The sequence below is a fragment of the Equus przewalskii genome, chromosome 16, assembly GCF_037783145.1.
Source record: "Equus przewalskii isolate Varuska chromosome 16, EquPr2, whole genome shotgun sequence".
In the NCBI taxonomy this organism is placed as follows: Eukaryota; Metazoa; Chordata; class Mammalia; order Perissodactyla; family Equidae; genus Equus; species Equus przewalskii.
In genome coordinates this window covers 68639941-68712029 of record NC_091846.1, presented here as the reverse complement: position 1 = coordinate 68712029, position 72089 = coordinate 68639941, and the positions used below count along the sequence as shown (strand labels likewise).

Genomic DNA, 72089 nt, shown 5'->3' with positions numbered 1-72089 from the left:
ACCTTCCTTGGGCAATGTTACCACACATGAGGCTTTAACTACCACCTACTGACACGGTCAGGACTTTTAGATCTATATCTTCCTCCTAGACCTGTCTTCCAGCCCAGAGAGCGGTCTGATGTTGCCTGAGTGCCTATCACACCCAGAACGCCCTTGCAAACCCTACAACATCACGGAGTTTCTTGCCTGTACCTCCACAGGTCCTGCTCACAGCTGACCGAGCAGGGACTGGTGCTCCAGCAAGAGGTGCCACGCCACCTCTAGACTGGCCATGGCAAGGCTCCACCCAAAGGGGGAGCTCTATACTGACACAGTGACACCAGAGACCCAACCAGACCTCTCTGTGGGCTCTTTCAACATGAGACAGAGAGGAGCTGGGTATTGGCAGCCAGAACTGAAAGACAACAAGGAAAGCCAATACACAAATCCCGCGTGGCAATCACACCTAGGGGTAAGCAGTGGCTTTGAGGAGAAGCAGAATGCTTGCAGGAGCATCAGAGATGTGGCAGAGCTCTGTCATACGTGAGCAGGAGTTCCTCCTCTTGTAAAGGACACTGGATGTTGGACCGCTGGAGTGGCTGGGAGTTACTGCTTGTCGTGAAGAATGTTCTAAGACTTCATGGAGCCTGGATGTTGAAATAAACTCCTGTCTTTCTTACTTCTCATTGTTTCTTTTCTCTCATTCTCTCTTCATCATAGAAATAGCTTTATATAGTTTTTTCCTGATTACAGTAAGAGATGCTCATTCTCATTGTTTTTTTACAATAAATGCTGTCACCTGAAGAAATATGAAGAGGTCTTTGCTCCTACAACCTGAAGGAGCTTAACCAACATCTGGTCAGATCTTCAGACTCATCTAGATCCATCTACCAAACTGACTATAGGAGACCCTCCCCTGGATGTGTGCTGAATGCATGCGTGCGTGCATATGCACTCACATACAAGCAGGCGGCTAAAGGAGCCAGGATGAGCCACAGTGAGGAGGCAGCTGGAAAGGCAGGTAGGTGCCTTAAGAGGGTGCATTGGCACAGATGGCAAGAGATTCAAGCTTTGGTTCTCAAACATAGTGAGCATCAGAATCACCTCAATGGCTTGTTAAAACTCAGATGGCTGGGTCCCAACCACAGAGTTTCTGATCCAGTAGGTCTGTGGTGAGGCCTAGGCATCTGCGTTTCCGACAAGTTCTGGGGTGATGCTGACCCCGCTGGTCTAGGAACCACCAGAGTTTCAAAAAGAGGTGAGTGGCTGAGAAAATCAAATACCTCAGAGGTTTGGCGTGAAGTAACGGACAGATTGAGACATTTTCTATGTTGTCCGTCAAGATAGCAATTCCCAGAGAAGAGCAGACTTTGCTGCTGTCTATCCCATGAAAAAAAAAGCAAAAATGTTATTCCTGTTCCCTGGGAATATCCCATTGTCAAAACTTGCAGAGCGTGTGGGTGGGTCTTCTTCCTTACAGCTGTGATTGCACCGGCCCAGCACCCAGCTCTGATGAGGACGGCCGGAGCTGGTTAGTGGGTCAGTCAGGACTGGTCTCCCTCGGAATCCTGCACTTTCAGCCAAAACCCGCCTCGGGTCAAAGGCATTCAGTGCAAATAAAGGCATTCGTGGTCTGAGTCCACGTTTCAAAAGAACAGAAACTACAAATCCTCAAAATCACTTTGAAAGGTGGTTAAGAGGGTCACCTGCTGAAAACAGCTCTTCCCTGTTCATCATCCAGGCTAGAGTCAAACGAGGACCGAGGGAGGGAAGGCTCTAGCGCTCCCTCAGACGGCTATTTTTATTTCAGTCTGGTCCCGCCTTGGAGCACCTTTCGTTACTCACTGAATGTGGGCCGTCATTGGTTGCCTGCCGCCTCAGTTTCCAGGGGCTGCCCTAGCAAACTAGCACAAACTGGACAGCTTAAAACAGCGGAGCTCTCGCAGCTCTGGAGGCTGGAAGTCCGAGAGGAGGGTGTCAGCAGGCCCGTGCTCCCTCCAAAACCTGAGTGGGGGGTCCTTCCTGGTCTCCCCCCAGCTTCTCGTGTTTTGCTGGCCCTCCTTGGCTTGCAGCTGCAACACTCCAGGCTCTGCCTTAGTCGTCACATGGCCTTCTCCCTGTGTCTCTGTCTTCCTATGGCGCTCTCCTCTTCATATGAGGACACCAATCCTACTGGATTAGGGCCCGCCGCCCGCAGTATGACCTCGCCTTAACTCAGTACATCGGCAAGGATGCTATTTCAAAATCAGGTCACATTCTGACGTATTGGGGGTTAGGACCTCAATACACCTTTTTTGAGAGAACACAACCCATAGCATCTACCCCGGACCCTTTACCCCCTTCTCTTTCCTAATCAAACCCAGATTTTTCCAAAGTCATCTTAACTGATACACTTATGAGTTAAAATATCCAAGCTGAGACTGAGAAGACCCTGCCTGGGTGGCAATGGCTTATCCCCACAAGTCATTCCTTGTGCACAACAATAGGTACTTGGGGTCAATCACAGAACATGCTCTCGAGGAGCTCCCGGTGGTGGGGCCTCCAGCAAAGCCACAGCCTTTAAAAGATGGGGCCGTCAGGACCCGTGTAGTCCTGCTACTGCTCAGGTCATTAGTTTGCTAATTGTCTGCTCTCCTGGCTATTATCCCCGTTAGATTACGAAGGCTGGCCTTTTTTTTTGGTAAAAATCTATCTTAGCTCTTACCGTAAAGCCTAATATACAATAAGGACTCAGATTGAATAGACATGCTTCAAATACTGTTTAAAATGTTTATTTTGCTAAATCCTTTTTCTGCCCCATTGTCAGCTGTCATCTTCCTAGGCCGTAGAATGCTCGAGGAAGGATTATACTAAAGGAGCAGACATCGGTTTTCCCAACTCAGAATTGCAGGCGTGGATGAAGAGCTTGAGGGAACCGGTGGGTGACCAAGCTTCGGACCACGTTCAGGGTTTTGGCCACAAGTAGATTAAATAAGACAAAGTGGCAAATGCTGGGGCAGAAAATGCTGGAGCGTTGGCAGAAAGTCTGCGTTCCCCCAGGCGCAAAATAATAGCGGGTTCCCAGGGATGTTGATGCGGATCAAGTGGGGCTCAAGTGGCCTTGGAAGGGGGTCAACTAAGAGGATGACTTCAGCTCAGCCCAGGAAAGACAGGTTGGACCAGACCCACAGGGGTCTGAGTTCAGGTACAGTCAGGGATTTAGCGATAGCTCCCTTCCCATCCAAGCCTGACCCACAAAGTGGGATGGGAACTCAAGGAGAGCTCCGTGGACCCACTCACACGTTGCAAAATAAATATGCCAGGATAATTGTCAAAGATTTGGATCAGGCAAAAGAGATTATTCCTATCCTTCCAGTGAAATGCTGGGGTGTTGTCTCCCAGACCACCCGGGAGTACTGGATCCTGTAAGGGTGTGTGCGCCTCTGACTGTCTTTGACGTGACTAGTTTACAGCTCAGTAGAGATAGAAGTAAACTTGTAGAAAGCTGATAGTTACGTGAACTCCTGTCTCTAGCAATGCTGATAAGTCCTGTTCATAGTAGTGCAAAGAATTTTATCCAGCAGAGAATATAAATCTCTGTAAGCCTGAATCTCCTTTGACCTGGTTTTAATGTATCACTGGTTCTCTCATTAATTAATGAGTTAAGTAAAATCTTTCACATGTCAGCACTTGACATTTGTATGAGTTTACCTTTTGGAATTCTACACTGTAACAGGTAAGGAGGTAAAGAGGAGTGAAGTGAGAGGGGCACGGGTGCCAGGAGGCTCAAAGGTTCGTCGCAGACATGGGTAACCTGGGAGAAAATTAAGCCAGTGTTGGGGAGGGATGCGAGAGTAACCTATTGGGAAAAAAATTGAAAAGAGGTGACGTCTCCCATGGGACCTTTTCAATTCTCTCTTCCCTGGCGTCCTAACACTCTGACCTTTCCCACCTTGCTGACTCAAGGCCATATAATCTCCCCTCTCAGAGACCCCACCAGGGTCTGAAGTCACCCCCAGGATCCAAAACCCCTTCTTCCTTTCCCAGCAAGACCCTCTGCCCAGCTAAGAGGCTGAAACTGTCTGAGTACAACTCCTCAAGGGCATGTTTTTCTCTTCTTTGGACAAAAGTTTTAGATTAATGCCAAATTTGTAAAATTGTGGTAGAATATATAACATAATATTTGTCGTTTTTAAGAGTGCAGTTTAGTGGCATTAAACACATTAATAATATTGTGTAACTATTACCACTATCTGTACTCAAAACTTTTTCATCATTCCAAACACGAATTATGTACCCATTAAATGATAATTCCCACCCCTCGTGAGCCCTATTCTTCTTTCCGTCTCTAGGAGTTTGACGACTCTAGGGATCTTGTATTAGTGGAATCATACAGTATTTGTCCTTTTGTGTCTGGCTTATTTCACATAGCATAATGTCCTCAAGGTTCATCCATGTTGTTGCATGTGTCAGAATTTCCTTCCTTTTTTAAGGCTGAATAATATTCCACTGTATGGATATATCACATTTTGTTTATCCATTCATTTGTTGATGGTCATTTGGGTTGTTTCTACCTTTTGGCTATTGTGAATAATGCTGCTGTGAATTTTTTCTCTTATTTTTGAATTACCTTGGTTAGAAGAAGCTTAAAAAGAGCTCTCACAGGGGCAGTGTGTGCAATTTGGAGAATAGAAATTCTACTTTTCCCTGCCGTCATCTTCTCAGAAACCAGGACGTGCGACCTGGCACCCTGCTGCTGAAAGATTGCCACCCTTCTGCACTCTTTACCGCAGAATATGTCCCGGCATTTTTGCTGCGTCCCCTCTGTCCCCGTCCTAATAGCTGGGACATTAGCTTGGTAGAGCTGCTGTAACAAAGTACTGCAGACCGGCTGGTTTAAAACAGAAGTTTATCCCCACAGTTCTGAGGCTGTGAGTCTGAGATCAAGGTGCCGGCAGGCTTGGTTTCTCCTGCGGCCTCCCTCTGTGGCTTGTACACAGCTGTCTTCTCTGTGTCTTCACATAGTCTTCTCTGTGTGTGACTGCATCCTCTTCTTATAAGGACATGTGTCGTATTAGATTAGGGAGCACTCTAATGACTTCATTTTAACTTAATTACCTCTTTAAAGCCCTGAGCTCCAAATACAGTCACATTCTGAGGTCCTGGGGGTTAGGACTTTAATATATGAATTGTGCTGGTGGGGAGGGGGCGGTGCGGCACAATTTAGCCGCTAATGGCTGGTGACCAAATTGACAGCATATCACTCTCACACACTCTGAAAGTTTTTAGTCTGCTGGTTTGGTACCGTTGGGTTTGTGGAGTAGGTGCTGACTTTTATTGATATAGCCTGGAATCTGCTTAGTGGACACAAAACCATTTAAAACAAGACTGAAACCGCAGAAATCCCTGGGAGGAAATGGCACTAACTCGTTGACTTCAGTGCATCCTAGGGCAGGATTTTTTGGCTGCTTCCTGAGAAGAGTGTCATCTTCCCTAAGCAGGCGGTGGGGCCTGTGGGCTGCTGCCGGGGAAGGTGGTAATGGGGGCGGGAAGGAAGCTAGCTGTGGATGTGGTGGGTGGCATCAGCTAAATTGTTTAACTTACCTGGGCTTCAGTTTCTTCCTCTGTGAGTGGGAGGGGATCATTGATTCCAGGGGTCTTTAGGCCCCTGCTACTCAAACGCAGGCCAGGAACAGGAGCAATGCCTCGCCTGGAGTTGGTGAGATGTGCAGAATCTCTGGACCCATCCCAGGCCCAACGAATCAGAATCTGCCTCGTAAGATCTCCAGGTGATGCGTGTGCTCATGGATGTTTGAGAAGCACTGATTTAAGACTCTCTGGGTCTGCTGGTCACAGAAGGAGACCGCAGTGCCAGTCACTGTGAAACTTAATCTCTCTTCCCTTGTCTCCTCCCCTCAGATAGCAGGTTGGAGGAAAGATGCTCGTCCCTGTCTCTTAGCCACTGTAAATACACATAGGAAAGGCTCCCATCCTGCAGGCCACCCACAGAAAACAAGGATTCAAATGCACGTGCTACCCCCGCCCTTACTTGCTACTCCTTGGCTAAGAGATCTAGGGGCTCGGCAAAGACCAACAGCATTGAGGGGCTAAGTTCAGAAATCCCCCTGGGCTCCACACTGCGATCTGCCATAGATCTATGTGATGAAAACGGATAGCTGAAGAGTAAAAACAAACAATCCAGCTAGAAAGTGGGCAACAGACATTTCACTAAAGAGGGTATACAGACGGCAAATAAGCACATGAAAAGATGTCCAACATCAGTAGCCATAAGGGAAATACCAACAAAAACCACAATAAGATGTCATTACACACCTATCAGAACATCAAAAATAGGGACAACACCAAAGGCTGGTGAGAATGTGGAGAAACCAGATCGCTCCCGTGTTCCCGGTGGGAATGTAAAATGGCGCAACTGCTCTGGAAAACAGCTTGGCGGCTTCTTATAAACCTAAACATGTAACTACCATACGACTCTGTATTTTCACTCTTGGGCATTTATTCCCAGAGAAATGAAAACATGTTCACACAAACATATGTATAAAAATGTTATAGAGGCTTTATTCATAAGAGCCCCGAACTGGAAACAACCCAGCGCCCTTCAAACATGGGAAGGACAAACTCTGGTAGATCCACACTGTGGAATACTACTCAGCAACCAGAGGGAACTCCTGATGCACACAGCATCCTGGAGCAATCTCCAGAGAATCATGCTGAGGGAAGAAAGCCAATCCCAAAGGTCACATAGGGCTTCATTCCATTGATGTAACCTTGAAATGACAAAACTAAGAAATGAGGAACAAATTTGGTGGTGGTGGGGGACAGGGGAGGTGGGGGTAACTATAAGAGGGCAACCTGAGGGATCCTTGTGGTGATGGAAACGTTCTGTGTCTTGACTGTATCCATGTCAACGTCCTGATTTTGATATTGTGCTGTGGTTTTGCAAGATGTTGCCATTGGGGGAAACTGGGCAAAGAGTACATAGGGTCTATCTCTGTTGTTTCTTACAATTGCACATAAAAGAAAGAGAGAGAGAGAGAGAAGAAAATGAAATGATTCTTGTCAGGAAAAAAAGGGAGAGGGCGTCCTGGTCTCCATTAGAGAAATGTACTTTGATTCTTTAATAGTTGAGCTCTGGGGCTCAGAACCTCTGCTGGGTGTGGAGTGGGAAGGGAAAAAGGAGGAAGTTTTATTTATTCCCTAGAAAGCCCCCCATTTCCATGTGAACTAGACACAATTGTTTAGACATCCTTCCTCAGGAAATAACTGTTCACCCGAGCCCAGCCATCACATACCTCAGAACCTGCCAGAAAGCCTAAGAAATTACAAAGTATATTCCTGTCCCCTGGTGGGTGCCACATGTCAGAAGCCCGTTTGTCAGCAGGATGCCCTTTACATCAGCCACACGGGCCACTGATCCGCAGCTTCCAGATGTGGGACAAGTCTGTCTGGGTGTCGCTTCAGCCACACTCCACCAGGAGGCTCGGCCTGGCTCAGGCCTTCCTTGCACCCAGGCCCCAAGCAGCTTCTGAAAGCTGCCTCTGACTGAGGAACTCATCAAATTCTGCTTGGAGGCAGGAGGGAGTTCGTGTGACGGCTCATCTCCCCGAGCACTGCTGCTGGCCCACATACTGCGAGTCCCGGAACCTCCCTCCCACCACATCCCTCGGCAGCCCACCAGCTTGGATCTTGCCCCTTCAGTGCTTACAGGGTGCTCACAGGTTATCGCAGCTTTGGCTTCCTGTCTTACCCGGTGCAGACAGGGAAATGAAAGGCATGAACCAAGAGTGACACCCCGAGCTCCACTTCAGTCAAGAGGCCACTTGCCTTTATCCGAGAGCAAGTATGTAGTGGCGGGGAGCCAAGCTCCATAAACGGAGACCAACCCAGTGTCCTCGCTTTACGGCTCCACGTTCTGTCTCAATGACAGTTATCATTTGACTGCCACAGCCTCTCCTGTACTTGATTTGTCTTCTGTTCATCACAAAACCAGCAGATCTGGGTTCCTCAACCAGCGGGTCTCATCGATGAACATTGCTTGGTCAACCTCCAACTGGTTTCCACCACCATCCCTGGTCTTGACTGGAGGGGACTCGAGCTTGCCTGCACCCTCCAACTGGCAACTCGAACACTCAAAATGAACCACAGGTCAGTTCCCTGCCCAGGGGCGGTGTGGCCCTCTCCGAGCTCCCAACCATGTTCACAACCTCTAACAATTCCTCTCCTTCCCACGTAGTCACACGATGATTTTAAGAAAACAAAGAGTAATATGTCACTCTTTATAATGTACATACAGAACATCTAAACATTATAGAAAATCTAGTAAAATTAGGATAAGTATTGCAAATACCAAACTGTTGTGTTTGTGTAACTAGAACATTGGGAGAATCAGAAGTAATTGTGGCTTAACAGAAAATGACATCTTTACCCAACTCCCTTTTAGCCTTTTGTCACTTGTCGACAGAACTTCACATATATTTACTCACACATAACTATAGTAAACTAGACATTAAATATCTCAATGTAAACATAAATCACAAAGGATAAAAGCAGATTTGACACAGCTTTGAAAATAGGCTACATCTTCCAGTGGAAGAGAGCAACTCATAGGCACCTTGTGAGCTCTGTCATTCTTGCTTCCTCAGGGGAGCCCTTCACCAACACCGCCGCGGGGTTAGGTGGGTGGGGGTGCCTCACCCACCTGGGACTACCCTGGGCGGTAGCATGGGGAATTACTGGAGCCTGGAGGCTGAGTAGGGAGCGTGCTCTGAGGCATCCATGTACCAGGGCTTCCAGGCACAGCCCAGAGGACAGATGAGGGAGAACAAAGGGGGTGTTCCCTTCAAACCAGCCCAGTGGGGTGCTCCAGAGGCATGATGTTAGCCACAGCCAGGCTCACCCAGAAACATGGGTCAGCGGAGAAAGCAGCCACCTCAGTGGAGCAATGTCAAGGGTGCTGAGAAGGATGTGTGTGTGTGTCGTCCCTCCCCCCAACCCCCGCTCCCGTTCACACTGATCTTTGGATTTCTTTTTGCCAGGAAATAAAGCTCATTTCACGGTTATTCATATGGCTAAAAATGCAACCACTGTACCAGAGACTGAAAAAAAAAAAATTCACACCTGAGGTAGAAATAAACCATATCCTGACTTCTCAAGTTGAGCTTTGATAAGAGGGTGGCGGGGGGTGGGGGGGGGGGAGAGAAAGCCCAGGGAGCGTGCTGGGGTCCTAAGGCAAATAGGGAGATGCAAGCACCAAAGCCACCTTCAATGGCACATTTCAGCCAGACATCAGGTTGTTTTAAGTAGTAAGGAGCCACGTTTCTGTGAGGCAATGTGTGGAATTAGATGACACACCCATTAGTTGGGGTCTGGCAATGCTTTATTTTTGCTAAAGAAGATTAGCCTGGAGCTAACATCTGTGCCTATCTTCCTCCACTTTATATGTGGGATGCCACCACAGCATGGCTGCCGAGAGGTGTATGTCCGTGCCTGGGATTTGAACTCGCGAACCTGGGTCGCCAAAGTGAAGCGCAGGAATTTAACCACTATGCCATGGGGCTGGCCCCTGGCAATGCTTTTATTAGAGTTTTTGTCATCATGTGCCGACTGTGGTTAGTTGAGCTATGGAGTAATAGAATTTTCTCTTCAAATTTCTTGCCCCAAACAGGTCCTAACACGTGGCTTACACCACATTCCACATTTATTAAATACCAATGAGGTGCTTTGTACCAATATGCCTAACACTCTGCACGACAAAAACACAATCTCCACAGTTGCTTTTAAAACCCTCATGCCGATTTTGAAGCCAAATACCATTACTGTTGTCACATAGGTATCCAGATAAGAGGTTTCAAGTAGGTAAACTAAAAATGAAGATTTGATTTCTGGAAAGATACACAGGAAACTGTTAACAGTGGTTGTCTCCAGGGGGAGACCGCAGTGACTGGAGAAGGCCGGGAGACTGACTTTCCTCTATGATCTTTAGCACATTTTGACTTGTGTACCATGTGCGAGGACTACCTATTCCAAAGGAAAATGGAATTAAAATAAATATTTAGAATCTAAGTTGAAACAGTGAATACTGAATATCCTGCTAAAGTGCTTTTTCTTAAACCTTCAAAATAAAGGGAAACAAGCTCTGCTATTTAAAAAAGCCCTCCCCCTCCACCCCCTGCATTTCAAAAGCTGTGTATAACTCCTGTGTGGGAGTTAAAAACGCATTTACTCATTTCCCTCCCCAAGCTCCACAGCAGCGTGGCAAGGAGGGCCATCTGTTTTGTTTGAGTGAGAAGTGACCCAGCATTCTGATTTCAATTAGCCTCTTTTTAGCTTTATGTCTGAGCAGGTTCCATGGGTAACAGTTCAAACTAAGTGTAGAGAGGAGCTGGCCAAGCTCTGCCGGTGCTGATTTGTTTTAACAACTGTCAATGAACAGAGAACAAGTGTACAAGATAATGTTGCTGGATGCACATTAAAATGCATAATTTTACGGAATCAAAATAGCACGTTCTGGAATCTGAGAGCTAAACAAAATATTGAAATAGTGTCTTTAAGTCATTATATCAAACAATTTCAATATTTAAAGTCAGTATCACTTATCATCTAAATTCCTAGTTTTAATCAACAAATATACACCTACTATGTGCAAAGTACTGATATGGCCTGGGCATGAACTAAAGATGATATGAGTGGTGCTTATTGCCCTTGATAAGTTTGTGGTCCATTTGGGAGAACAGCCTGCAAAGTTAAACAATAACTTGAGTAATCTTAAGACGATAGGAGAGCTGTCAAACATCAGATGTAATGAATTATTATGAGCTCCGAGGATGGAAAGGGATTACTTTGGTCAAAGGCTTTATATTGAGAGGGGTCTGATCATTAGTGGCAGAGCAGGACTGAAACACACCCCAGTGGCCTCTAAAGCCTGTGTCCCTTCTACATCACCTCTATTCGAATTTTACACACACACCCTGGGCAGGAAGTTACAAAGGTGGGTGTACAGCCTGTAGGACGGTTCATGGTAACCCAGGGATGCGCCACCGCATCGGTGAAAGTCCAAAGCCATCTCCACAGCTCTCGCGAAGCCAGCCTGAACCTTCGCTTTAGCTGTCACTGCCTCCCAGAGTGCGTTTGTCAAAGACACCAGATTCTTGGGCCCCCATCCTGCACAGCTTGATTGCCCAATTCTTTGATAGATTCATTTAATGGATCTCAAGGAAGTCATATGAATGGGGAGGGGGAGTCATTGTTGATGGCAGCAAGTTTGTGCAATTCCAGTAACGACTGAGTCTCATTTTCCCTGCATGTAAAGCGAACTCACTGCACTCAGGTGCTCCCAGTCCTTAACATCTGGTTTCCTGATGTTCTAAAAGAAGATTCTACAACCTGGTTCTGCAGCTTCATCTGTTTCTCATTATGTCCCTTCTCCTCAAAGGGTCGGCAAAGTTCTTCAAAGTCCCATCTCCCAGGGCAGAAGAGTGAGAAGGTTGGAAGATGTCCTCTGAGTCCTGGTGGTGGTGGCCACTCACAAGGAAGCCCGTGATAGGGCCGCGGCTCAGCAGCAGGATCAGGGGATGGGTTCTGAGTCCCCAGCTCCTTCCACTCTAGCACTGCTGAAGCAGGAAATGGGCAGTCACTTCCTGCGTGCTAACTCTAGCCCTCCCACCTTAGTTTACTGCTGTACGTGGGGCAGTGCCTGTAAACACGCTGCAACAAGACTTGTCCAGCTGGTAGCATCAGCCAGAAGAGCCTTGTTCACTGACTCACCTGCCTATGCCTTTGATAATAATGCTAACCAAAAACATTTAGCTTACATTTAGGAAGAAAAGCAGATTTGAATTCCATGTATACAACATCCATTGAAAGATAGCAACAAAAACTAGCTTTTAAAAACGAACATTAATCCTTCAATATATCATTTTTGACATATCTATCATACTTGTAACTCTTTTCAGAGAAATTAATGACCTATGACCTACCATAGTGCTATTTATTTATCATGGTCAAGACCATTCATGTAACCTAGACTGCTTTTTGCTAAAAATATCCAAAGGAAATAATAGATAGCACTTTTAGGAGCCTGTGTTTCTTCTTTACCAAATGATTCATTGTTAATGAGAATGTCAAATATAGCTATTGTCGGGTCAAGGAAAGAAAGGGAAAAAAAGAATCAAATGTGAGAAGGAAGATATGAAGGTCTAATGAGCAGGCTGAAGAAATCCAGTAGTATTTCAAAAGCTAGGGAAATGTGTAGAAACAACGACTTTTAGTGTTTAGACTTCAAATTACACAGTTAAGGAGAAAACAAACCAGTAGAAGGAAACAGGTTTGATTCTGTCAAAGTAACAGTATCTGAGAAAGCAAAGCATTATTTTCTACATACAGGTCGCATTGTAGGCACAGATGTTACGGCCACCGCCTATTCAGGCTGCAGGAGAAAAATACAAACATGGAAAAATATTTTCTCAGTGATATAAATATACACAGTAATGAAATACCAGAATACCCTGTTATCCACAGGCAGAAGGTAAGGAATTCATTCTGTTAGCAGAGGTTACTTATTCTGTTCATTAAAAACCAAAAAGCAGACCTTTATGAAGCCTTCTAAAGTTAATCATTAAAAAAAATCTTTAAGATCTGTAGCGCTTTCTAATTTTTAGTGTTTTGTGACTCCTGGCATAACATAATCTTAGCTAGTATATGTACCAGTATGAGGTACTGATAGCACAGATTTAAGGTAGTGGTAATTTTCAAGTCACAAATCAAACAGAACAAAGGAAGCAGATGCCCATTCATGACCATATAGCAACTTCGGGGCTGCATTATGCACAAGCTTTGTATCTTATATGGTGTGACCGACACAGAAGGGTTTATGTTTACCCACTTCCCCCAAATTGGCCCATGACCTAAATGGCATTCTTAGAGTCACCGCTTTCAATTAAAGCACTGATTATACGCCACAAAACTTAAAATACAAATGTTAAATAGCATTATCAAGACTACTCTATATATTGGCATTGAATAGACTATCAAATTAGCCAAAAGTTGCGACACTCAGAAAATGGCCTGACTAGGTAAATTCTGAAGTGACAAGAGTAAAAAACATTTAGATGGTACGTCTGCCTCCTGTGTTCATGGCACCATGGCAACCAAGATGAGTAAGACAGAGCCCCTGTCACCAAACACCTTACTCATAATCTCAGTGGGGGAGAGACAGACACATAAATGACCGCATTGTCAAGTATGAAGGAAGAGATCTTTATTAAAGAATTTTTAAAATCCTTCCCAGACAGGCGCCGGCCCGGTGGCGCAGCGGTTAAGTGTGCACGTTCCGCTTCCCGGCGGCCCTGGGGTTCGCTGGTTCGGATACCGGGTGTGGACATGGCGCCGCTTGGCAGCCATGCTATGGTAGGCGTCCCACGTATAAAGTAGAGGAAGATGGGCACGGACGTTAGCTCAGAGCCAGGCTTCCTCAGCAAAAAGAGGAGGACTGGCAGTAGTTAGCTGAGGGTTAATCTTCCTCAAAAAAAAAAAAAAATCCTTCCCAGACAGCCGATGCTCCCTGCTTTTCCGAGCAGTTTTGGTCATACCTGAAGCAAACTTCTACAAACTGGGCCCAGAAAAAGCCCTTTCTCCTGTGGGGTGTCATAATTCTCCACGATCGCTCAGAGAAGCCCAGTTGTGGCACTCAGACCACAATGCGACCCGACTGTCGTTCTCCTGGCGGGGTTGGGAGGGGACGTTGCTCAAACGAAGGAAGAGGCTCCTCAGCCTAACCAAGCACCTCCACACCATCAAGGCCCCTGAGAACAGGCCGTTCCCTCCGCCGCCCTTCGCACCGTCTTGCCTTCCTTTTCATTGTCTCGTTCATCTTCCCTCCCTCCTACGTCCTTTCCATTAATACTTTTACTTTATTTTTCCAACCGCCTCTCCAATGTTTAAATGTGGAATATGGTTACTTCAAAGTATAAAGAAGAAGAAAATAAAAGTTGTATCAAAACAGAAACTTGACCGTTTTAATCACTAAGCTAATTGTTCACTGAAGGAAAAATAAAATCGAAGAAACTTAACGGTGACCGACAAAACTAGTCTAGCGTCTGAATTTGGAGTTTTTTTAAAAGCTTTTCCTTGTTTAGTCAACCAGCCTAGAACAACAGTAACTTAACAGTATTATATATATAAAAAAACTAAATATACTGCAAGACATAATATCAATTTGAAGGGAACTTTTCTATCTTAAATCTTCTATGTGAGAGGTTAAAAAACTAGAGCTCCTCCAGCAACATCAATATGAGCAATAGCTAGTAATTTCAGTTGTAAGTTTAATGACAGCATCGATCTGCTTTCATAAGTGGCAGGCACTGAGCCCCTAAAATACAAGACGAATATTCTTCCAGATATAAGCAGACTAATGTTTCTGAAATCATCCCAAACAACGAATTTCAAGTATCAGATGAGTGTGAAAGAGAAATAGTTATTTCTTAACTCCGAGAAACAAAACTGGCGTCCAGGCCTGTGGCCAAGCGGTTAAAGTTCCACATGCTCCACTTTGGTGGCCCAGGGTTCGCTGGTTTGGACACCGGGTGTGGACCTATTCCACTCACCAACCATGCTGTGGAGGTGTCCCGTGTACAAAAAAATAGAGGAAGATCGGCACAGATGTTACCTCAGGACTAACCCTTCTCAAGCAAACAACAAAAAAGAGGAAGATTGGCAATGGATATTAGCTTAGGGCAAATCTTCCCCGGGGGAGGAAAAAAAAAAAGAAATAAAATTGTCTGTGAAATCCAAATAAAGACAATGCAATCACAGAGAAAAACTTGCTAGTCATTGCTAATATAGAGATCATAAAAATCGACTTTAAAAACATAAAAAATACCATATTTTTAAAAACAAGTAAAAAATATACAACCCTTAATGATAATGTAGTAAGGCCCATATTAACTACTAGACTAACAGCGTTTATCTGGATAGACACGGATGACTAAAATTTCTGTTATTACCTAACAGTGAAAGTTTTAGATTTGTCACAAAGCCCAGGAGACTGGAATTTTATTTGGATCAAAACTCAAAGTGTTACATTAACAAAAATCAATAAAATCTGATAAAAGTTTAAATCATTTAAAAAGACCACTGGTAAATAGATTTGTATTTATACACCCTCCTTGAATATACAACAGATAATGATGCAATGAAGATGACGTTTTTATCATATTTATTAAGATAACAAATTTATAAATTCAAAGACTCAGAGGCACATAGTTGAAAAGGCCAATACCATGGGAATAATGAAGTCAACACAGAAAAGAAGGTATGAATAGATACAACCAATACAAGATTTTTTTAAAAGCCACATCCCCCCAATAAACACATCATACGAATCATCCTTCAAAATTACCATGATAAAAAGTTATCTCCTTCAAAGAAAAATAATTCTTTCCACCTACCGAGCCTAGAAAATCCTATTTACAATAAACTGTCCTGCATTTCACCAGTATTGTTTAATATGGCCTCCTCTACTCTGCCATTAAAGTATTGAAAATTTTATAGCTACTGTATTTACAAAATGCACATAATATTTAAATTTGCTCTTCATTGAGAACAACTGAATATGTACTTAACCAAGTCACAATACAAATGTTTTAGTGTTGAAAACACATTTTGTGGGGACAGGTGTGCGGGAAGAGGTGTATTTAGAATTATGCTGTTTCTGAAGGGTTACGAGGCCAGTAAGTCTGATAAAACTCAAGGCAGTCACAAAAACAGGTCTTTGTTGATGAAGAATTTAATTTATTTCTGTTTTAACTTGACACACTGGGCTTCTTCAGTCAACTTTCACCACACTGTATATTTTGGTAACAAACCAAAAGCATGCAAAGAAGCCAATTGTTCCTATAAAAGAAAAAAAACAAAAATAAACCCTTTTTCAAAGGAAGTTTCATAATTTACACAAAAATACAGACTCAAAATGATTGGCTCCTTAAAAAAAGCCACAAAACTATAAACTATTACCTATCTGGAATGTACCATAGATCCATGAGTTTTTTTTCAAAGATACACAATCACCTCAAACCAACTTTCTTACAGAAGCTGATAGAAAGAACTTTTTATACTATAAGATCACCTAAGCTTTCTACAATACACATTCTTTTTCTTACTACATGCAAAAGATTGAAATTAAAAGATGAAAATGATGCCAATTTTCCCTTCCCATTTAAGAATATTTTCTTATCACAAAATGGAAAACTGCTATTAAAGTCAATTCAAGGTATATTACCAGGTTCATAGAATAATTAAATGGGAATATTTTCTAAGTACAGTTTTAGGAATTATCAATTTTCAAAGGATTATAATAAAGTAAAATAACTGAAAAGTTTTTACCAAGTGTTAAAAGTGATAAAATTGGGCTAACAAAGATGCACTCCTGCTGAAAATGAGAGGCGAGGTGGTGCCAGAGGACGGCACAGGTCTGCCACGACAGTGCGCAGCACCCTCGGACCAGTCACTGAAATGCCCAAGCCCACTTCTTTATCTTATCAGACATGATTGTATCCGCCCCAGCTACCTATAGATTATGCAGAGTAAATGAGATGATTCATGAAGAAACACACGCCTTGATTTTCAGGTATCTTCATCAGTCTAGATTCCAAAAATTTGAATGCTAGACAGGTGACAAAAATGAGGCTCAAAGGGGCTTAAGTAACTGTCTAATGCCAAGTGGCTGGTAATAGGACCAGAACTCAAACTCACTGCTACTGACTTCAAGTGTAGTACTCTTTTAGAGTATACCATGCTTAGATTTACTAAGCATAAATTCGGAGACTCTGTTTTGCAAAAGGATATATACCAAATTATGAAACTGCCTAACATATTTTAAGAAACTGAGGCATACCATTTTTTCCAGGATTACCCCCTGAAAATAGTCAACAGGTGGAGGTGCAGAAGAATACAGAAGGGGATATACATACCCCTTGTGAAAGTTTTATATTTAAAGTTCCAATGGTTTTCACCATTGGTTTAAATGTAACATAAAGAGAAGTACTGCAGGAGATTTTCTAAGTCAGGAGACATTCCTACGGGAAGTTGTAAATGTTATCATACTCATTCTGATATCATATGTGTACCGAGTACTTACTATGCACAAGTCACTGTGTACGTTTTGGAGGACATACAAACACTCCTTTTGGATATTCAAAGGGTCATTATTAAGGCTTGGGAAGAAGTCGTGGTTAATTTCAGAAAGGTAATGGTGAAAATATAAACTTTACGCCTAGCAAGAACTTAAGATAACAAGAGAAGATACTTTAAAATGAGAGAAAACATTTTACTACCATACTGACAACTCTAAGAAAATTAAGTTTACTTACTTTTGTTCTTACCAAAATACTTTAGCATTTTACTTTATTCTTTTTATTTTATTTTTTTCCTTTTTCTCCCCAAAGCCCCCCCGGGTACATAGTGGTATATTCTTCGTTGTGGGTCCTTCTAGTTGTGGTATGTGGGACGCTGCCTCAGCGTGGTTTGATGAGCAGTGCCATGTCTGCACCCAGGATTCGAACCAACGAAACACTGGGCCGCCTGCAGCGGAGTGTGTGAACTTAACCACTTGGCCACGGGGCCAGCCCCAGCATTTTACTTTATTCTTAATATGGGACAGATATAATGTACATACTAAAAGTGCATCTTTCCTTATGTGACAGATTAATTATTTTGTTTTGTAAAACAGATTGACAAATAAACTAGTGTCAGTTTGGGGTCCTGAATAAATGCAGACATACCCTACTTTAGAAAAATGCAAGACCTTGAAAGGGCTCACCACTCCCGTGTAGAGAACCTTTTCCACAAAGTGGAATACACTAAAAGTTATTGGCTTAACTGGTTGATTCAATTTGGTGTGGCTCCAAAATTTAGATTACAAAGTTTGTTTTACTCTGAATAAGTGAAAACACGACACTAAAAATCAAGAACAATAAAGTTTAGGTGATGGTTAAACTATCATTATATCACATGCCTGGAAAAACAAGACATTCACGAAGATCATTATTTTTTGTGTGTAGGTAAGGAATAAATTATTCTATATATGCATGAACACACAGATATAGAGGCATGAAAACAGTAATTCCTTGTTTCATAGCCTACTTCTGTTTTACAGATCATTAAGTAAAATTTATGACTGTGAACCTAAATCTATCACATAACCAAGATATGCACCACTCCCACACACCTACGCCACTATGTCTGACCAATGACCTGGAATACAGAATCGATGGAAGTGCCCAAAACTTATTATACACTGACACAGCAACAGGGGCACTTCAAAATACTATCTAATTCTCCTAAATGTTAACAGATAACTAAAAAGGAGGATAGTTCTAATTTTTTTTCTTTTTTGGCTCCTACACTCCCTCACATAGCATGCAACACAATCTTAGATAAAAATTTTAGATGTACATTTTTTAAAGAAAAGAAAGGTCTCACAATTTTCTTTTTTTAGTTGTTATTCCACAAATGTTTACCAAGCACCCACAGGGCTCTGAGATACAGAAAACTTTTATCTAGGTGGACAGAGAAGATAAACATATATAAAATAAATATCAATAAAATATATACTATATTCCACTAGGTACTTGGATTTTAAAGTGGAGATATAAACTTGTAGTTTAAAACTTCTAGAATAAGAGATGTCCTATGATTATCTTTTCTTGATGTCATTTATTCTCAGTCTCATCTTGACTTCACCTCCTCGATTTCTACTTACTCCTAAACTTAGGTAGTTAAGAGTGTTTTACCCTCTTTCTGAAATGGGCAAAAGAAAGACTGTACCAGGAAGAGGTTAACAGGGGAAGACCCTGACACGCACTGTCCCGGGGCCCCTGTACTGTTAGCACAACCATGGACCCTGTTCAGCCTTCTGCCCTCAGGTTCTGTGTCCTCACCTTCGGTTCACTGATACTCACCTCACAATGGGGCAGACCAAACAAATTATGCTTAGTTGCAATGAGGACTAACTACAGGAGTGCCAAGTAGTAGCAGCCTTCATAGGTTTTATAAAAGGAAAATATTCATAAATAATTTACCTAAAAACTTTTAACTAAAAATAATCATTTTAATTCTTACCGGTAAAAAGAAAGAAGATCAAAACCATTATCATGGTATACCCAAAGTACAGAATTGTACTTGCTGTTCCTGTGATTTGCAATTTTGAAAAGAAGTAATGTATTGCATATATTAAGAAATAAACTGCAGTAAAGCCGCTGGTAAGAAATGAACGCCATTGCCAATGATAATCCTAGGCAGAAAAGAAGAAATTAAAGAATTACTTTCCAATTAATAGATAACACGTAGCAGCATAAAGTTACAAAGCAAACAACTAAGTGAAATAGCCCCCAAAACCTAATTTTTGCTCTCAGTTTCATTCTCCTGGTGAACTTTGCCCATTTCCCTCCTCACTAAAGATGCTAAGAAGCACTCCTTATCTTTGGTGGAGCTACTCAAAGACTGGCTAAAAATGTGTAGGAAACTGTTAAACAGTTTATGAATAATGAAGCATCAGACTTTATCTTAAAATGTAAGCTTCCCAAAGAAAAGCAATGTATAAAGAGCTTACTTACATAGTTCAAAATCAATATTACTAGTCTAGTCAACTCTGAGGAAGAAGGTTATTCTATTAAGGACTGGTTGAAATCCATTTTGTTATTACTAACATAATTTAAACAAAGTAGGTTTTTAAAACAGCTCTTTCTCACTTTTACATAAAATGGCTTATAGTTTAGCAGGAGATCTTTTAAAAGAAAATACTTCACTATCTCTCCTACCCTTTGGAATACGTGAAGCTTAGAAAATCCTAAAGAACACAAACACAGAAACTACTATAGCTAATAAACAAATTCAGGAAAGTTGCAGGGTTCAAGATCAACATGAAAATCAGTTGTGTTTTTATACACAAGATGAACAATCTAAAAAGGAAATTAAAAAAATAATTCAATTTACAACAGCAAAATATCTAGGAATAAATTTAACCAAGGAAGTGAAAGATTTGTACACTGAAAACTACAAAACATTGCTAAATGAAACTAAAGATGACTTAAATGGAAAGACATCCCATGTTCACAGATTGGAAGACTTCATATTGTTAGGACGGCAATCCTCTCCAAAGTGATCTACAGAGTCAATGCGCTCCCTATAAAAATCCCAACCACCTGTTGTGCAGAAATAGAAAAGCCAATCCTCAAATTCACAAAAAATTGTAAGACTATTCACAAAAGAATCTTCAAAAAGAACAAAGTTGGAGGATCCTAATTCCAAAACTTACTACAAAACTATGGTAATCAAAACAGTGTGGTACTGGCATAAGGAGAGCATATATACCTCTGGAATACATTGGCAATTCAGAAATAAACCCCTACATCTATGACCAATGGATTTTCAACAAGGTTGCCAAGAGCATTCAATGAGGAAAGAAGTGTCTTTTCAACAAATGGTGCTAGGAAAACTGGATATCCACATGCAAAAGAATGTAGTTGGGGGGCGGGCTCTGTGGCCAAGTGGTTAAGTTCTCGCACTCCACTTTGGCAGCCCAGGGTTTTGCCGGTTTGGATCCTGGGCGCGGACATGGCACCACTCATCAAGCCATGCTGAGGTGGCATCCCACATGCCACAACTAGAAGGACCCACAACTAAAAATACACAACTATGTACCGGGGGGCTTTGGGGAGAAAAAGGAAAAATAAAAAAATCTTAAAAAAAAAATGTAGTTGGATCCCTGATACCACATACAAAAATTAATTTAAAATGGATCAACGACCTAAAACTATACATTTAGAAGAAAATATACGCGTAAATCTTTATGACCTTGGATTTAGCAATAAATTCTTAGATATGGCAACAAAAGAAAAAAAATAGATAAATCAGACGATCAAAATTAAAAATATGTGCAAAGGACATTATCAAGAAAGTGAAAAAACAAGCTAAAGAATGGGAGAAAACATCTGTAAATCATATATCTGATACAGGTCTAGTATCCAGAATATATAAGGAACTCTTACAACTCAATAAAAAATAAACAACCCACCTAAAAATGGGCAAAGGACCTGAGAATAGACATTTCTCCAAAGATACAGGGATGGTCAAAAAACACAAGAAAAGATGCTTAGCATCATTAGCCACTGGGGAAATGAAAATCAAAACCACAATGAGATACTACTTCATATCTACTAGGATGGCTATAATTTTTTAAAAAACAGAGAATTACAAGTGTTGACAAGGATGTAGAAAAACCGGGACTCTTGTGCATTCCTGGTAGGAATGTAAAATGGTGCAGCCATTACAGAAAACAGTTGGTTCCTCAAAAAGTTAAACAAAGAATTACCATACGACTCAGAAATTCTACTTCTACATATATACCCCAAAGAACTGAAAACAGAAACTCAAACAAATATTTGTACATGAAAGTTCACAGCAGCACTATTCACAATAGCCAAAAAATGGAAACAAACCTAACATCCATCAATGGATGAAGGGATAAAGAAATAGGGGTATATCTATACAATGGAATATTATTCAGCTATAAAAAGGAATGAAGTACTAATATATGCCATAATGTGATAAACCTTGAAAACATCCTGCTAAGTGAAAGAAGCCAGATACAAAAGGCCACATATTGTATGATTCCGGTTATATGAAATATACAGAATAGGTAAAATGTAGACAGAAAGCAGATTGGTGATTGCCAGGGTCTCGGGGAGAGGGGAATGGGAAGTAACTGCTTAACAGGTATGGGGTTTCATTTAGGGGTGATGAAAATGTTTTGGAACTAGACAGAGGTGGTAGTTGCACAACACTGTAAAGGTAGTTAAATGCCACTGAATTGTTCACTTTAAAATGATTAATTTGATGCTACATGACTTTAACCTAATTTTTTTTAAAAAGCATCTCAAGTTTAACAAAGTTAGATTTTATCTCTTGTATAGCAGATAACCATAAAAGAATGATTTAACACAACCTAAATCTTTAAAAATAAATTCCATCTATTACATAAGGATGCCCTCATTTTTGTCATGTTGCCATGACTATAACTAATTACAATGTAATCACCGAAATGTTTTAATGAATTTTTCCACTTAAAATGTTTATTTGTACTAAATTCTCAGACTAGAAATATCTATATATTACAAACAGAATATTAATGTTTGTTAGACACTTGAAACCACAAAAATAAAAATTCAGCATAATGAGCTATTCTCAGGAAATTAACATTTTAAAGTTAAGCTCTAAATAAACATACTGAACTGGAATACTATCTTAATTCAATCTTAAAGAGGGGTACATTTGATTTAGGAACACAGGTCAATTTCTATCTTAATAAATACATATCTACAGAAATTATTTCAATTAATAGTATTCAAAGTTGATTTATGCCAGAATTATAAACACGGTCTACAAATTAACATAATATTGCTAATACATACCTCTGCACATAGGTGGAAATAGCAAAGAAGTATAGTTGCTTCAGAACATGTAATGACCAAAATGATAAACACCAGAAATAGGAAGCCAAACATGTAATACATCTGGTGTGACCTATAATCAAACATGTCAAGATGAAACTATAAGTATTTTCTCTTAGACACAGTAAATGACACAATCTTTTTATTTTTCTTGAACTGAAAATGTGTGCTTTTTCTCTCAACTAATCAAAGATAAATTCTCACAGGTTTAGATGGTGATGGGGTGGGGGTGGGGCGGGGGAGGAAGGATATGGTAATGTTGCTGGACTTTGCCTTACTGCTCAACTAGAACCTGAAACAATTATTTATTCAAATATGCTTAGTCTACTTCTCTACTGGTGAGACAGATAAATTTGATAAAGAATTAATGGAAAGGCAGAACTAAACTAAGACAAGGTTACATTTGGTACATATTGTTTCTTATTATATGTGATAAAATCAGTTGAATTTAGAAAATATGGTAACAACCGGGAAGGAAAGACAGGTTCTAATCACTGAAAAGCTCAAATTTATTTCTGACCTTAAGCTACCTCAAACCTTGGTACTCCCTGTAATATATGTTAATGTGATAAAATAATGATCATAAAATACTGCAATGTGATATTACACCCTAACAGAGTGGCTCAAAATCACCACTGTGAGTTTTTCCATGCAAACAAGAAATTAGAAAACGAAAAGAATCCTGGGATTAGAAAGGACATTGAAGGTCATCTAGCTCAACCCTTCCTCCAATGCTTGCTCAAATCCTCTCTTTCAAGAGCTCACAGTATCTTCTCTGAAGCAGTACAGATTACTTATTTGAGAACATAGGTCTGGAGAGACTTGGGCTAATTTTCTGTCACACGGTGGCTGTGTGACATAGGCAAATTACTTCAAAGCCTCATTTTCATGTCTGTAAAATGGGGGTAATATCTATCTCATAGAGATATTATGAAATTATGTAAGGGTTACGAATTAATAAGCCCTCAATTAATAATAGCTGTTATCACTATGGAAAAGTGATATTCTATGGAAAAGATAAAATAACCTTTTGGCTCTTAAGATGTCTGATTATTGGAGAATGGCTTGCATTTATAAGATATAAACAGTAATCCATATCAACAAAAAAAGAAAGCTAGTAGTACATATATGGGAATGGGAGTAACAGGACTTAGTACTTAGCTTACCAAATGCTGTTCAGAATGAAGAAAAGCTGTATAAAGATGCACCCAAAGGGCAAAATCCCTCCCATGATAATACCAGGCAACGGCTTTGTGTAGAAGGACTGTTCAGGAATCTGACGTGGAATCTGATTGGTTCGAACTGGGTGTTCAATGGCCTTAAGTAAAGAAAGAAATAAAGGATTCACAGTCATGTATCTATTTTAAAAATTCTTCTTTGTACTAAATTATTTGCCTGCTTTTTCTCAGCTTCAATCCTGACACTAATGACAACACAAGTCTACTTAGGTCAACAAACTGAAATTTGTATTTAGAAGCAATGAACCAGACACTATCAGGGACAATATTCAGTCTGTCTACTGAAATAAGCCACCACTGTTTCCAGCAGTTATCCACTAACAAATGGCTTTAGACAAAGTAAGAAATAAATGGAGATAATACAGTAGTTTGAAAGTAACAGTTAATAAACAGGTAGAGTTAGGTTTTTCCTTTTAGTTATATACTTACTGTAAGAAATCCACTGGTTTTGAAATTGCTGTCAATGCGTTTTTATTTGGAGATGGGCAATATCATCTTTATTAAAATTGTTCAATTTTACTAAGACTTAAGAAGGTGAAGAAGACAATGAATGGCTATCATTTACGACCAGAAGGTATTGGTGATGTTCTCAATTATTCTCCCTTTCATAACACACTACATGACAGTACAAATACAACTGGAACCTAAACATAGTTACATGAGGGGAAAAAAGGGTACATACGTAGAAATTTATTTTCTTGCAAAAAAGTTCAAAAACATACTTCTATGTTTTTATGACGTTATGTCAAAACTTAAAACTTGGTATTTTCATTGAAATTATACTTCTGTGAACTAGAATATTTTACAAATAGATATATATACACAGGCAGAGAAACATTATATTGTTCTTCCATTTTTATATTTTTAGAATTTTAAGTACTTAATCTATGCAATTAAAAAAAAAAGTCAAACGATGTCAGTTTACTATTTATGCTATATATACAGACTTTAAATAATAAATTAAACAAAATGCCAAAGAACTGAAAAATCTTTTAGTAGCCTAGCATGGTAGGTGCAGTGGAGACTATGAAGCAATGATAGTTTCTTCCAGGGCATTCCAGGTTCCCTCATAAAGTGTACTATAATACATTATTTCTTTTAACTTTGTGGAGTGGATCTTTTCAAAGAGCAAGGATAGTGAAGTGGAGTTAGAGAATAAATTCTTTAATAAATAAACTTTAAATAAATAAATAAACTTTAAATAAATAAATAAACTTTATTTACATAAATAAATAAACTTTAGAATAATTTCTCACTTCCCCCTTAGCCAGAGGGTAGAAGTGAGCAGCAGAGGTGGAGACAGACAGACTGGAGGAAGGAGGGAGGAGGAACTCAGCCTTGACTACAATCTTCCTTAAAATCAAATATTAGCACGTAAGCATATAATAATTTATTCCAAAGCCACACATGAAAAAAATTGCTATGCTTACTTTATAGTTAACTTTTCTTACAGCTTCATTTCCTAACCCATACTCTTGGTTTACTTAGTTAAGTAGACTAGAAACACTTATTGCTAAGGAAAAAATGCACGAACTTTTTAGGTTAAAAAAAAGTAATAAAACAATTTATTTTTAATGTCAAAATTTCAAAGCTTTCATTAGTTTAAATTAGCATTTCATTTCCTATTAATCTCTATTAGTTACCATTTAGCTACAAAACTCTGAAATCTAAGTTAACATCTGTAACCTCTTTACCAGTCCTAAGTACTAATATTTTAAAAATGATTGCAATCAAATTAAGAAGTTTATCAATTTACTATGAAATCCAGATCCCACAGGACAAGTTTATATCCTTTAGACATATATTTTTTAAGGTGGTATATGCTAATTTCCATAGTTAAAATTCATTTGAATAAGTTAGCACCTATAAACTTACATTCTTCTTAAAACCAAAGTATGCACCAATGAACGTTAGCGGCACAGATATGCAGAACCAAAGGGCCAATATGGCAACCAATGTTCCAAAAGGAATAGCTGCTGAAGAGCCTTCTCCCCAGAGAATCAGATTCATTATAAAGAAGTCAGCAAACACAATCCTGAAAAACACAATAGGCTTTTGGGTAAAACCTGAGTTAGAAGCAAAATGATACAGTAGTAATCATATGTAATTAATATTACAATTTCTGTTATATACAAAGAAAGTGCAAGTGCCGAGTCATGGGGTATGCGAATTTAAAACTTTAGCAGAAATTGCCAAACTGCTCTTCAGACTGGTTTTGTCTGACTTTAACTCCTACCTGCAGCTTATGAGAGTTACCTTATGAGAGTTACATATTTTCACCACACTTGCGATGGTCAAATTTCCTGTTTTAATTTGCAGTTCCTACTGACAAGTGCAGCTAAGCATCCTGTGTTAGTTGGCTTTTTAGGTTTCACCTTCTGCGACTTGCTGATTACATCCACTGCTCATTTTCCACTTGGGTTGCATGACTTTTGCAAAGTCACATATGTGAGTTATTTATATACTCCAACAACTAACTCCATTAAATATCTTGTTCTCCCTGCTTACAGCTCTTTATGATAACAAATCTCTGAATGTGTGTACTTAATTTCTTTTCGGTCTTTCTTCTGTGAATACATTTTTAAAAATATGGCTATAATCACTTCTAAATACCCCACACAGTTTTTAATGTTATCAAAGTCATCAGTTTTTTCATCTTTTGTGTAACTTACTTAACAGAAAAAAGCCTTTCCTAATCTGGTATCATGAAGATACTCTTCTATAATTTCCTCCAATTGTTACATCTGTTACAGTCAGGTTTTAATCCACCTGGAACTGATTTCACGTGTGTGAGAGAAGAATAGAATTTTCTCCCTTCATATACACAATCAATTGTCCTAGCATCATTTAACAGTTCCTCTGGTTTGTGATGCCACATCGAGCATGCTTCCATGTATAAATGGTCTATTTGTGTTTTCTGTCCCAACAGCCATGGACATCTGCAAACACCTTCACAATACTTGGTCTTCTCATCAAGTAACATGGTGACTTTACATCTGTTACTAGTTAATAAGCTTTGTAGACCTGTCCTATGGGTCATGCCTATTTTCATAAGCTATTTCAGGTACTGTGAAGGTTTTCTGTTGCTAATACTCCTGTGAATAGAATCCTCTTCCCACACAAGTACCACCACCATTAGAACATATAATTTGCTATAGGTGGTATTCATGATCATGGATTATTAGCTGATAACCAGCCATTTTGCCAGATGCTTTTATTAATTCAAGTTTTATAGCTAAAATTTGTTGATGTTCTTTGTATACAAATTATGTGACCAATAAGTAACAATATGACCACCGCCTTTTGGAAATGTATTACTTTTGTTTTATGTCTGTGATTAGAACTTAAATAACTGAAGCCATAAAAGGGATTTAATGAAAATGTCTCTAGTGTTTTATCACTAAATGATGTTGGTTTTGAATTAAACATGAGATTTTGATGAATATAAGGAAGGATTTCTCTCTTCATTAAATTCTTTTTTTTCCCCCCTAAGGAAAACTAGCCCTGAGCTAACATCTGTTGCCAATCTTCCTCTTTTTTAGCTTGAGGAAGATGAGCCCTGAGCTAACATCTGTGCCAATATTCCTCCACTTTATATGTGGGTCACCACTGCCAGAGCACAGCTGACGAGTGGTGTACGTCCATGCCCGGGATCCGAACTCAAGAATCCGGGGTGCCAAAGTGGAGCACACTGAACTTCACCACCACACCACAAGGCTGGCCCTTCCATTAAATTCTTTTAAAATCTGGAAACGACGTTTAATATTATCAAATGCCATTTTGTTGTGTTCACTGCAATAATTATATGCAGGTGTTTTTTATACAAATTGTATGAATTGATTCCATAGAATTAAATGATCCTTCTTTTCCTAGGTGAGTACCAATCCCACTGACCTGAGAACTTGGGTTCTTGGTGCTCTATTTACCTCATCATCCCACTGGTGAACACCTGCTTTTAAGGTGGGATGAAGAAGACAAATCAGAGAAGGGCTCATCAAAGACATTAGGAACCAGCATAGGATAATTTCTATGAAGCCAAAAAAGGAAGGAGTTTCAAGGAGAAGGTATCCCAATGTTAGACAATGTAGAGAGGTAAGGTAAAGAGAGAAAAATGGTTTCTAGATTTGAAATGAGAACACTACTGGTAACCTTAGAGAGAAGTTTACTAAAGTGATAGAGGAAAAAAAGCTGGATTACATGGGTTTACATTGTTAATGTATGTTGAGAAAATGAGAGGAAGGCAGTGCAGACTATTGTTTCAAGGCATTTTGTTGGGAATGGAAAAGAAATAAGACAGTAGATGGGAAGATGCTTATGAGAAGCTCTTTTTAGGATTTGGGAGACCTTAGTATATTTGTAGGAATGAGAGATAAAACACATGAACAAAATATAGAGAAAGGGAGAAATGGGAGATGTCAGAAATTAGGGGACATGTTTGAAGGGCAAGATTCTGCAGGAAATCACGGCTGACAGTCTCGGTAAGTAGGGACACTTCTTGAGTTGACAGCAGAGGGAAAGAAAACAAAGGATACGCCTTGAGAAAAGCATAAAAATGTGAAGAGAACATGAATGGCTAAGAGGCATGTGAATCTTCAATGGAGGTGAAAATCTGAGAATATCCCCAACGTGTATAAAAAATGTGGCTATCTTCACTCTTTCATTTCTGGCCTGCAAATGGAACAGTCCTGGCTTCTAGATTCAATCTTTGTCTCGCTTTATTGCTGCTATTGTTCAGAGGCCAGTTCTCGCCCACCAGAAATCTGCGAGTTGGGGGAGAAAGTGAGCTCTATTTCTAAGACCAGAAGCCCAGCAGATACTTAATATCAGAAGCTATTCTCCAAAGAATCATGTTTGTTTTGTTTTTTTTAAGTGGTTTTGTTTGTTTGTTTGGTATATGTTCCTCTACTTAATGAAATAAACTCTAAAAAGTAGCAATATTTTCGATAAAAATCTGAAAATGCACACTTGCCTGAACTATCTTCAGGTGAGGATTCCTTTCTGTGATTAGGTCAAGAGCTTTAAATGCAGCCTATCATGACAACATGCCAGACTAACTTCTACAGACTAAGAAATAGATTTTTAAGAAAAGGAATGTAAAAATTTCTCATGTCTAAAGGTACTTTTTCCAGATAAGGCATGTAGTGGTTCTTCTGCAAGTATTTATTAAATATTCACCCATTACCCCTTTAAAAATTAAATTCATTTTCTGGGGTACATGGTTTAGAGACAGAGAAGATTAAAGACTTAAGGGAGTGAAAGTTTGGGAACTAAAATCTGACTATGTTAAGAAAGTTATTAATGAAGAAGTTAATAATAAAGTTATTAATGAAAAATTCACTTACCCAGGACAGAGAAATGACGTCAATAAAACATTTGTTTTCCACTTTTCACCTCCAAAAGCTGTAGAAGAAAACAAAAGTGGCATAAAATACAGATTTTTCTTGAAAGTAAACCAAATATCCATACTCCAAGTCAGCTGTTGGGCAAACTGTCAGATAGCACCAGGTGCCTATTCCTAGAAACTGACACTGGCAAATGCTAAGATCTTCCCTAATCAAGTGATCCAAATCAGAGATGCACATCACAGGACTGCCCTGGCTAAGTCCTGCGCTAAAGATATCTGCTTAGGTATAAAAAAAAACACCTAGTATCAAAGGAAAGTCATCCAGATCAGTTTTTCTTTTCTAATCTTTTTTTTACTTCAAAACAAAATAAACTCTTAAAATCTAAGCTAGTTTCAATCAATAAGACTGGGTAGAGAAAAGGCATATTTGAGACTCTCGTTTATCTTGAGGTCAGTTTCAGAATTTTTATAAAACTTGGAACCCTCAAGCCTGACACGCGACACATTTAAATTTCCACAGTATAGGTCTGAATCCTCCAGGATTCCTCCAGCAGTGTAGTTTCTGGTAGGGGATGGGTGAAGGGGGGCAGATCAGGGTCAGATCAGGCGACTAAGAGGGTTATGGCCACTTTTTATAACAAATTTGCTTATGAAGTTTTTACTCTCCTTTGCCCCCTCCAATTATTTTTCTCACTTAAAAAAAAATTAAAAATCTAGATAAATAGCTATCTAGATAAAAATCTGGATAAACAGAGTGAAAAATGAAAGTACTCCTCTGCTCTGTGTTTAAAAGTTGGAGATGAAATTGGCTGAGATGTGAGAACAGCTTTGATTTTTAAAAAGTTTTAACATAGTTTGTAAGCAAGTTTAAGTACTACCTGCCCTAGAAGATAAAAAGATGACAAATTATATATATGATTTGAATTCACAGCATTACTGATAAAGAGACTAGAGGGAAATTGTTCATTTTGGGTTTAATACAATTCCAATCAAAATTTCAATATTATTTTTAGAAACATGAGAAATGATTCTATAAAATGAAGTATTTTGTGACTGGGGCCATGTGATAGCATCTCTCAGAATGTTCTGCCTGATTAATATGCTACTTAATCTGCAGCTGGGAGATGGATGGAGAAGGATGGAGAGGAATTAAATGCGGGGAGCGCGTCTGCTGGGGAGGGAGGATACACTGGAACTTCACGCACAGGGAAGAGCAAGTGTGAAGGTACCCAGCCTAACTGAGGAAGTGAAAGAAAGCCAGTGTAGCCGAAACAGTGAGAAAGCAGAAGTGTGGTGTGGTAGGCAGGGGTCCAACCATATCTCACATGTGTTAAAATACATATGACCACCCTAATCCTACGTCCTTAAAAAAGAACTTGACAAAACTCACAGAAATTAAACACACACAATCACATAGGACTTCACATACTCAGGAGAAAATTAGATCTAGCAAAGTCTAACTAGTATTTCTACTTTGGGTTTGTCTAACCAACCACACCTTAAGGCTCTACTATGTTTCACCTCAAATCGTATTCCTACCAGAAGACCCTGGGGAACCCTAGCTCTGTCTCATCTCTCTGGCACTTTAAATCATAGATTACCTATGAGATCATCTCAATAGGACTTTAGGATTCCTAAGCCGGGCAAACTGGCATTCACTGACCCTGGCAAAGCTGCCTTCTAAGTCATCTACTCATATCCCATCCTTACTCTGTGGCCCTGATCCCTTTGTTCACTGAATTTTATTTTACTTTCGGAAAGAAAGAATACAAGAGATTGCAACTAATTATATTACAAAAGGTAACTTACTTTAGGGCTATTTAAAATTTTGAGATCTTAGTTTAAGTACAATTTATTTTTATAAATATTAAACTGGTACAGTTATAAGTATGACTTCTCTTATGTAAGAAAAGGTATCTACATACATTACTTGTTTTAGTGAATATATTGTTGATACTCATTTGTATATTTTTTTAAACCTTTATTAGTCTACATATAGTTCTATGAATGTAGCAAATCTAAGTTGTTCAGCTGAACCTGTTAAGTCAAAACTGAAAAGGAGAGAGGGGATGGTGGATAAGCAGCACCTAAATTTATCTCAATGTCTAAGCATTTTTGAACAAATAAATCAGGGATAGTCATCTACTTCACAAGCTTTTTGTAAATAAGGATACACACCTATAATACATATTGTTTAAAGAGCACCAACTGCTGGATGCAAAGGTTCAGAGGCCCTGATGTAGCAGATCAGATTCCTGATCTGACATCCAGGCAGGGTGGCTTTTACTTACACTTATAGAATCTGGCGGCAACATAGCCTGCAGGAGTGCCCAGCAGCACCCATAAGACCACAGCACAAGTCATCAATGCTCCTCTGTTGGCAGGTGACAAAAATCCCAGGCAAGCAAAAACTAAAAAATTAAGTAATTTAAGTTACAAATGGTATTACTGTTTCCTTTGTTGCAAAGTGACAGAAGATCTCTCTCGTTTTTTAAACGATAAGCTAAATACAATTTCATGAAAATACGCTATCTTTATCATGCAGTCATACTGACTCAGTAACATGCAAGGTACTGCAACAGTCGGATCATATATAAGGCATGCTCCACTTTGGAAGCTTCCTGTCAGGGTCCGTAAGACTCCACCTTGCTTGTTTTCAGGGGAGGCTGATCAGATGCTCACAAGTGCTTTCAGCTCTTCTGAAATTCAAGTACAGCTTTTAAAATTAACATCAATAAAAATATTCCCACTATGAAATAGTCTCATTTTTTTGTTCCTTTTAAAAAACAATATTAGGTCCTCTGGGGTGAAAAAACCCTTATAACGTTCAAACATAAGAGACAAGACAGGGCTGGCCCAGTGGCGCAGCAGTTAAGTGTGCACGTTCCGCTTCTTGGTGGCCTGGGGTTTGCCGGTTCGGATCCCAGGTGCGGACATGGCACTGCTTGGCACGCCATGCTGTGGTAAGCGTCCCATATATAAAGTAGCAGAAGACGAGCATGGATGTTAGCTCAGGGTCAGTCTTCCTCAGAAAAAAGAGGAGGATTGGCAGCAGTTAGCTCAGAGCTAATTTTCCTCAAAAAAAAAAAAAAAAAAAAGAGACAAGACGGAATCTAATAAAAGAATAAAATACAGGAAAAAAGATTTCATAGTACCATTAGCTCTTTGAACACAAGTAACTGAAGGACCTGGTCAATGACTTGGGGAAATTCTGGCTCCTACTCTTATTCAGTTGGTTAGCTTTATTTGTTCTTCTCTATATAACCCTCTCTAGAAATAAGAATAAAAACGTTATCATATACTTATAGATATTCCCAGCTTTAAGGCTCAGAAGTTATGACTCGCTCTAAAAGAAATCCAAGAACAGTTGCAAGTGGCTTTCTAATTCCAGGAGCACAAAAGTTCCCAGTGTTTGCCCCAAGATGTACATCACCAAGCACATCCCATGCACACCTTCTGATCAGCCCCGACTGAAAGGCAAGAGGAGAAACTCATGATCAGCAGGAAACCGATCAGGGCAACTTGAGGAGATCTATCAGAATTTCAGCTAAGATGCAACTCCTCCTCACTCCCCACAGGCCTGAGAAATGACTCTTCTGAAGCAAAAAGATTATATTCAAGCATTTAAGGAAAACAATCCCTATCATTCCCTATCCTAGGCTCTCTGAAACTTTCCTTCCTCACAAGTTCACTTTCTAGCTGACCCCAATAAAAACGACACAGTGGCAGAGGGCAGCTCCTGATACAACTTTAAAGCAGTATTCTATCCTCAAGCAGTCATTTGGCTCTAGCTCAGCCTTGGTGCTCTGGAAATCCAGTGCCTTCATGCTATCCTCTGGCTGTGTCCAAACTTCCGCCAGGACACCTTCTCCCGACCTGCCCTCTTCAGTATAAATACAAATTCTAGCCTACCCATCACAGCTGCATCTCTTTATCTAAGTTGTTAGTGGATGAAGAAAAATGTTCAAGTCTTCAAACTGAGCCTGAAGGTATAAATCAGTGGTTTCCAAACTTACTCGGGTGCCAGACATTTGGAAGTGATAATCCTCTTTCCAAAGCATTTATGTGGTTAATTCCATCATAAAAATTTGGAAACAATTTTACTAACAGAAAATGATTACAGTATGCAGTCAAACATAAGAGTAAATGCTAAAAAATTATTGAAAGGTCATTTTTGAATTCTTCTAATATTCATCTGTTCATTAACAATATTACTGTTCATTAGTAGCAGGCATCAATAAAGGAAACACGGGAAATAAATGCAAAATTTAGAGAATTCTATTCACAAACATTTTTTTCTCTTATAATTAGGAAAACTGGAAGACCATGGAATTAACGTATCTCCAGAGAGTAGTCTCAGAACCACTCCTGCGGCCGATCAATACCTCTAAGCCTTAGGAGGTCTATTAAAAAAAAGAGATCGCCCTAATTGACAAAAATTTAAGTAATAAAATCTGTGAAGAGGGGCCGACCCCGTGGCCACTCACGAGTGCTTAAGTTTGCGCGCTCTGCTTCGGCGGCCCAGGATTTCGTCAGTTCGAATCCTGGGCGCGGACATGGCACCACTCATCAGGCCATGCTGTGCTGGCAGCCCACATGCCACAACTAGAAGGACCCACAACTAAAAATACACAACTATGTACCAGGGGGCTTTGAGAGAAAAGGGAAAAATAAAATCTTAAAAAAAAAAAAATCTGTGAAGATTTTCATGTGGCACAAGATATTTTTTGTGTGAGATCTTTCCTGAACATTGCTAGAGAAAGAGGTCTTGCCTCCTAAATCCTCCCAAGAAGGAACAGTCTACAAAAAAGCTTCCTGCCCTACCTTACCTCTTCTCCTTTTGTCTTTCTCAGTAGAAGCCAAGAATATCTTGGAAGCCTAATCATATTGGTGGGGTGGGACAGTCAACCTGTATGACCCTGCTTCCAGGCTACCCAGATTCAGACCCAGGTGGTCTTTAACGACCTAGTCATCTCTAGCTCCAATGCTACCAAGACAAAGGCTTGGCTTCTACGCCGCTGTAAGGGAGATACGAAGAGTCAGCTTTTGGGCACAGTTAACTCTACCCCAAGCCACAGCCAAAGCACACAGATTTTGAGAGCCAAGAGAACTCTCAGAAACAATCCAGCCGAGCTATCTCACTTAGGAAAACTGGATTTCAACTAATTATTTAGGAAAAGTATTTTCTACTTTTCAATTTTCACTTTACACTTACATAGAGTCACAAAAGTCATAATTAAAATCTGTGTCCCGGATCCTAGAAAGACTGATAGCAGCATCCCTTTTCTCGGAGGACGGAATATATCACCATGAACTAGTTTCCAGCCAAATTCTTCCTGGGCATCCTCCTAAAAAGGAAATGAAATTGTTTAACTGTCGTTGGTATCACCAAGACAACCCGTCAGTTTGTTCACTGTTGAATATGCTGATATAGAGAATTTTTTAAAAACTTACAAATGTTAACATTTACTTCAATTTTGAAGTATAAAGCTTGTCTCATGGAGCTTTTATATAGCTTTCTTGAAATTGCGTTGTGTGTTAAGGTCTACAGTTACTGAAAAACTTTAAAAAGAAACACAAAGATAATGTGACATGTACCAAGTTCCAGTCTAAGTCAAGTTTTATAATCCAACTTCATGACAAATTTTTAATCACAACCTTTTTAACCTAAAGTTATTAATCTCCAAAATAAGTAAATGGTATTAGGTCTCATAGCTACTTCACTGGAACCGTAGGCTACGCTGTCAAATCATAAAGTTAGTGTCACCAGCTCAAGCTGCTCCCCTGATTTCCAGACACATATACAACTGCCTAATCAACGGCTCCACTTAGGAGTTTCACGTACATCTGGAACAGAATTATCCACAACTGAACTGACTCCCTCTCCCTGACTACACTTGCTCTTCCTGCAGTCTCCCCGAGTAGGTAAAAACTCTATCCTTCTAGTTGTTCAGTCCTCAACACCTCAGTCATCCTTGATGCCTTTTCTTCCCCCCCGACTTTGCATACAATCCTTTAACAAATCCTACAGCTATACCTCCAAAATATATCCACAGGATCCACCACTAGCCCCTGGTTCAAGTTATCACCTCTCACCTGGCTATTACAATGCACACTAAACTGGTCTCTCTGCTTCCGCCCTTGTCTCCATTCAGTTGACTCTCAAACAGAGCAACTAGAAAGGTCCTTTATCTAATAGGGTGGTTCGGACCAGAAACATGGGGTCATTCACTGACTTCTCTCCCTCTTTCACCCCCTACACAGTGGACGGGCCAATGAGTATTCCATCCCACCTCCTGAACACTCTGAGTCTATCTGTCCACTTCCCTCCGTCCCCTCTGCCACTCTTTCCAATCTCTGGGAGTTCTAGAACAGCCTCCTCACTGGTCTCTGTCTCTCCAATCTTGCCCTGCCCTGAACGATTCTCCATATAACATTCAAAGTGACTTTCCTAAGACACGAATCTGACCAAGTGACTGCTGTAATATTCTTCAACAGGTTTTCAACGATCTTCAAACGGTACAGATCACAAGCCCTTCAGAATGTGGCCCCTGCTACTTTTTCAGCCTCCTCTCTTAACATTTCCTCCAGGATATAGCTGTCTCCCTCCCCCAATGCCCATTCACACTTCTATCTTTGAGAGCAGTAGACAATGCTAATGCTAATGTACTACACTTTCACATATTTTTCAGTAAATATAAATCAACTGAAATTTGAAACATGGAAAATTTTATCTAAGTACTAATCTTGCTCTTTACAATGGCTAATTTATAAGACAATACTAAAAACCAAAATATTTCCTTCCCCTTGGTACAAAATACTTTCATATACACTTGGGAATTAGACTTTACCTGGTCATTTATAAGGAATGTACAAATTGAAGTTTTATTAAAAGTATATGGGCTCTAAGTGGATTAAATAAAATTATATCTGGGATTGGCTTCAAAACAGCTGGGGCGGGAGGAGCAGCTGAGATTCTACACGTAAATCAAGACTGAACATGAGTTGATAACTGGTGGACCAGGGTGATGGGTATATTAGTCCTTTTGCTTTTGTGAATGTTTATGTTAAAAGTATGAGAGAAGGGGCTGGCCCCGTGGCCGAGTGGTTAAGTTCGCACGCTGCGCTGCAGGTGGCCCAGTGTTTCGTTGGTTCGAATCCTGGGCGCGGACATGGCACTGCTCATCAAACCACGCTGAGGCAGCGTCCCACATGCCACAACTAGAAGGACCCACAGTGAAGAATGTACAAGTGTGTACCGGGGGGCTTTGGGGAGAAAAAGGAAAAAATAAAATCTTTAAAAAAAAAAAAAAGTGTGAAAGAAAAAAGTACATGCACCTCTTCTTTTAGGTGAGGTAGTGTTAGACAGACGAAGGACCATTTCTGACTACTTTTTGACCAAGCAAGTACTAAAAAACTTAAAGAGCGTAAGTAAAAACTAAGTTTCCCACAGATAGCCAGGCCCTCTTTAGAGCAATCTAATGAATGTGCCTAGTTTCTTGTTATCCTTGCAGAGATATTCTATACATAAGAAAACACACGAATACATTTTCTCTCCTTTTGCACAAATAGTAGCATATTACACACACTATTTTGTACCTTGCTCTTTTAGTCTAATATCTTGGAGATGCTTCCTTATTTGTATATACAGAATTGCCTCATTCTCCCCACTCCCAGCCCCCAGGAAGAGTCGTCCTGAGCTAACATATGTTGTCAATCTTCCTACTTTTTTTTTTTTTTTGGCGTGAGGAAGATTAGCTCTGAGCTAACATCTGTGCCAATCTTCCTCCACTTTATATGTGGGTCGCCACCCAGAGCATGGCTGAGTGAGGTAGGTCGCACCTGGGATCTGAACCCATGAACCCGGGCCACCGAAGTGGAGCACGCCTAACTTAACTACCACACCAGGGGCCAGCCCTGTATTTCCTTTATACAGACTCTCTTTTCACATACCTTGCCCAGTTTCTTACTGGGCTGTTGAATGTTTTCTTAATGATTTTAGAAGTTCTTTCTTGGGGCCAGCCCCGTGGTCAAGTGGTTAAGTTTGTGCATGCCACTTCGGCAGCCTGGGGTTTGCCAGTTTGGATCCCGGGCACAGACCTATGCTCTGCTCATCAAGCCATGGTGTGGCTGTATCCCACATAGAGGAACTAGAATGACCTACAACTATGTACTGGGGCTTTGAGGAGGAAAAAACAAGAAGATTGGTAACACATGTTAGTTCAGGGCCAATCTCCTCAAAAAAAAAAAAAAAAAAGAAAGAAAGAAAGAAAAAGTGGAAAACCACTCTAAAAAAAAATTTTCTTTCTTTATTGAGGAATTAGCTTTTTGTTTCTGACAAGTGTTAAAATATCTTCCCATTTGACATTCATCTTTTTACTTAATGGTATTTTTGCTATTCAGATTTTTTTTTTAAATATAGTAATCATAGAGCAATCATTTCATTTATGGCTTCTGGCTCTCTGTCACACTTTTAAAATTCTACCCTTCTCCAAGATTTAAAAATAACTTCTCATGTGTTCTTCTAGTATTTCAGTTTCACATTTTCATTTATCATTTCAATACAAGGAATAAAGTTGGAATCATTATTTTTTCCCAGATGGCCATCCACTTTATCCAATACTATTCATCAAATCTGTTTTCCTCTGTTAATATACTTTCTTTACCTCCAAATTTAGATTCATTATTATCTTACAGTGAAAATGTTTACTTGGAATTTCTTTGTTCACCAATCCTTCTAAATCTCTCATTAGGACTGCTATTTATTTGCTATTAATTTTCTGTTAAAGTATCTATGGAAATTCCTTCAGGTCTGATTGATGGATTGACTGATTCACTGCCAAAGCCTTTCTATAGAAACTCCTTCAGGGAAGGTCTCGTTGTGGTCAACTGTTTTCGTTAATCTGAAAAAGGTATTTCATCTTCATTCTTGAAAGACTGTTTCTCTTGGTACACGATTCTATGTAAATAGTTAATTTCTCTCACCAATTTAAAGATATTATTTTGTCTTTGAGCTTCTATTGTCAATTTAATTGTTTTTCCTTTGCAGACGCCCAGTTTTTTTTATTTCTGGCTGAGTCTAAGATCTTCTCTTTTTTCTGGTGCTCTATAGTTTTACCACAGTTGATCCAGATGTGGATTTCTTTTTACTTATTCTGCTTGAGAAACACTGTGTTTCCTTTATCTATGGATTCCTATCTTTCATCTGTTCTGAAAATTCATAGCTGTTACTTTTTCATATATCTTATACTCTAACTAATAGGTCTAGTATCTGAAACCTTTGAGTGGTCTAAATCTGGTGTTTATTGTAAATTTTTGTGAATTTTTGACTAATAAATCACACTGTATTTATCTTAAATTGAGGGAATCCTGCAAACTTAAATTTGGGAGACCTTCCTTCAAAGGATTTTTACTTATTCTGCTAAGAATCAGAAGGCACTTATTAACCTAGAATCATTTTGTGCCTCTTCAAGAATCCAAGCTTAATATAAGAGACCAAGGATCAGCTAGCTCCCTCACTATTGACGGAAGGTTTAATCTCCCAATTGGTTAAAGACTTGATACAGGCCATCGACCCAAAGGAGAACTTCAACCTTTCATACTTGCATTGCTTCCTGCTCTGGCCTCAGCTTACTTTTTGGGGGGTTAGGTGGTGGGGGAAGTCCTTGGGTACCTTTTTTACCTATCATGAGCCCAGTAATGCACCAACAAGTGTGGCACATCAAGGAATGACTTATTCATTCATTCATTCAACAAATATTTATTGAGCACCAACTATATACTCAGCACTGTTTAAAACACCAGAGATATGATAGTGAGTATAACAGAAAAACCCTTCTTCTCATGAATACGTGTTCTCATTGGGAAGGCACACAATAAACAAAATAAGTAAAACATAGTACATTAGATGGTGAGAAGTGCTACAGAGAAAAATTAGAAGTATGGATGTGTGTAGGGGTGGAGAGCATATAATTTTAATAGGACGGTTAGGAAGGTCTCATTGGGAAGACCATATTTCAGCAAAGACCTGAAGGAGGTAAGGGAGCTAGCCAGGTAAATATGTGCAGGAATGAACATCTGAGGTAAAGAGAAAAGCAAGTGTAAAGGCCTTCAGGTGGGAACATGCCTGACATATCTGAGGAACAGCAAGGCAGCCAGTATGGCTGAAGCAGAGATCCAAGAGGTACAGCAGAGCCTTATGGGCTATTGTAAAGACTCTGGCTTTCACTCTGAGTGGCATGGGAAGTCGCTGGAGGGCTGTGATCAGGAGTGACATGATCTGACATGGTTGAACAGATGTGCTCTGACCACTATGGTAAGAGACTAGAGGGAGGGAGAGAATGGGAGCAAGCATGGAAACAGGGCTGCTCTAGCCAGATCCCAAGGCGCCTCTATGCAAATTAAGAAAAAAAATTCCATTAACTCAGCGATTATTTGGAATTGCCAATTATAAACAGAATATTTAAAAGTTATTTTAATGAAATATTTAATAAGATATACAATGGAATAAAAACCATGGAAAAGAAACTGCAGAGTAAAAGTGCCAAAAAGTTTATACACATTAGTGTGTTCTTTTTCTAATTAAACAGGATAGAAAGGTTAGGGAAAAGGCTAAGCAGCTGGGGAAAGAAAACAATGAAAACCTGAGTTTTATGTATTCACTACAAGTCACTGTAATTCTTGTGAAAATTTTGTTAAAGAGCTGCTATGAAATGAAAAAGTATAAAATGTATAACACATGCAACTTAAAATGTTTGAGAATAATGAGTTGGGACATTAGATTGCTTTGAATACACCAAAAGGTTGAAATGATAAAAACTGAGTTAAAATTACCATTAAAAAATCAAACATACACATAAATAAAAATTGCTTGGGAGCTACTCCAGTCAACACTTCACCGTTTCACAAAGTGTGTGTATGCTGGGAATGGAGACACTGACAGCTGTCGGCACATAAGTGAACAAAGAGGACAGAATTGGAGCTGAGCACCCACACCCATTCTGCATCACTCTACTGACACAGATAAGGTTGTAAACAATTTAGCTCTGAATGCTGTGGCAAGTAAATTTCTAGAGAAGCCAATTCTTTTTAAAAATTAATTAATTATTTTTTTGAGGGAGATTAGCCCTGAGCTAACATTTGCTGCCAATCCTCCTCTTTTTGCTGAGGCAGACTGGCCCTGAGCACACATCTGGGGTCATATTCCTCTACTTTATATGCGGGACGCCTGCCACAGCATGGCGTCACAAGCGGTACATAGGTCCACACCCAGGATCTGAACTGGCGAACCCTGGGCCGCCAAAGCAGAACATAAACATGTGAACTTAACCACTGCTCCACTGGGCCGGCCCCTAGAGAGAAGCCAATTCCTAAGGATCACTTTCTTACTGAAAATATGAATTTAAGATAACTTTTGAGAAGAATACTTTAAAAGTAGATTCTGCTTAAGGCTATTAAACGTTTTTTAAAGAAAAAATAACGACTAGCCTTGGCAGACCAAAGAATAGTTATGTTTCACTCACCGTAGAATCCATCTGATTATATCTGGCAATATCTTTATGCAGTGTCCGTAGCATAATCATAGCCACCATTCCAGACAAGAAGAGGACAATGACCAGGGAGTTCATGATGCTGTAGAAATAAGCATGTCAGGATTAATCTATAGCTTAATCTTTGGAAGAGTGAAACTTTCTAAAACTGCTTATTGAGTAACATTAGAACAGTATTAATCAAAATCAAAATTTAAATGACCTATAATCCAACAAGCCAGCCCTGGTGATCTAGTGGTTAAGATTTAGTGCTCTCACAGCTGCGGCCCAGCTTTGTTTCTGTTCAGGAAACCACATCACCGTCTGTCAGTTGTCATACTGTGGCGACTATATGTTGCTGTGATGCTAAAACCTATGCCACTGGTATTTCAAATACCAGCAGGGTCACTCATAGTGGACAGGTTTCACTGGAAATTCCAGGCTAAGACAGACTAGGAAGAAGAACCTGGCCACCCACTTGCAAAAAAATTGGCCATGAAAATCCTATGAATGGCAGCAGAGCATTGCCTGATACAGCACCAGAAGGTGAAAGGATGGTGCAAAAAGACCGGGGAGGGTTCTGCTCTGCTCTGCTGTACAGAAGATGACTAGGAGTCAGAATCAACTTGACAGCATTAACAACAAAATCCAACAAATTCAATAAACTGTGTTCTGCCATGTTTCCTTCTAGTGGCTACATAATCTAGTGGCTTGAGAACTAGAATTTTTTTTTTTTACAATGGTCAATGTTATTAAATAACTACTGTGCCCAAATCAGTACAACACAAGCTGTGAAAATCAATAAAGGACTGGTCCATATCCTCAAGAAATTTACTGAAGAACAAATTTATTCAGTAAATTAATGAGTGTCAAAAGGGTAGCAAAGTAGGAAAAGGGGAGTGACGGTAGCACGAATAGCTTTCTAGATAAAAGTTTTGAGTCATGCTTTGAAGAGAGAATAATAACAAATAGTCATAACCACAGCAGCAGCTTCCATTTACTGAGTACTCTTCCATGCCAGGCAAAGTGCTCAAATGCTCTGTTTCATTACCTCCTGTAATCCTTAGAACAGTCCCATGAGGCAGGTATTTCTAGATACAGGAATGGACTCTCAGAAATCAAGTGACCTGGCCTGACTCACAACCAGTGACTTAAAGCCAGTAGTGAACCCAAGTCCACCTGATTCAAAAGCCCAGACTTTTGATAACTGGAGAGGATTAGAGTGAATGAGATGTTTAAAGGGACAAGGAGTAGAATAAGTACAAAGCATAAAGCAGATTAACTCTGCACTCTTACCTAAACCACTGAATGTGGGTATGAGGCATAGATTCCAGAATATAGTCCCATCTAGAGGCCCATCTGATATTTTTATCTTCCTAGAGGGATTAAAAAAAAAAACCCCAAAACTCTTTAAATAAGCATTTGCTGACAAAGCACATTAAAATCCACAATTTTCCACTCACAGTTGACCTTCCAGTTAGTCAACAAAACTAATTTCTAATTATCATAACTTGTGTCAGTAATGAGATTCAGGGAATTTAGATTTACTCAAATCTCAGGAAAATCAGGATGAGATTAAGCAGTAAAAAAAAAAATAATAGGAGTTCCTAAAAGTATCTAGTTACTTGTATTTTTTAAAAGTCTGGCTTTAAATTTTAACCAGTAAAGGTTTATTTTAGATGTCAAAATTTAGAGCTATATTTATTTTTTCAGAAAATTCTCTTCGACGCCAGCTATCTATGTCTACGAGACAGCTAACCAGACCAGAGTCATAACCTAGATATACTGAGCATCTGGCAGGTGTCACCCACACTGAGCTCTTAATACCTAGAAAAAAATATATACTGTTTACTGTGCTAGGCGTGCAAAATTACACACTAAATGGGGACTAACAGGGGCCGGCCCAGTGGCTGAGTGGTTAAGTTTGGGTGCTCCACTTCAGCGGCCTGGGATTCGCTGGTTCAGATCCTGGGCACAGACCTAGCACCGCTGGTCAGGCTACGCTGAGGTGGTGTCCCACATAGCTCAACTAGAAGGACTACAACTAGAATATACACTATGTACTAGGAGGGCTTCGGAGAGAAGGAGGAAAAGAAAAAAGATTGGCAACAGATGTTAGCTCAGGTGCCAATCTTAAAAAAAAAAAAGAGGAACAGGAAACATGACCACTTTACTGGATTGCCAACGTAGTTTATTAAAAACAGAGGTGAAATATTGCCTAAGATTCTCATAAAATAAACTTTTACTTTCTTCCTAAGAAACTCCTCCATTAATGAAAACCCTCCCTTGAATTCCCTAAGAACCTACATAAATCCTCTACCATCAGGAAACTCTCCCTTTAAGTTTATACTCAAATCCTGATTGAAAAAATGCTGTTTTCCCAAATGCTTGCTGCATATATCTTCTATATTTTCATACCATCCTCCATGCCTAATTTCTACCTTTTGTCTTTTATCTCTTATGCTTAACATTTAATAAGGATCAATTCTCCAATTTCTTATACTTCTCATTTAAATGAAGACCTAGTTTTGAGTACGATTATGTTGCCTGGTGCACTGACAAACTAGTCCAAAAATCAGCTCATTAAAAGCTTATCTATTTGACAAGTTTAATCAATAATATTAATTAGTTTAAGTAGTACAAATTTAAAATCAATTTATGAGTTATACTAAAGATAAAAACAAACTCACCTGGAAGCTAACAGAATAAGTATAGGCAATTTTGATCTCCCCAGAAGCCTTGTTACTTATATCCATGGGGGGTCCCGAGCAGTCTGGTTTATCTATATGGGTATGTTTGAAACTGTGGGAAGAAACATTTTGGCAAGATGCTGATAAAGCACAGTTTAAAAAAATGGGGTAAAGTAAAAGTGAGAGATTTTGTACATATTTCACAATGCTGCTGATAATCAGAAGTGAAATTATTCATGTCATGTTTCATAGTACAAATATTTATTTCATATAAATAATGAGGATTAATTATAAGTGTGCATGGAAAATTATTACTCAAAATTAGAAACAAACTCGAAAACACTACTTGAAGAGCATTAAATAATCTTAAAAAAATAAATAAATACAAACACTGAGTGAGTTTAAATTAACTACCACCTTTTTATGGCACGTGTTTTAGTTTTTTTCTTACCACCACTGGCATGAGAAAATGGCTAATTCATTGGGGAGAAGTCATGAAAAAATGGAATACTCAATCAAAAAAGGATCTCTGATAGATAATAACTGATAGGTACTTTCAACACTAAAAAATTGACACCTTAAAAAGATGCGCTTTCAATGCCTTGTCATTTACTGGCAGCTAACTCTGCATGGAGACTTTCAAAATGACAGCACTAATCAGCTCAGTTGAGCCTCTGATGCAAGGTCAAGGTGCAAATATTCAAGGTAATGCTCTTTCACTGTAAAAGGGAACACTGCCCCAACCACTCATGTTCTCCATTCCAAGCTGACATGGAAAAGCTGTCAAACTTCCTGATTGAAAAACAAAACAAAAAGGCACCTTGGCTTGACCACTTACCATGACAGGAAAATAAACAGGTGTAGTTTCTCTAATCAACTCATAACTCAAAAACAAGCCATGCTAAAGGGAGTTTTAGTAAAACCAATCTTGAAACGCCAGATTATCAGCTAGAATGCTAATTCAGGAAAAAAGTTAATTGGGCCCAAAATATTTATTCTTTGGGCCTAAATTTCAGTTATATTTACTTACTTTGTATCTATTTGTATAGTTACCTTTTTGGTTCAAGTTTAGCAGCCACTAATCTCGCTCCCATGGACCCAGTTTCAACAACATGATAGTATATTTTGATGTCAACATGGTTGAAGATGTAAAATGTATCTCTTTCATGGAATTCTGACTGTGGAACAGAACATAAAGGTAGAAAATTGGCTATACAAGAGTCAAAACATAAAATTTTTAAATGAGCCACAGAAGTAGGAAAATTTAAGCTTGCATAGAATTTTAATCCTTCCCCATAAAAGTGTTTAAGTTTTAAGCTTAAAAATCTTAACAAGCCAAAAATTAACCAGCAGAGGCACAAATTATGCTTATTTAATGTTTTAATTCTTACATAAAACATTGTAGGTACATGTTAAGAAGAACACATCTAATATTTTCTAGGTTTTCTCTTGTGATAAAACCAACATAATAAATTTTAATATATTACACATTATGAGCATGCTAATACATTTAAACACTTTTCCTCCATGGAAGTTTGTAACTTCAGACTAAATCAATAATCTAAATTATTCAAGTGTCTCTGGTCAACTCTCACAAAAGCATTAACCGATATAATCAGTTTCAAGATCAAGCTCATGCTAACTTCTACTACTAGGTCATTTAAGAGACTAAATCAGGTTGACCTGATTACACAAAATTTAATTTAATATATATTCCCCAATGACTTTAATTACTTTCTATATTAATGTTTTCACTTTACTATTCTGTTTTAAGTGTAAAAGAATGGTCTCAAAGACAGCTACCTTTTAAAAAAAGGTATAATACCAAACTTCTTCAAAACAGTATTTCATGGACTTAAGTTTGCAATACAAATTTCATGGATTTATAATGAGGTCTTTTTGGCACTCTACTGTTTTCTTTTCTATTTAAGATTTATGAATCTAACTTTAAACAGTGTCAGAATATACAAAAGTCCAAGTCCTTAGCAGGGCACTCAGTGTCTTATAACAGACACTCTCAGTAAATGCTGAACTGAATCAGAATTATTTTAGTTCTGGAGTTAAATATATATACTGTTAACCTGACTTACGTTCAAGATATAAGTAGTTACTTCAGAACATCTGAATTATACTCATTGGATGAATATAACAAAAATTGCTAAAGACTGACTCCTTCTAACAAAAAGCCATTTTTAAAAGTTGCACAGAATTTATCATGAACTTACATTAATAACACAGGCATCTTTTGCATGACCTTTATCTGTAATGTAACAGCCAATAGGAAATCCAGGATTACAGAACCTCTGACCATCTTCAACATCATAACACCATGTTACAGGCATATTATCCACAATCCTATGCACAGAAATAAAAGCCAAGTTAGAATCACCAAACATGCCTAAGAATTACTGCCCAAATCTGTGTAATCGCTTCATAAAATTTAAATGTCTTAAAATGCCTTAAGCTGCCAAAACTACAATCAAAGAATTTTGATGAAATGTGGTATTCCAAAATAATAGCATTATGCCAATATCTGATACACTGTAGTGAGGAAAAAACTTCATAGCTTTTTTGAAACTATCCATGTATATAGGAAAGGGAGTTTTATAAATTAATATATTGCAATTGCTAATTTAACAATATTATTATCTAGATACCCTTTAAGTATAATTTATTTAACTTTAGCAGAATATTCAAAAGGTCTAAACAGGTGCAAAGCAACATATCTAGTTCCTCGGGAACAGTTTATGAAATGGTTTAGAAGCAAATGTCTTTTATTACTCAGGTAATTCAATAAAAAGGAGAAGAATATAATTGCAAGATATGGGAAAATATTCAACTTAAGGGTCAGGTGAAAAAGTGAAAATTATAATATCATCTATTAAAACTGTGTAAATCCAACTTATGTCTAAAAGGAATGCTGCTATGAAGCCAAAGAAACAAATCTTTCAAGTTCTATAGTGAAAAATACGGCGTTTTTTTGTAAAAAGGATAAAGGTAAAAAATAAAGTTCTGTAGCACTATATGACTACATTACAGTCCAAGTATGTGGTCCCTATGCCCAGAGCACACTGCAAGATACAAATAAAAGAAATTACTAAAAATATACTAGCTGTATTACAATCATAAGACGACACTCCAGGGCATGTTTTATTTGTTAATTAATGTATGCCTTAGGAAGTAAAATTATGATTCTATATTCACCCAAGGTGTACATTAATGACCTAATAAAACATGTCTCATCACATTTAAATGCTACTTAATAGCAGCCAATGTACGAAATTTTAGAATCCCCTACACTATTAAGTTGCTTATTATAACCAGCAGGCTAGTAGTAGCTCCCATGAAAAGACCATAAAATATTAGAAGCATGAAAACAAAGCTATATAAAATAAATAATTCAGATTTTCTGGAGGCCTAAGGAATCAGCTAATTGCTTTAATTTTTCAAATAGAGAATGAAGTTTAGTCAATGAATATATACCAGCAATATATTAATTGCAATATCTTTATGCTATCACATCAGAGAAAGTACTATATAAAAATTATAGCACTAGTAACAAAACGAGGAATTAAGGGGCAATTCAGCTTTTGAAAGGCAAATATCCTAAATTTATCATTTATATAATGCCTTGACACAATAACCTTTTCCTAGCAATAGGAAGCATTAAAATAACAACAAACCCTTGGAAATAAACGCAAGAGAATTTAAAGAATATAATTTTTAATTACTGCCTTGCTAAGTTAGGGAGTAGTATTTATTTGAACTTCTAACTCGAAAAAAATTCAGTCAGTTTTCAACTGATACAGTGAAAAAGAGTATAAGAATAGGACTTGAAAGGATAAAGGTTGAATGGCTGGCCCCAATATTTTAACCATTAAGGACTCCTTTCTACTATTTCTCTCCACCCTCCATGGATTCTATTTGAAACACTTCTGTAAATCAAGCTTCATTTATTTATTTTTAATTTTCTTTTAGTATGTTTCTTTTGGTGAGGAAGATTGGCCCTGAGCTAACATCTGTTGCCAATCTTCCTCCTTTTTTTTTCTCTCTCCAAAGCCCCAGTACATAGCTGTATACCCTAGCTGTAGGTCATTCTAGTTCTTATATGTAGGATGCTACCACAGCATGGCTTCATGAGCGGTGTGTAGGTCCACACCCAGGATCTAAACTGGCGAACCCCAGGCTGCTGAAGTGGAGCGTGCAACCACTTGGCCACAGGGCCAGCCCCTAAGCTTCATTTATTAATAATTCATCTTCCTAATAAATTAACTAAATTCCAAACGCTTCTGATGTAAAAACGGAATAACCTATGTTGCCACAATACACTCAGAAAATTACAGCCAAGAAGCAAAGAAACTTGGCATTTAAGTTGTTCTATGTAGTTTTAACATGAGTAAACTTATACTACTTGTTAGGATTTTGATTTTTTTTTTGAGGAAGATTAGCCCTGTGCTAACATCTGCTGCCAATCCTCCTCTTTTTGCTGAGGAAGACTGGCCCTGAGCTAATATCTGTGCCCACTTTCCTCTACTTTATATGTGGGACGCCTACCACAGCATGGCTTGCCAAGCAGTGCCATGTCTGTACCCAGGATCCGAACCGGCGAACCGCAGGCTGCAGAAGCGGAATGTGAGAACTTACCCGCTGCGCCACGGGGCTGGCCCCAGATTTTGATTTTTGAAAACAGTTCATCATTTCCCTCTGCTAACTTGGTGGGATCTAGGATTGGAACTCACTAAACTATCTTCAAAGACCCCTCTAACCAATAAGCTACAGTCCAGTGGTTCTATGATACTAAAAAATTTAAATACTCTGATAACTAGTTAAATAATTATACTTTTATAAATAAAATGTCACAAAGATTTAGAAACTTAGGCAAGAAGTATAATCACAAAGCGTGCAGATTATAGTTGAAGGGAATTCAAGTGTCTGGTGCTGATATCAAAACACTAGTCAGTCTCAGGAATAAAGAAGTTGCTTAGGTAGCTGAGAGAGTAAGCCAAGAAGATCCTCAAACTATGTTTTAAAGCCCCAGATAAGAATAAAAAGTATTCATCAATTTAGATAGGAAAATTAACTACTGTCAATTAACTGACTCTTCTCTATAACGAGAATAAGTTGATACATTAACTAATATCCAGTCATTTTAATTATTCAAAAGATAGTAAGGCTAAAATGTTATGGGGGAAAGTTATAGTTCATTCATGCAATACAACCATGAAAAAGAATGAGGTAGATATAGACTTACAGATATGCTTTGCATAGGAAAATGCCCCTATTTTCTTAGATCAAATGAGCAAGTTATAGAATATTGTGTACAATATTTCAGTTACGTTATTTTAAAAAGGTACACAACTTTGTATATACCTGTATATGCACAGAAAACCTGGAAACATAACTGAGAAATAAGAGTGCTACCTCTAGGGAACAGGGTTAAAGAAGCTGAGGGCAGTAGAAAACTCAAGTTTTATTTCATATTTTCCTGCACTGCTTATGCTTTTTCACAAGCATGTATGTACTGCTTTATAATTCAGAAAATTCTTATGCTAACCCCAAAATGTCTTAGTGCAAAGGCTAATAAAATGTGCTACATTCACAACAAAATTCCATAACAGAACACTATACTTTTTAAAGACCTTACAGATTTCTAAAGCTTCATGGTATTTTATCCGTCAACTCTGTTATCTATGCTTAAAATCCCATTACATAGTAAAAACTTTCTGAAATAATCAAAGACAGAAATATACTCAACAAAATGTTCAAATTAATTCATCAATGTAAATCAACATTTTCCAAATGTGTAATGAACTGATTTAAGGACTAAAGCCTATTTCCTAGAATTAGCAAACTATATATTTGTGATATGGCTTAGATTTTTTGTTAATGGATTCAGACTTGACATCAGAAACTTCTCTGATTCAACTACAAAATCATTATTTACCATCACTTTTTCAGTTTATTTTTTTAAGCAGAATAGTTTAAGTTTGCAACTGAAATAATTATCCCAAACTGTTTAGAAAATTTTACTATCAAATGCTTTTTAACTTTGTAACCAGTTTTAAATTATTTATTCTTCTTGTTATTAAGCATCTTGGACCTATGCTGATTGCATCATAAATTAGTTAAAAATATTTCTGAGTACTTCACTGTGACGAAACAATGAAGAACTCCTTTTACCACCTTTAGTCGCTCAAGCGACTCTAAACAGTATTCAAAGAACAGAAGGTAGAAGAGGTAGCTAAAAATCACCCGTAGGCCTTAAGAGTCCTGGTCAAGAAATGAGCAGCTGTTACCATAAATGAAGGCGGGTGGGGCTAACGTGAAAAAATGATGTAAGAACCAAGCCTTAAATATGATTTTGAAGTTTGCAAAAAGCAATTTGAAGGAAAGAGACAGCATCAAGGGAAATTTCAATTACTTACGAATAAGCAAATGTATCCTAAGTTACACTGATTTAGCAATTAAGTGGTATTCTCAAAGGAGCTTAGAAGAAAAAAGTTCTAGGCCTAGAGGAAGTTCCTGTCTGCACTGAGAGTCAGATGAGAAAGAAGCTGAAACAAGTGTAATGACAAGTTTCCTTCCTTGTTCTAACAGAGCCTCACTGGGGGAGACTAGCTTCTAGGTGGTTTGCGTAGCTACTGCCCAGGTCTGGCCAATCAGAGTGAACCCCCAGCACGGACTAGAGCCTGGACAGGCACGTGCTCCAAGGTTGCCCTTCCCTAGGACCTTTTTGTTCCAGTGTATGGAGGGGAAGAGGAGGAGGAACTGAGCGGGTACGAGGGAATGAGAGGTTCCACCCATAGTATTTGAGCCACAGATCTGATCACGTCCAAACCGAGATCAATGGTTCCTAACCTCCCTGGGTATGAGAAAACCGGTCAGTAAGAGATATTGACAGGACAAACATTTAAGAGGAAGTACATGAAGACAGCCTTCCTGTTCACCACCTCTAGCATCTTATACTTTTTGTAAGAAGCAAAACATATGTAAATTATGACCCCACACAGAATACAGGGATTTGTCAGCAAAACTATCTGGAAGAATAACAATAGTTATACCTGAAAGTAAATACTACTTCGGAAGCAAAAAGAAAAGAGTCTTAACTTTTGATTATGACACAAATTGGTAAAGACCTTATTGATGTTACATCATGTCTATAAAATAAAAAACAGGTTACACAAAATATAAGTGTTTTACTTTAAAGTAGATGCTATTTATCAAACATCAAACAAAAGTTACATTTTGTTTTCCCACAGTCTTTTTCATGGCCTACAAGTATAAAATAACAATCTTTCTAGAAGATTGATCCAGGTCTTTTCCCCAAAGGATAAATATGCTCCTGTTAACTTCATATAAATAAAAGAAGTGCTCTAGCTACCACGTGTACACACCAAAAGAAGCACCAGATATTACAGTAAGTTAAGCACAGTTAAAAGATGATACTTTAAGCTGTCAACCTAGGTAATCCAGGGGCAGGTAAAAGTCACTATTTCACGCTATTATTAGTAACAAAAGGAAATCAATTAATTTGCTATATTTTATAGAGTCAATAAATTTATACATTCAATGAAACAGAGGTTTTATCTTGAAAAGGAAAAAGCCAAAAATCCAAAATCTCCATGTCTTACCAGTGATGTTGATAATTCAGTAACATGCTTTTTTTCAAGAATTCTAACTTTTGTTTGTCTTCAGCTTTCTCTGTATGGTATGTTTTTGTACAAACAAGCTTACAGGTATCCTCCTTATTAAATGTAAACTGTATCAAAATAAAGTGGAAAGCAAATTAACAAAAAATATCCACGTCCTTCACATCTATACCATTAACAGAGTAAAAATACTGATCTCATTAAATTACTTAAGTGCTTTAATATTGATAACAAACATATTTTAAAGTCCTCATAGCTCAATCAGATTTAAACTTCAATCTTAGTCTTTCTCTAAAAACTTAAGTCATCAATCTTTCTTTTGATAAGTAGCAGTTTTTATTTTTATTTTTGACAATTTCAATCTACCCACCTTTTAAATGTAAATGAATTCTAGAAGGAAAAAACCCACATGTAGAACAAAACGGAACATCAGTCTCTCCACAGTAATGTCCCTGATCATGTTTTGGAAATTATGGAGTTTAAGGCTTTCTAGTAATAAGCAGACAAGTTTTTATGTCCACATACTCATTCAGTGGATATTTGTTAAGTGCCCACTATGTGCCAAGTGACGGAGATTCAGCAGCAAGTAATACAGACTGATGACACAAGAAAAAGTCAAATTTGGATGTCTAAAAATCAGGGTAAATGTGATTCATTTTACTCACCTTTGAGAAGTCAATTTTCAGAATGTTATTTAATAACAAGGTTGAAACAAATAGTAAAGTTGAAATAAGAATTTTTATTTTTTTGGCGAGGAAGATTGTCGCTGAGCTAACATCTGTGCCAATCTTCCTCTATTTTGTATGTGGGATGCCACCACAGCATGGCTTGATGAGCGGTGCATAGGTCTGTGCCCAGGATCTGAACCCGCAAACCCTGGCTGCCGAAGCAAAGCACGTGAACTTAACCACTAGGCAACGGGGCCAAGAATTGCTAATTTTTTAAGCCAAAGTTTAAAAACTAAGGGGCTGGCCCTGTGACCTTGCAGTTAAGTTCGCATGCTCCACTTCGGCAGCCCAGGGTTTCGCTGGCTCAAATCCTGGGTGCAGACCTAGGACCACTCACCAAGCCATGCTGAGGTGGCATCCCACATAGCAGAACCAGAAGGACGTATGACTAGAATACACAACTATATACTGGGAGGCTGTGGGGAGAAGAAGAAAAAAGACTGGCAAGAGATGTTAGCTAAGGTGCCAATCTTTAAAAACAAAAAACCCAAAACTAAGGATTCCTCTAATTTTGGAGTTTAGGACTTATTTCATGTGTGTAAAAATAATGATATTCACAACATATTATATAATGTAGGCTTATTTTATCAGGATCCATTTATGTCTTAATTTTAAAAATATACTTCCTAATTTTCTGAAGGCTATAATTCACTAAACTATAGTCTGTAACTGTATACGTTTTAATAAATTCAAACTTTATTACATATTGTTAAAAAAAAAACTTGCATATATTTGACTTCAAGTTGCCCCTTCTTTTGTACATTACTTACTAAACCCCCAAACCCAGTTTCTGTGCATTAGCTGACAAACAAATGTTTCAAGTGTAGCCAACTGCTGTCACCTGACAGCCAATAGTTTAGTATTGGCCACACTGCTACTTCTGTAAATATAGCAATATTTGTAAAATTATTTAATATTTTTAACATTATATGAACTTTATAAGCTCCTTTTTAAAAAAATTGAGGTTATGATAGTTTACAACATTGTGAAATTTCAGTTATACATTATCTGTCAGTCACCATATAGGTGCGCCCCTTCACCTTTTGTGCCCACCCCCTTGTCTCCTTCTCCCTGGTAACCACTAAACAGTTCTCTTTGTCCATGTGTTTGGTATCTTCCACATATGAGTGACATCATACAGTGTCTGTCTTTGTCTGGCTTATTTCGATAAGCTCCTTTTTAAAGAGTAGAAAATGAAAAAAGTATACATACTAAGAAATCAAGAGGGATAGATGTCAAATTAAGCAGAGATAGAGATTATTGGTTGCACCCAACATGGCCAATCTTACACCTCAATCCAGTGCTTACTGGGTTTAGGCAAGTCAACTGTGTGTTCAATTGTGAAGGAAGACAGCAAAACTAAAGATGGCGTTTAATCATAAAAATAAACACTTATTACCTCATGTAACCCTCCTAACGCTCCTAGGAGGTAGTCTCCTTTGCTGAATCATCCTCATGTTCCTGACTTATTAACACCAAGTACCCCAAGGCTCAGTCATCGGAATTCTTCTCTTCATTATTTACACCACTCTCCTGGGGATCTCATCAATTTAATATGATATATATATATATATCTCTAGGCTGAATCCCTCCTCCAAACTCCAGACACACATATTCAACTGTTTACTCAACATCTCTACTTGAATGCCTAATAAACACCTCACACTTAACATATCTAAAACTAACTCTTTCCCATTCCCCTCAAACCTGCTATTTCCAAAGACTTTCCCATCTTTGAAAAGAGAAACCCCACAGACCACATCCCATCCCTCAACAAATTCTGTTGGCCCCATCTTCAAAATAGAGCTATTTTCTGAGATTCTGACTGCTTCACAACCCCAACCCCTCCACCGCCATGGTGTGCCCCAGCATCAGGTCATACACATAGTAATGACTGTCTCCCGGCTTCTCCCCTTGCTATCCCATGGTCCATCCTCAACACAGCAGCCCTAGTGATCCTGTTAAAATCTAAGCCTGCTCAAAACCTTCCAACGCTAACCATTTCGCTAAGATGTATGGGCCAGCGTCTTTACAGTGGCCTACGAGTCACTATATGATGTGGTCCCGTTACTTCTTTGCCCCATTTCCTAGTATTCTCTATCTTGCTCACCTGCTCAAGTCACACCACCTTTTTTCTGTACCTTGAACACACCAGGCAAGCTCACATCTTGGGACCTTTACATTTGCTGCTCTCTTCACCCAGAACATCTTCCCCCTAGATACTCCACATGGCTCACTCCCTTACTTTCTTCAGGTCTTTCGCTCAAACATCATCTCTCTCACCAATTTAAAATTGCCAATTCTCCATCCACCTTCTCTGATTTATTTTCTATAGTTCTTTCATCAGCAACTGACACACGCTATATCTTAGTAATTCATTTTGTTTCCTTCTTCTCATCATAATATAAATCTCTCTCACGAGGGCAGAGATTTTTGTCTTGTTCACTGCTGTATCCCACACCTACCATAGTGCCTGGCACAAGAAAAGCATTCAACAAATGTGGTAACTGAGTAAATGAATGAGTATGAGTGGTTAGACTTGAGAGAAGGTTTTATGATCCTATGAAATGCGGCTTCAGCTTCACGTAACACACACAATGTCTTTCACTGTTGTTTTCCTGACCTCAACAGCAGTCACAGATAAAACTAGGAAAGCAGATTTGGGGTTTTGTTTTGTTCCTGGCTGTTATCATTGTTGTTACTGCAGACCTAAAATAAGTCAAAATTCTTTGAAAATAAAGGACTAAGAATCAATACTGAATCAATATTGAAAAATATGGGTCAATACATTTTAGGTTGGCTTGAAAAAGAAATGTGATCTCTTAGTCCTATATTTCTGTCTACCTATGCTTTGGTCTTAAGAAATGCCTGCTCTGTCTCTTTAAGCTTGGAGCTTAAAGAATCTGTTTTAGCACAAATCTTGATCCTAAAAAATTCTAAGAAACTCATGGAAATGTTCGGTGCACACTTTTCTCCATTTTAAAGTACTTCTGTTCTTTTATTTTACCTCAACTTCTAGGACAAAATTACATCTGAAAATCATTTTCACAGGCTTAAAAGAAGGGTCCTTTGCAGAAACAAGGCAGTCTTTATACATCAACAAATGTACATGAATGGGATCCTACTCAGGAAGTAATCTGCCTTTAAAGTCTGCCCCAAAGGGACAAAACTTCTCCATGGGTTTGAAGATTTTGTTGGCCTTCCCTGTTTATTGCTATCTGTTATGGGCTGTTTACTGCGACAGACTCCTCTGTCTTTCAAGTTCGCTAAAGGTATTACTGGTGCTCTTCCCTTCCATCATTTCTCAAGGCCAAGGCAAAAGCTAACAGAAAGATGGGACTGAAAGACCTTAGGACTATTTTAAGTCGACTGTACAATTTAATAAATATGACTGAAAATCACCCTCTTATATAAAAAGAATGCAATAACTTACAGAGTAATCTTTCAAAATCTCACATTAAGGAGGTGTTACACAATTAATATGCTTGCCCTGCTCAATTCGACCCAGGTCCACATACTCTGAGTTCCTTCTTCCCCAGTGACTTCATCCCACAGGCCTTCAAATCTACTGTCTTTGAAAAATTAAAAAATTACTGGCATCTTTAGGGTAGAAAATTTCCAATTAGACTATTTTAAGAGGACATATTTACGGCTGAAAACTATAAACTTGTAGTGAATTAAACTTGCACAATTATGTGTCTTTTCCCGAGTGCTTCACAGTGTAGGTACAGTGCTGGAGGGAGTAAGATGTTTAGTGGGACTAATCTAGGTGTGGGGATTTGCTGGACAGATGCCCAACGTAATAAAGTGCCAAGGGAGACATGGCGGTGCTTAGTGAGAAAGCAGGGAAGGCGGCTAACTGTGGGGTCTAAGCCAAAGAGAAGGCGGTGACACCAAGAAAGGGAGTTGTTAGACTAGTGAATAAATCTTGGAGTCCAGTTACAGCCATTAAAATGAATGTGCTCATGTGGAAGAAGCCCAAGGTAGAGAGTTAAAGGAAAAATGCACAGTGCAGGATACGGTAAAGCATAAATAAGTAAATCGAATTTTTACATATGCTTGTAAGTGCATGGAAAATTTCAGGAAAGATTAACAAGAAACTGCGATGTGGAACTAGGGCGAGGAGACTTACTTTTCATTTTATATTCTTCTGTACCACTTAATTTTTTATATGGTGACACATTATTATTATAAACTAGTTTAATTTTTCTAAGAGATGCTATTCTTTGTGCAGCAGGAAAGCAGATACAAAACAGAGGGCTGTGCAACACGGAAGAACAACAGGCGTTAAAGATCACAGATTTCAAAGCAGGAATAATGCTGGGTAACGAAGCACACATATTGAAGAGAATATCTTATATTGTGCTTAGTTTGGTTTAACTGATGTCCTGAAAACGTTATCAAAAATATTCCAAAACTACTTTGCATCGTCAAAATGGAAAGGTTAGCTTCCCAAAAGCCCAATGGGGGAGCCCAGGTAGAGCTACACAGTCGCGTGTTGCTTAACAGGGATGCTTCCTGAGAAATATGTCATCAGACGATTTTCCCCCTTACCAAGAGGGGAAAGAGATGTGGAACAGCTGAGGCAGCTTTTCATGACTGCACAGAGTCCCAGGCCCCTCTGTAAGGTGAGGCAGGAGGTCTGAGTACTGTCCTTTAGGCAATGGCCTAAAATTATCCATGACATATCACAAGAAGGGGAGGGATCCTTCTAAACTGACTTTAAGAAATTATTCCTAGATGCAAAAGAGAAACAAATTCCTCTTTAGCTACGAGAGCTAAGTTATCTCAGGATTTTCTGTAAGAGAGAAAAAAAAGATGCGGGGCTGGCCCGGTGGTATAGTGGTTAAGTTCACATGATTCGCTTCAGCGACCAGGGTTTCACAGGTTCAGATCCCAGGTACGGACCTACACACCGCTTACCAAGGCACACTGTGGCAGCCATCCCACATATAAAAAAGCGGAAGATGGGCATAGATGTCAGCTGCTCAGGGCCAATCCTCCTCAGCAAAAAGAGGAGGATTGGTGGTGGATGTTACCTCAGGGCTAACCTTTCTCAAAACAAAACAAAACAAAAGATGCAACTAAATAACTTATATAACACTGAATACAAACCTTATATGGTGAAGGTTCAATTCTTTCTCCGAATAATACCTGACCAAGATTTTCAGATGGACGTTTTCCTTCTGATGCCTGGCAAAAATCAAACCTGAGGGAAAGAATATTTAAGTTTTTAGACATAAAAGGAAACAATGAAATATCAAGCCTCTAGCCAGTCTTGAAGGGTAGATTAGGTATTGATCATTCCAGCAGGTCTAGTAGACGAATAAGAATATATTCATACTCCAAGTTCCAAGTACCACATCTCTCCAAAACGAAAAACCAAAATATCTGAAAATTATGCCTTAGAATGCTTTGATTTCTATGTAATATTTTTATTAAGATGTATATTATGGAATTTTTTAAACTGACACATTAAATTTATTTTTGCTCATTCCAATGATAAAATTACTTACGTCCTTATTCTCCAAGCGAATTTTGCATAACTTATCTCCTTTTGTTATAACTTTCTAATCCAAATCTTTGCTTAATAGTGACATTTCAGGAAAATGTGTCAAATTTACGTGGGTTCCTGCCTCACAGAAACTGTGATACACTGGCCAACACATCCCAACACGAAAAACATGACTAGACAGTCCCTCTGAGAACAGGGGGCTGTGGAGAAGCCATAAATCAGTCAACTAAAAGCTTCTCTCTGTGTTGTAATTCCCTTGAATTACTAACCAAATTTTAATAAAGTTTTGTTGAAACATTACAGCCTACTTTCAGCTTTGCTACAGAAAATTAAAGGTTTTGTGTTCACCATGCAATAATACGGGAGTACTTGAGACCAACACAGTGCTTGTTACAGATCAGTTAGATTCCTAAGAGGAAGACGAATCTCAGGTGATGATAAACAGGGGGTGGGAAGTCCCCAAATGAAGACTCTCCATCTACTAGATAGAAGAGATCCACTGAGTTTTCCCAGGAATATCCAGAGAGATTTAAGGAGAGATGTTTGTTTATTGAACAAAACAACAACTAGAAAAAGCACTGAAGACTCCAACAGTTATATAAATTATGGTCCTTCCATTCATGAATTTTGTATTCGCTTCTTAAACATATTTAGGCATATTAATTCTCATAGGATAGTCTTACTTTCGTGTGTGTGCTTTTTTCCTATGGTAATCACACAATTTTCTTTCCAAACTCTGAGATATCAGAGAAATTTAGAAGCCAAGCAAAATTTAGGAAATTTGCTTTACACCCAATATAGTGTAGAGTCATGCACTACGTAACGATGCTTCAGTCAACAACGAACCGCATGAGAGCGGTCCCACAAAACTAGTACCATATAGTCTAGGCGTGTGGTAGGTTATACCATCTAGGTTTGTGTAAAAACACTCTAGGATGTTTGCACAATGACAAAATCACCTAATGACGTATTTCTGAGAATGTATCCTGTCATTAAGCAATGTATAACTGAATAGCAGTCGAAAAGAATAAAGGATACTCATGCAGCATTTTTAATAATATCAAGAAATGGGAATAATCAAATGCTCATAAATAGAGAATTAGTGAAACAAATAATACATGGATTCTATACAATCTCTACAAAGGACTAATAAATAGCTACTAACAAGACTGAGGTAGCTGTGTATTAACATGGACAGATGCCCACAATAGATGCAGTGAGAAAAACAAGGTGCAAATCAAATACGACAGAATGAACTTACTTTTGTTTAAAACAAAAATGTATAAATGTGGTTATGTACATTAGAATATGCAGAGCAAAAATCTGGAGGAACAGATGTTAAAGCAATTATTTCCGGGGATTGACTGTGTGGGACATGAGGATTTTGTTTAAAAATGTGTAGGGTTTTCAGTAATTAAAAAATTTAAAGAAAACAAGATGGCTTTTTGTCCAGTTCAATAAAAAAGGGAATCCATTGTTTCAGTTGGTCCTTAGTTGCAAAGTGACATAAAAAGATAACATGCTACATTTTAACCCAAGCTTGGAAATAAAGACTACCCCTTAAAAAATGTTTTCAGGGGGCCAGCCCAGTGGCAAAGCGGTTAAGTTCGCACGTTCTGCTTCAGCATCCTGGGGTTCACAGGTTCGCATCCCGGGTGCGTACCTACACACCGCTTGTTAAGCCATGCTGTGGCAGGCACCCCACATATAAAGTAGAGAAAGATGGGCATGGATGTTAGCTCAGGGCCAGTTTTCCTCAGCAAAAAGAGGAGGACTGGGTGGCAGATGTTAGCTCAGGGTTAATCTTCCCCCCAAAAAACAAAAAGTGTTTTCATGCCCTGTACATTTTTTAAATGCATACAAATTTATCCATAACTGTGGAGAAAATAAAGTTCTAAATATACAAAATTCTGCTAAGTCATATAAAATTTTACATAAAAACCAAGGTGGAAAACTTACGCTGTATATTCATAAGGAAGAACAGATTCCACTGAGTCAAGCCTGTTCACAAATAGTTCTATTTCAGACTGAAAATGAGGAAACACAGAATTAGAATAATTAGAGATCAAAATTTAAGTCATGCTTAAAACTGAAAAAGAATTTGACATGCTTGAAATGTGAAATTTTACGATATTCAACCCACTTTAAACAATACTCTTATAAATCAATTCACTGAGTAAATTTATATGCAGTTAAATTACAATGCAGTAATTTTCAGTTGCAAATGTCTCCAATATTTTCTATGCTTTTTAAGTTTTAAAATTTCTAAAAGAATTAAATAAGGTATTTTAACTAAATCATTCATCACATCAGTATAGATGTTTTTAAAAATCAGGTTTTTGGGGCCAGCCCAGTGGCACAGCGGTTAAGTTCACACTCTCTGCTTTAACCACCCGGGTTTGCAGGTTCGGCTCTCAGGCGTGGACTTACACACCACTCACCAAACTATGCTGTGGCAGCATCCCACATACACAATAGAGGAAGAGTGGCACAGATGTTAGCTCAGGGACAATCTTCCTCACCAAATAAATGAATAAATAAATAAATAGATCTGGCTTTCAAATTCAATACTTCATTCTGCAGCAGAAAAATGACTTATTTTTAAATGTTTTTTTTAAACCATTCTGACAGCAATCAAAAAATGCTGTATAGGTACGAAATTTCTAGATCAACTATTATAGAAATACAATCCCATGCATGTGTGTACTCTTAAGCAGACAGGAGATGAACAATGACAACATGGTCTAACTTTGGAGGACTGCTTTGATCAACTTGAGAATGCTGAACTTCAAGGTAATAAGAATGATGAAATTCACAAAGACCAGATCAAGTTCAACAATGAGGGTGGGAAAGAAAAGCTGTATCCATTTATTAGGAAATATGAGCTAATTTAAAGCTCCACCTTCCAACTGAAGCTCCCAAAATTTCTCCAAGGTGTATTTGAAGTTCCACAGGACCCAAAACACACACCCACTCTCTCAGTAGGGGCTCACTGCTATTCATGACAGAATTCTTTACCAGAAAAAGCCAGTAAGTAATCTGTGCCCTAAAGTACTTTTGATGTTGACCAAAAACAATTAAATAGGATTGTTTTACCTGGGACAAGTATATTTATAGTTAGACTGCTATGGTTGCCTCTGGACTCTGATCATGAGGCTACCTGGAATGGCACAAAGCCACGTGTCATTTTGATCTCATTCACTAGTGCTGTCAGCAGCCCTGGAGGGGCCTGTTAACATCCCCAAAGCGAGACAAAATGTTTGATGTACAACAAACTAATAATACACTGCCATTGGTAAAGCAACAAAACACAGCGGGCAAGTGTGCAGACTCTGGGGCCAGTTTGCCTGGGTTCACATCCTAGTTCTACCACTTATTACTTGTGTGACTTTGGTCAACTTATTTAACATAGTTTCCTCATGGGTGCCTCAGTTTCCTTACCTGCAAAATGCAGATACTAGCATTTACCTCATTGGGGTATGAGGATTAAATAAGTTAACATCTATAAACTACTTCAAACAATGCCTAACACATGAAGTACTATATATTTGTTAAATAAATAAAACCAAATAAATGTAACGATATTCAGAATAGGGAATGCCTAAACTACACTGCACATCCACTAAGATGCTCATCCAGTATTTGTGATGTACGATGGAAGACACTAGCCTTTTATACAGCACTGAAAACAGTATCGTATGCAACCCCTAAAACTGTACTCATGAAATGACAACTCAATGGCAACACTGTCTCAAACACAAAAAAATTTAACTGCATCTCCTTGCGTAAAATGTTCAAGAGTACATCATCGAGCATTTTACCTAAAAACATAACAGGACGTGATGTTTAAGCATTACAGCATGCTTGAATAATTAACACAAATATATCTAACTGTTGTGAAGGCAAAATTCCCAGTTGATGACTTACTCTGCCAAAATAAACTCTCAAATGGACCATGCCCTATTCTCATCTTTCTTAAAAGGTATGTCACAGAGAATTACAGGCAGAATTCAAGGTTTGGACATCAAAGTTTCATATATGTATAGAATGACACTGTTACTTTTCATCAGCTTTTCTGACGACAAGCATAAATTCTCCAACACTCTTCACCTCTCTCCTACATTCCATAACTGATAGCTTGGAGCTCATCATCTCAACAATATAATCGTTCATTGTTTTTCTTCAAATATACTTTCTTAACTTGTCCATGACCAAATTAATTTACTACTACCTCTTGCTCTCTCACTTAACTTTAAGAGAACTTTTGGAAATATATTCCCACTGGCTCTCTACTGTGTTAGACACTAGAGCTTAATACTACTTGCAAACTAAAACATTTCATGTTCTTCTCTTTGCCAAATTTAAGATCCAAATTAGCCTGAAGCACTTGCCCTGGAAGTCTGTCTCCACATTTACCACTCTCTACGGATTTATTCCCTACCCAATTCCGCCCTTAAGCTAACCCACACCACTTTAAATTCCAATTTAAGCTTTTTTTTAAATAATCTCGTCAAAACTTTACAAGTCAGATTCACTGGCTCCCTCCAAGTCTATTGTAAGTCTTTGAATAACCTAGAAGCCAGGAATATTCTCTTCCAGACATCACCGCTAGTCTTGTTTATATAATTTAGTATCATTTTAACTGATTATTACCATACTTACTCCACTTTAGTCTACAGCCCAAAGATGCACACATTTTTCCCCCTCCCTATTTTTCTAGTTGCACATTATTAGTTTTTACACATCTTATACTTGGCATTTTATCATCAAATTCCCATAAATTTACCTTATCTGTCAACTTTTCCTGATCTGGTTCACCAGCTTTAAATTCTACTCTTAATAACAAAGGTGTTAACAATGCCACCTAACAACCATATGTTTTAGCCTTGCTTTGTGATTTATAATGATGTCTACAATTATCAAGGGCTATCCACAAAATTTTCCAAAATAGCAAAATCCAAAAACAGTTCTCACAAACCTTTCACCTAAAACACAAAATTAGCCAGCCTTGGTGGTCTAGTGGTTAAGATTCCATGCTCTCACCCCTGCAGCCCGGGTTCCCTTCCAGGTCAGGGAACCACACCACCACTCTGCTCTTGTCATACTGCGGCGGCTGCACGTTGCTATGATGCTGAAAGCTATGCCACCGGTATTTCAAATACCAGCAGAGCCACCCATGGTGGACTTTCATAACTCAGCAGAGCTTTCAAACTAAGAGAGACTAGGAAGAAGGACCTAGCCACCCACTTCTAAAAACACTGGCCACGAAAACTCCATGAATAGCAGTGGATCATTGTCTGATACAGCCCAGGAAGATGAGAGGATGGCACAAAAAGACAGGGCAGAGTTCAGCTAGGAGTCAGAATCCACTCGACAGCACTAACAACAAAAACAAAATTAATTTTAACACACTGCATATAAACAGGGAACATGACTTTAGTTTGGAACAACACAGCATCAGACTGCTGGATTCATTTCAAATCCTAGGTCTACTCTTAATAAATATGTGCTCTTGGGGAAGTAATAACTTTGAATATGAGGAATGAATGGGGTAATAAAAAAAGAAAAAACAATACAGACGCTGGCCCACAGCGGTATGCACTAAATGACTAAATAGGCGTAGCTATTATTATCTGTTATTTTGGCGAAATTGGACAGTCCTGAATCTGAATATTTATGAGTCTAAAGATAACCCTGAAGGCTTCTGTGAGAGGCTCGCCCTCTCCCCCTCCCATGAAGGACACTAAGACAGGAAGCCTTCTAATCTGCTGTTTCTGCCTATTCATTACCCTCTTCTTGGCTATTAGTCTAGGGAGGGGGAAGATAATGACTATCAAGCACAATTCTCACAATAACCTCATGAGCTAGGATTACTTGCTCTACTTTTAGACAAAGAAATAAGTTTAAAAACTGGACTGCTGACTCAAAAAAAGTGAGCAAACTCAACTGTTGCTACTACCATCACTTTTAATTTCTGTGGCTCTCAGTCCTCTACTCTTCTTCTTTCCTGTTTCTTCTCACACTTTTCCACACTTAGTTTTACAGGAAAGTTAGTCCTTCATAGATATCACCACTAAATTATGAACGTTTTTCTGTTGTTAAGTGAACTAATCAAAACACACCTTGGATATTCAGTTCATCTAGGCTATTTTTGAGGCACTTTCATTCACTCTACCTTTTTTAAATTGTGAGAATCTGAAAATTTAAGTATTGTCTCACTTACAACATGCTAAGAAATGTAAATTAAAAGATACCTTTAACAAAGATATGAATATGGCCAATAGACACATGAAAAGATGTTCATCATCGCTAATCATCGGGGAAATGCAAATCAAAACTACACTAAGATATCACCTTACCCCCGTTAGATTGGCAAAAACATCCAAAACCAAGAACGACAAATGTTGGAGAGGTTGTGGAGAAAGAGGAACCCTCATACACTGTTGGTGGGAATGCAAACTGGTACAGCCACTATGGAAAACAGTATGGAGATTTCTCAAAAAGTTAAAAATAGAAATACCCTATGACCCAGCCATCCCATTACTGGGTATCTATCCTAAGAACCTGATATCAGATATCTCAAGAGTCCGTTGCACCCCTATGTTCATCGCAGCATTATTTACAATAGCCAAGACGTGGAACCAGCCTACATGCCCAGAAACTGATGATTGGATAAAGAAGATGTGGTATATATACACAATGGAATACTACTCAGCCATAAAAAAAGACGAAATTGGCCCATTCACAACAATGTGGATGGACCTCGAGGGCATTATGTTAAGCGAAATAAGTCAGTCAGAGAAAGACGAACTCTATATGACTCCACTCATAGGTGGAAATTAGCATATTGATAAGGAGATCTGATCGGTGGTTACCAGGGAAAAGGGGGGGTGGGGGGAGGGTACGGAGGGGGAAGTGGTGTACCCACAACATGACTAACAAAAATGTACAACTGAAATCTCACAAGGTTGTAATCTATCATAACATTAATAAAAAAAAAAAAAAAAAAAAGATACCTTTAACAGAGAATAGAGCAATTTACAACGTTTGTAAATATGCTACATTTACAATACTCTATTTTAAATATCGACCCTCATCATGAAACCAGGAGATTTCCAAAGTATTTTAAGAATGAGATCTTTGTAATATGGCAGTAGAGCAAATGCTAAAAATCGAAAGAAGAAAGGAAATGAGACTGCCAGCAACTTTATGTGGTTTCATGAAGGGCAAATGTATGCCACAGATACCATGACATTCATCCCTAAAGAATATAAACACAAACACAGATAAAACAAATTGGGGAAAATATAAACAACAGTTGGGTCTAGGAAGATATACAGGTGATGATTATACTGGTTTTTTCTGTGAAAACTGTTTTATAGTGTGAAAAGATGTTCTAGAAGCAGGAAAGTTGACTTCAAAAGAAGTATTAAATAGGAGAAAATAGTAGAATTTGCAATGTACGTGAAAACTGAAGTACATTCACAACAACAAATCCTGAAAAACCAAGAGAAATTCATTAATCAACAGTTATTAATGCCCACGAAGCCCTGTACTAGACATTGTGGGTGATATTATAACACAAAATACATGAACACTTATCTTCACAGAATTTATAATCCAGATGGGAAGACAAAGCATACATTCAACAAAGCAAAAGAAAAAAGTGACAAAGCTCTTTATATGTTCTTGCATAGCTACTAACTCTCTATGGGATTTAGTTTTCTTATCATTAAAAGAGCAATGTGCCGCAAGAGGACAATATTTGATTAATTTTAAGGTCCCTTTCCACTCCAAATCTCCTCTCTATTCCCATCCAAAAGTTAATTCAGCACATCTCCTTCTGGAAATTTGCCTTAAACAGAGACAGCCAACTCCAAAACATTACTGACATGATTTGCAAGAATCTCGAAGGTCACTTATTTACTTCACATTCCCACTTTCAAACTGTCCCAAACTGAATTACTAGAAGCAGGAAAAGTTGTGACAACATTAAACATTTTAAAGAAGTTACAGATAAATCCTAAAGCAAGACTGTAAATTCTAAAGCAAGACTTAAACAAAGACTGATTACAATCCTGTCCTAAGAAATTTTTTATCAAAATAGTTTTATTTAATTTAGAGTTCAATGGTCTCCCTTCTAAATCCTTCTCCTCCCAAATGTACAGTTTTATTTCTAGTCCTAATCAGCTCATTCTGCATCTGATCTCAGCTTTGGTCACAACTGTACTCTATTTTATTGCTTTAAGGCACAGGGACCATACCACCAGACTGCATTTTTTCCCCTATTTCCTTGCTCCTTTGTTTCTGCTTTTATTCCACCTTACCTGATTGTTATCACATCTGTTCCACCCCAAACCTACAACTGGTTTTCAAGGTAGAAAGAAATCTCAGTGAAGAAATGTGACTTTGTACAAGGACCAAAGCAAGTGACTAGTCACAAAGGGGTTTCACATCAAGGCACAACCACAGAAAAAAGGAAAACTATGGAAACATCAACTGCTTTAACACTGAAGAAGCCTACAGTGGGAAAAATCCTGAAGAAGGGAAATCTTAACTCAGACATTAAAAAAAAAATCTCAATAGAAATGCTGGAACTCATAAACGGATGTTCACGAGCTTTAAGTTATCTGACCAGCAATGCCCACTAGATATGAAGGTTCTTCCTCTCCCCAGCCCACTGAGAAATAAAACCTCAATTTTAGACTGTATCAAAGAAAGAAAGAAATACAAAACCTGACTACTTAAAAGTTGATTACATAAGTAAAGAGTATTTTGTTGATAACTGCATTAATTGTGTAAGTCCAGGATTATAAGCAGCCAGGGATCTCCAGGGTAAGGCAGCAGAAGAGGTAGAGAGCACTCAGTATGGAAGATGTAGCAGTAACCCAAAGTGGCAAAGAGTTCAAGAGTTCAGCAGAGGCACTCCTGGAGCTACATCTTGGCATCGCTACTTACTAGGTATGTAAGTTTGAGAGGGTTACTACATTTTACCCAGCTTCAGATTCCCCATCTAAAAATCACAGGGTTGATCCAAGGATTAGCCAAGGTTAATATATTCCTGGCACACACAAAGTATACAAATTGTAATCTCTCTCAATATTAGCAAAGGGAAATACATAGTTTGAAAGGTGGGAATAAGAAGATCAAAGAAAAAAAATTTCACAAATTTCCTCCAAAGCCTTTCATCAGTACTTAATTTTAATGACAACAGAGGGTGACTTTGCAGAATACATTTAAAGTAGCTACAATAAACTACAACACTTAGTGAAAGGACATTGACGGAAAAAAGCAAGGAATAGGAAATTGGGGTTTTGGGAACTGGGCTCTAACAGTGACAGAGCAGAGACCAGTCTCTACAATTTACGTGTGTCTGTGTGAGTGTGTTGAGGGTGTGTGGCGTGAAGCACATCTGTGGTTTTGTTTCAGATGTTCAAGTATACACTTTTTGGAAAGGAGTCCCTTTGTAGAGAACCAAAGGCAGCAGTACACTATTTTTACCCATATTGAACTTGCTTGCTTTCCCAATCCTAGCTCTCAGATCCACCACAGAACAATCACAGTTTTAAAATAATTTTATACAAAATTTTAATTTCTGAAAGCAAACTTTCTAACTCAGTTCCATGTACTTCTTCACAGGAAGAAAGAACAATTGTTGGAATGTGAATTATCATAGTCAAAGTCATTCTTTCCAATGCCAGATTTCATATTTGAAACAGTATCAGTAACTCCCACACACTGAATAGTGTTCAGAAGAACCAATGCTCTTATTCCAGAGAAAACTATGAGAATGTGAAATTAAATATCAATTAAAAAATATGTATTCCAATTATATTGCTAAGCACATATGTAAAACTGTATTTTTTCTTCAGGTATTTCAAAATCTTCAAACTTTCCAAGGTCAAATTAAAACAGGTAGATAGACATTCATGCTTGTGTCTGTTCGGAGCAACATTTAGAACTGTTTTCTTAAATTTTACTTATTCCATATTTATAGGCAACTGCTCCCAAAATAACAATTTATTAAAAGCTTCTAAAAATAACTACCAAGAAAGGAAGTTTAAAAGTATGATTCTGATTGTTTTCTTTTTATCAAAAAGTTGTTAAACTAATTCACTGAAACTTCTTTTTTTTTTTAAACCACCAGGGCGTACATTTGGTCACTTCTCCTTACTGGACAGGAAAGACGATCTTAACCTCTCATCTAACGACATGATCCATCTATCTAACGGTAAAACAGTGGCAGATGTTTTGGAGAGTTTAGTTGTGAGATCTGAATTCATGTTGACAAGCCAATAAACACCCTGAAAGTTAAACCAGCAAGGGTGAACTGCTAACTAATCTTCAGCTATTAGCCATCAGGCCACTCAGCACACTTAAGACTCAATCTAAAGCTAAATATTTAAGCATGCAGTAGCTAGCTGAAACAGTCAAAACGTTTACAAAGCAGATCTGAACTGCACATTTTACCCAGTGAAGATCTACTCACTTCTGATCAGGGCTTTTATTGCAGAGAACATACTGTCCCTTGATTTTATTTATTTATTTACTACTATTTTTTTTTAATGGAGTAACATCGGTTTATAACATTATATAAATTTCAGGTGTACATCGTGATATATTTCAAATTCTGTGTAGATTACATCGTGTTCACCAATGTCCCTTGATTTTAAGAAAGTAAAATGGATTCTAGAAAAAAGGGGGACCATGGTTCAATCCTTTATTACTATGGTTTCAAAAACTAACAAAATAAGGTAAATAAAAGAAAAAAATTCAAAGAAGAACCTCAATAGCAATGAAAGTAATGCAGCATTAAAACAATGCTCTAACTACCATCACATGGCTATTAAATTGATAAATAAAAATGTCTAGAGAGACAGGGAATAATAGCTAATGGCACTGTAAATCAAACTTATATTTCTTGAAAGGAACCTGGCAATATTAAAGAGAGCTATAAAATTGCTTCTTGCCTTTGACCTAGTAATATTTGAGAATATGCAAGTAATTCCTGCTAAATACATTCTAGCAAAGCTATTTATAATAGAGAAAAACTGAAACCAATCTAAATGCTCCACAAGCAGGAAATGTTTAAGTGAACCATAGTAGGTAACAGAATAAAACACTATATAGTCAATAAAAACCAATTAGAATGTGCACTATGTAGATATTCAAATATCTGTACATGTGATGACAGCAAGCTAAAAAAAAAAAAAGTAAGCCACAGTATTTATGAAGGCTAATAAATCAGAAGTTAGAGCAATATAAATAGAATTTTATGTTCACTGGACTCCTGTTTCTCTGCCAGTAAACTGAACATAAAATAATTTTAAGAGGAGAAAATAACCAAATCCTGAGGGTTGACTGCCTCTCAGTATACATAGTGAGCTAAATGTAGCACATGGACTTCACAGTACAGTAAAGACTGTGCTACATAAATTACAATTAGGCTGAAGATATACTTGTTTCACCTCTACATTATGAGTATTTTATAATATCACAACAATGACAAATATTGTACTTTTTCTCTAAGATATGCAAAACCTTTCAAGGGGAATATATAATAAGCAAATACGATTACCCCTATTTTACAGATGGAAAAACTGATGGAAACTATCAACGATTGGCCCAATTCATCCAACTCCTGAATCCCTACCCTAACAGCATCTTCTGCAAGTAATTATTCCTATTTCACAAACCCCATTTCTAATTTTTAAATAAGTCCCTTCAGCTTTTCTGAATAGTGTATACAAGATTGCCCTTAACAAATATGGAATGAATGAGAAAAGAATTACTGTTAATACCCTGATTGAAGTAATGAAATTTTAAACTGCTTACAGTTTTTCTCCCCTGAGAGGCAAAGAGGAGAAATATTAAAGTTTACCTCAAATTCTCTACACCAGTTAGCCAAACTGTAGGGAAAAACTGCTAAAAGTACATCTTTCTACTTGTCTTTAAGAGTTGTTTCCATTGACCAAGATGTGAAAGCAGCTGGCAACAAAGATGAAATCCAAACATTTCAGAAAAATGATCTGCCTTGACCGCTTTATCTCTATACCTGTGAAAATTAAAAATCTACACGGACTCTCTGAAATTAACCAAAAGTTAACTAAAAAGTAGCTACCTCAAGAAAGACCTGTTAAGAAAACAAAAATGATCTAACAGGGGGACTACCTGTAAATTTCACTCCTTCCACGTAAATTTCATTCTCCATCTCAAATGTCACTTCCTCTGTAGCTTTCCCTGAAGACTCCAATCCCCAGATGTTTCCTCATTTGTGTTTTAGAGCACTTTGCACATACATCTTTCATAACATATCAGATTTCAATAATCTGCTCATAAGCTTACGTCCTAGAGGTTCCTAGAAGACAGAGCTACACTTTTCGTGTGTCTGAGGCACTAGGAATACAATACACAATTGCTGTTAAATTTAAATTTAAAGACCAAACACTAAGTTTTAAGAGTGGTTACTAAAATATTTAATGGAAAAACCAGTGTGCTTGTGACTAGCTCTCCCTTCCACTCGGAAGCACTATATTCTTTCAGTCAGAACCCACAGAGTGAAAGCTTCTGGCACTGCAGGGTATGAGAGTTACAGTTTCAAGTGCTAACTGCTGACTTGGGTAAACCTTAAAGTTCCTTAGACATTTCTAGAGACCCAAGTTTTTAAACAGAAACTGTAAAATGCTATGAAAAATTTAATAGCTTCTTTAATGCCCTAAAATAAGCTCAAAATTCACAGCTACAGTAAAGCTAGCAGTAATAAAATAAACACCAGCCTTAAAAAAAAATCAAACAGTAAATAATCTATTAATAGATTGTAAAAGTCTGCTGAGCGATTATTTAAATTGTTAAAATTATTAATAGTTTCAAAGAGATCGTCATGCCCCAAATGGTAAGTTTTACCAACTTAAAATAATTGTGTATGTATACTGTCATGCCCTATACTGAATAACCTATGTCTCTTTTACCAGCAAAGTGAAAACCTTGAGTGTGAAGGTCATAAGAGATCAAAGTTTTGAAGACTCGCCCTGGGAAAAAAACGCCAGTTTCTCTCGTCACCTGCTCCTTTTAAGTGTTTAAAACAACCTCAGAGAAACTAAAGAGTGAAATCTTACATATTTCTTATACATTAAAATTCTTTTTCACATTTAAAAGATAGAAATTAACTGTCTGAACCATTAAGCGACTCTTTATTAGCACAGGTTATGTGGTTCTGGGTATTACATTCTACAAATAAGGAAGCCAACTGCTAACCATGGAGTTAAAATATCAAAGTCCTGGAGAGAACAAGCTCTCATAACTAACCAGGAGTTCCAGAAAAGTGGAATAAAAAAAAGCAGCAATAAAATCAAAAGTTACTGGAAGACTTGGTCGTCCACTTCCTCCGAGTGCGTGACACAGGGCTGAGAGCGAACCCGCACTCGTGGAACGCTCGCCGTCCTGCAAGCATCCGCCTCCCCGGGAGCGCCATGCATACATGGGGTCCCCGTTCCAGGAAAACTGCATACAATCGCTCGGGCTACCTGCCTGGCCAGACGAGAGGTGAGCCTGAGGCCCACTGAGTCCTCAAGAATCTTCCCCCCTACAAAGGCCGTTGCAGGGCCGCCCGGCCGACCCCAAGCGCTTCTGGGGACACTCGACCCCACCCACTGCTACGCCCCTTTCTCCTCGGACCCCAGCTCCCCGGGCACCCGGAGGCTTCCCCTTCCAACAGCGCACCCGGGGGTCCGCCAGGCCTCCCCCACCTTGCACTCATCGCTCTTTTTTTCTTCGTCGCAGAAGTTGACGGGCGCCAGGCCAGGTAGGTAGAAAGCGGCGCCCCGACGCGGGCCTGGGGCCGCCCCCAACAGGAGCAGCGACAGCAGCAACAGCCGCGGCCACCAAGGTGGAGACGACGCCGGCAGCCTCGTGCTCATGACGGCTGTTTCGGGGAAAGGGCCAACGAGCCGAGGGGATGAAGAGGGAAGGAGGGACGGGGAGGCTCGGAGACCGCAACGAGGCCGCCCGAACTGAGGGAGGCCGGCCCCACGACGGATAGTTCCGGTTGCGCTAGGAGACACCGCAGGTTCCGCAACAGAAACCGAACCGGACCTCGACAGAGCATGCGCAACGCCGCCTGCACATGCTCAGTGAGAGGGGCCGCAAGCGCCCCGAGGAGTTTCCGGGAGCGGGGGGCGGAGGCAATCCACTTTCCAGGTTTTCTGCCGGCCGGCAGGGTGGTTGCTGGGAGGGCAGTTAGGCGCTCACGTTCCTGCCCCAAATTCCGATCTAGAGCTCCGTTGGGGCGTTGTGAGCGTCCCGCTTGCCCGGCGCCCCTGGCTTGTGGCTTTGTCTCAGTTTCCCATCAACAGCTTGCAGTTTCCTCACCATACTGCCCGCGGCACGCCAACCGCTATTACAGAGCTGGTGCTCCAAAAGTACTTGCTGATGGAGGCGGGGTTGGTGGCTGGAGGGAGAAATTTGAGAGACACCTGGTTGGGAGCCCCCTAAGTTAACAAATGGGGAGGAACTAGCCATGTATCCTCAAATAGACAGCTACTCAGAGGTGCTTGCACAGACAGGTTCCGAGCACTGGATGCGGTAACGCATTCTTGAGTGGTACGGTAATTGCACAGAATAAATAGGACTTCTTTAAGGGTGAGTGGAAATGAGGTGGGGAGAGAAATGGGAGTAGACGAATAGAAGGTAGTGTTGACGTTTCTTTGCAAAGGAAGACATGGGCACACCTGAGAGCTCAAGGAGGAAAGTAGTTCTAGCGAAATAGAAATCTGGTATGATTATTCTCCAGCAAGTTTCTGTCACGTTTCCTATTGAAGTAATGTCCGTGTGTGTGTGTGCACATAGGTATTTGTGTGTGCGGGGTGCATTTTCAGAGTATTTTTCAAGGAGAAAACTGCTTTTGGTGACGTAAAGTCA

The 72089-nt window shown here is 38.7% G+C and overlaps 1 protein-coding gene across 1 annotated transcript; it reads right to left on the bottom strand.

Annotated features, from left to right (window-relative positions):
- Positions 1–15173: 15173 nt before the first annotated feature.
- TM9SF2 (transmembrane 9 superfamily member 2) lies at positions 15174–71698 on the bottom strand. The gene is made up of 17 exons (XM_008516407.2): positions 70919–71698; positions 59133–59200; positions 56774–56867; positions 50913–51040; positions 45507–45636; positions 44335–44459; positions 43282–43393; positions 41888–41967; positions 40586–40694; positions 34279–34411; positions 31355–31474; positions 29062–29119; positions 25595–25754; positions 23648–23799; positions 22443–22554; positions 19093–19264; positions 15174–15867 (listed from the first exon to the last, which is right to left on the bottom strand). Exons 1-17 carry the CDS (start codon positions 71087–71089, stop codon positions 15800–15802), a joined length of 1992 nt encoding a protein of 663 aa, XP_008514629.1. The 5' UTR covers positions 71090–71698; the 3' UTR covers positions 15174–15799.
- Positions 71699–72089: the final 391 nt, after the last annotated feature.

What these genes read in the sequence shown, in the direction of transcription:
- TM9SF2 (XM_008516407.2), bottom strand. Translation starts at nt 71,089, where the DNA reads ATGAGCACGAGGCTGCCGGCGTCGTCTCCACCTTGGTGGCCGCGGCTG. An exon ending in TTGAACCTTCACCATATAAG is followed by an intron (nt 51,041 to 56,773) that starts GTTTGTATTCAG and finishes ATTTTGATACAG; the next exon opens with TTTACATTTAATAAGGAGGA. An exon ending in TATGACTTTTGTGACTCTAT is followed by an intron (nt 31,475 to 34,278) that starts GTAAGTGTAAAG and finishes TTAATTTTTTAG; the next exon opens with TTTTTGCTTGCCTGGGATTT.